This window comes from Sarcophilus harrisii, chromosome 1 (assembly GCF_902635505.1).
Source record: "Sarcophilus harrisii chromosome 1, mSarHar1.11, whole genome shotgun sequence".
Lineage (NCBI taxonomy): Eukaryota > Metazoa > Chordata > Mammalia > Dasyuromorphia > Dasyuridae > Sarcophilus > Sarcophilus harrisii.
The window spans coordinates 672,077,502-672,149,590 of NC_045426.1; the positions used below are offsets into that span (position 1 = coordinate 672,077,502).

Consider the following 72,089-nt stretch of genomic DNA (forward strand, 5'->3'; position numbering starts at 1 on the left):
GAGGGGTGAGGCAGGTTCCAGGCTCCCGGAAGCTGCGGGAGGAGCCCTGGAAGCCGGAGAGGGCGGGCAAAGAATGGGGGGCCTCCGGACAAGGCTCTCCGCCAGCATCCCGCCCAGCGATGTGAGTGGAGGCGGTCCCGGGGCCGGGCCGGACGGGGAGGGACTGGGAGGGGCCGAGGCTAGTCCACAGCGAAGCTCCGGCCCCGAGCTCCCGAAGGCTCGAGCGCCACCTCCTACGGACCCCGGGCCGGCTCCCCCTCCCTTTCCCCCGCCCCCCCCTTCCTTCTCCAGCACCTGCTCCCGCTGCCTCAGCTTCGCGTGCCTCCCCCGCTCCCAGCCACCGCCCGAGCCTCGCAGGGCTCTCCGAGGGGCCATCCCCTATTACCATTCCAACGCTCCCCCCATTCCAAGCTCCATCACACCCTGAACCCCATCTAGGTTCTTCCTTACCCCATCAGCCCCTCGGGACCCTCCACCCCCATCCCGCTCCCAGCATCCTGCCCGCTCCCTGCGCCCCCCGCCTCCCCCTCCCAGCTCCTCTGAGCCTCCTCCTGTGTCATCCAGGGCCCTGCCACCTCCAGAGTCCCCTCTAGGTCTCCCTCGTCCTCATTGGGTCCAAGATTCGGTTACCCAGAACCCCCAGCCCCATCGCGAGTTCCTAGCCCTTCCCCCTGCCTTCCAGTAACACCGATTCTCCCTCCCTCCCCTCTCTTTTCTCCAAGCTCCCCCCTCCTCAGGCCAGGTCCCGCCCTAGCCCCTCCTTCCCTGTCTTGGAACAGAGTCCTGACTGCCGGGGGCGGGAGGGGAGGGGAGGCGCTTGTCCGATGAGCCGTCCCGTCGCTGCCTAGGCTAGGGAGCATCCAGGGCAGCCACGTCTGCCTCGGCTGTAGGGACTCGGAAACCACCACCTAAGCCCGGCTGCCCTAGGGAGCGTCTGTCCCAACAGCTGTCTGTCTGTCTGTGCCGCTGCTGCAGGTAAGCACTGCCTCCCCACTCCCTCTACCCCCGCCCGCCGGGATTACCAACCCCCATCCTTGTGGCTGTTCCACCTCCCACCCACTCAGTCGGACCTGTCCCTCTCCAGCCTCAGCCCCACGTGCCTCCAGTAGGCCCTCGCTGCCTAGCCCCAGAGGGTCTCAAAGGGCCCTTAACGGCCTCTCCTCCCTACTGCACAAACACACACACCCTGTTCGCCCTTCTCGTGGCTCCCGGGACCCTCATTCCCATCATATAACCCCTCGTCCTGAGCCTCGTACACATTCCCAAGACATCCCCATACACACACACACTCCCCTGTCACTGCACCGCTATCAAATTCACCCCCACGTAAATTGTACACACGCTTCGCTCTCAGCCTTGCACACATGTCAGGGATCCCACGGAACTCCAGTATCCTCAGCTTTTACACACACACACTACCCATGGCACTCACCACTATGTGCTTCTCAAGCACACACACTCCCCGGAATAATAACTGGCCTGAATTTGATCCCGGTTCATAAACCTAACCTGAATCTGGCAAAATTCCTGGAGAATTTCCCACTTGTAGAAGGAATCAGGGAGGGGCATGGGGCTCGGCTCCCCACCTAACCTCTGAGGCAGGAGCTTGTTCTTTTGGAGAGGAAATCGGACAGACCCGAAGCCGGTGTCTGCCGGTCAGGTGGGAGCTGCTACTGCTTTGGGGGAAGGGGTTTGAGGAGGCCTGGGGAAAGCACCCAGGCTGGACCTGTTCTTGCACCCTTTTTGTAGGATATAGTTATGTAAATTTAAAGGGGGGGGTGGCTACACTTGGGGTTGCTAGAGCCCTGCTTACACCGAGCTCTCCTTGCACCAGGCCTGGGCTTGAGTTCCTGGCAGGAGAAATCTCAGGCACTGCTGGGCTGTGACTCATCTTACATCTCATTCAGGCCCATAGAAGTGAGTCTAGTCAGTTGGTGCCTTCAAATCCATCCAGAATCCCTCCTCCCACCTCAACCTCCCTATCCCCAGTGACTCAGGCATGACTTTCCTGGGTACTCCCATTCCTTTACATAATAATTATAACCAGACTGATTTCTCTAAGGATTACAAAGCACTTTCCTCTCAACAACCCTAAGAAACAGGTCATACAAGTATTCCTATTTTATAGATGATGTAACCAAGGCTCAGAAACTGATATTTCCTGGGTCATAGAGCTATCAAGTGAATGGCAGAGCCAGAATTTAACACAGGTCTCCTATAGTTCCAATAAGTTGTCCATCTCCATAGCTAAATGAGAAGATGAGACCTGGTACAGCTGCAGGAATCTCCCATTCTTCCTTGTTCTCAAAGCGGAGCCTCCTTTCTCCTAAAACCCTTTGTCCACATCTCTTCTTCATTCCCATCACACTCTACCTTTATAGAATCATAGATTCACAGATGGAATGAACTTTAGTTGTTATCTTCATTCTACAGTGAGGAAACTGGCTCAGAGGGGTCAGTCAGCTTGTCCAAAGTCACAAGAGCCAGGATTTGAACCCAGGCCTTCTGAGTATAAAGCAATACTTCTCCCACTGTACTGAATTCCAAGAGGTCTTTCAGAATTTATGGAATGCAGTGACTAACCAAAACTAGCAAACCTGGAGATAGATATACAACAAAAATTGGTCAACAGCACAATGAAGAGGAGCTATTCGTTAGAAAAGAGTCAAAAATTGTATCCCCTTCAAATTGCCAGAATAGGTATCCTGCAAAAAAGGTTTGGAAGCCTCAGGTTCATCAGGATGTAAAAATAAAGCTAGTTCAATCCTTAAAGAATAGGTCACCTATGCCTTTTTGGAATTGTCCGGAATTCTTTTTCTGACTGGGCCCATAATTTATCCAGTGCTTCTGGGGAGTGAGATTCATCCATCACTGAAGTCCTAAACTTTGAAAGAAAATCAGTTTATTATTTTTAGAAGAAGTTGCTGGCAGAGAGGAAAAAAAAAAAAAAAACCTGTGCCGACACGTTTGGTAGTAAGAATCAGAAAAACTGGCTAGGCAAGTGACTTGGAAGCTCTAGGCTTCAGTCCTTTTCTCCAAATATAGCCCAGCCTGGTAGAGATTTTAGTAATTAAGTCTGTACCATCCACTCACCATTCTAGGAAGGGCTTTGTGGTGAGACAAAAACTAAACTGAAACTATACAGTCCCTGTCCTTTGGGAGTTCCTATTCCACGTGAAATGAATTTTAAAAACTTCTCCCTAATTTAATTTATGAATGACTTGTTGCTGCTAGGCTACCTCTTTGGGTGAGCTGCTTTCTTATTTTGGGATTATAGCTGGATGGATATTGGAGACTATACCTCCAATTTCATAGTTCATTTGGCTGAACCCCACAGAGGGCCCTAACCAGGACTGAGCAATGAGATCTTTTGAACTCCAAATCCAGAGCTTTTTTTCTTTGCAGAATATATCTTCTAAGCAAATAAGTTCCCAAATAGAAATTACCTCTATAAACAAGCAATCATCTAACCTTTGCATGAAAATCATTGAGGCAAGTGGGTAACTAGATAACCGGACTAGAATTCAGGAAGTTCTAATTTTGAACCCTGCATCACCCATGTACTAGCTGTGTGATTCTGGGCAAATGATATTACCTTTCTCGGCTTCGGTTTTCCCCTCAGTGAAATGGGGATAATCATAGACTCCTCTCAGAATTAATGTGAGGATAATTTGAAATAAGTGCTTTGCAAACCTTAAAGTATTATATCAATGTGACATTTTATTATATAAACATCATTGTTGTTATTATCATTAAATATTATATATTATATTATTAAAGCTAGGGAGATAACGCACTCCCTCCCAAGACTGCCCATTTCACTTTGGACAGCTCTGATATTAAGTTGAAGCCATGCAGAACAAGGCTGATCCATCTTTCATATGACAGCCTTTCAAACATTCTTTGCTGGTGGCCATGGATTGTCTAATATCAGATGACTTCAATTCTATTCCAAATTCCAACAACATCCTCTCCTTTCTGAATATTTTGAATTTTATTCGTCCATATATGAGTCATCCTCCTGGGTATGTCATTCTCCCCACCCCAAGCAACTCCATCCCCCATGGAATATAAGCTTTTTGAAGGCAGAGCTACATTATTATTTTTAATTCATTCCATATTTCTAGCTGGCACTTAATAATTCATGTTGAATGAATGGAGACTGAATAAAATTGGTGGGGAATAATAAGAATAGCTCCTGTTTGTTTACATTTTAAAAAAAAATAACCTTATGAGACATTAGTATAATTATGTCCCGTTTGTAGTTTGAGGGATCTGGGACCAAGAGAGCAAGAATGGTTGGTCATCGTGTTTAGCTGAGCCAAAATTGGAACCCAGGGCTTTTTGCACTATACATGCCCTCTTGGGGAAGGAAGTGATTCCTCATAGTCACATCCAGGTGGGGGTCCTCCAGTAACCCTTAAATCAAAGCCTTGCCCCTCTTGATATCTCCTTTCCCACCCCGTGAGCCAAGGAAGGTCTCCCAGGGTTCAGTGGTTAGAGTAATGCTGGGTCAGCTCTCTAAATCCTCATGGCTTCCCCTGGGAGCTTAGGGTAAAAGATAAATCAGTCTTCCTGGGGAGAGATAGAGGATAAAAGCAGGAAACTTCTGGGTTCTTAGGGCACTAAAAAGAACTAGATGTTGGTTGCCAAGCCACAGCAAACTGGTATTTGAAGGAGGAAAATGGGAGTTCTGCCACCCACCAGGCTGGGAAAAGGCAAATGACCCGATTTTTTAAAAGAAAAAAAAAAAGAGAAAGAGAGCATCTGCAAATTATATGTCACTGAGCTAGATTTCCATTCCTGGGAAAATTCTAGAGTGGATCATTAAAGAGATGGTTAGTAAGCATCTAAAGAAAGGAAACTGTGATTACAGAGCACTGGTTCACCTTTATCAAGAACAAGTGAAGCTTGAGAGACAAACTGATTTCTCTTCCTAGAGCCAGAAGATCTACCTTCAAATCCTCCCTGAGACAAATACTAGCTATGTCATCCTAGGCAAGTCACTCACTTTCACTCTCTCTCAAAGTCCTCACCTATATAATGAATGGATTAGATTTAAATTCAAGTTCCTTCTAGCTTTAAATCAGTAATCCTATCATACTAAATCACTTAATCTCTAAATGCCCAGACAACGCTTAATATTTTAAATTACAGACTAATTGCCAGTTCTGATTTACTTAGGGGACATAGGAAAGGAGAAAAGTCTATACCCGGGCTTCTCCTGTACCAGAAATCTGTTATTAGTGACTTGTATAAAAGAAATCAAATCTTTATATCAAATCTTCAGATGGCATAAAACTAGGGAGGGATAACTAACATACCAGATGACAGCTTTAGGATTCATCAAGATTGTGAGAAGTGAGATTATTCAGCAATATTAATAAAATGACATTCAAGATGGCTAATTGCAAAATCTTACTCGTGATATCAAAAAGGGAACTTCACAAGTACAAGATGAGGGAGGAATGGCTGTTTAGACAGCAGCTTTCCTGGGAAATACCTGGCAGTTTTAGTGAACCACAAATTCAATATGTGGGAAGTGTGTGATGTGGCAAGTAGAGCACTGGTCCTGGAGTCAGAAAGACCCAAGTTCAAATTACTAGCAGATCAAGTCTCTTAACCTCTGTCTACTTCAGTTTCTTCAGCTTTAAAATGAGAATAATAGCAGCACTGTGAGGATCAAATTAGATTATATTTGCAAAGTACTTACATAAATAAATGCTAGCCATTGGCTCTAGTTATTATATGATCTCAGACTTCATTAAGATAGGCACACTTCCAAAATTCTGGATGTTCTGGTCTTTTTTCTACTCAGATCATAATTCATCTGGAGTTGGTTTGGGGGGGCCAGGATGGTAAAGGACCATGTCATAGGATGATGAATGAAAAGAGATTGGGAATAGTTAGCCCAGAGAAGACAGGGCTCAAGGTATTTAAAATGTAAAAAAGGGATCCATCTTGTTCTATTTAGTCCCAGGGGGCAGAACTAGGAATAACAGTGATACATTTAGGTATATATAGTTTTAATATCAGGAAAACTTGACTAATCATGAGATCTTCTGTAAGTGGAATCAACTCAGACTTTCCCCTGTAGGTTCCCCTAACATCTGACACATCCTAGATGATTATTTGTAGTGTGAGCATTGGACTACCTGACCTCTGAGGTTCCCTCTACCTTGAAAATTCTGAGATTCCTTGAGACTAGTTGGGAGGCACATCTGCAATAGCAGAAAAGTTGGAGCTTTGAGGAAGGGAGGAAACCAACCCCAGTCAGGTGATTAGAACCGAATAAAATTGGGTCTAAAACACCTATGAATGCTGTCTTCTTGAATTGTTGCCTCTCTCCCTACAATGCTCATCTATAAAAATGACCTGACAATAAGGAGCAGCCTAGTATAAATTGAGGCCATAAATAATCATAATTATAACTGAAGTACTTTTTTTTAAGGTTTGCAAATTGTATTCTCCACCGTTATCTCCTTTGATATTTGAAACTATCCTAACAGATAATTGCTATTCTTCCCTGTTTTATAGATGAAGAAATTGTGGGTGATGGAGGCACTATGCTAGTTCTTGGGGATATGGAGACAAAAATGAAATAATTCCTGCCTTCAAGGAGTTTATATTCTATTGGGAGAGACAATACATACATACATACATATACATATATACATATACATACACATGAGCGTATATGTACATATATGTGTATGTATTTATAGATAGATAGCTTTATACAAAATAGAATCAGGAAAGGCTTCATATAGAAGGAGACATTTAAGTCAGTCTTTAAGAAAGCTGGGGAATCTAAGATGTAGTTATGGAGCCAGATGGAGAGATAGAACACCATTCTGTATATGAAAATCAGTATCTTGGGGCAAAACCTGAAATCATATCTTCCTGACAGTAAGCTGAGCAGTCTATCCAGGCAAAAATTCAGGGTATGATACAGATAATCCGAAAGGACTTCTGGGAGGAGAGTCTATCCAAGGTCACAGCTCTTGGGCTTTAAAGTTGGGAAGATTTTAAGGTTCATCAAATCCAATCTCCTCATTTTGCAAAGGGGGAAACTGAAGCATAAAGAGGAGTCCATATGTTTGCCACTGGGATGTAACAGAGTCTGGTCTCTTTGCTTCAAAGGTAGGTTCTCTGAAGCCAGATCTGGGTCTCTTTTTTTTATTTTTTATTTAATAGCCTTTTATTTACAGGATATATACATGGGTAACTTTACAGCATTAACAATTGCCAAACCTCTTGTTCCAATTTTTCACCTCTTACCCCCCCCAACCCCCTCCCCTAAATGGCAGGATGACCAGTAGATGTTAAATATATTAAAATATAACTTAGATACACAATAAGTATACATGACCAAAACATTATTTTGCTGTACAAAAAGAATCAGACTCTGAATTATTGTACAATTAGCTTGTGAAGGAAATCAAAAATGCAGGTGTGCATAAATATAGGGATTGGGAATTCAATGTAATGGTTTTTAGTCATCTCCCAGAGTTCTTTTTCTGGGCATAGCTGGTTCAGTTCATTACTGCTCCATTGGAAATGATTTGGTTGATCTCGTTGCTGAGGATGGCCTGTTCCATCAGAAGTGGTCATCATATAGTATTGTTGTTGAAGTATATAATGATCTCCTGGTCCTGCTCATTTACTCAGCATCAGTTGTTAGGTCTCTCCAGGCCTTTCTGAAATCATCCTGTTGGTCATTTCTTACAGAACAGTAATATTCCATAATTTTCATATACCACAATTTATTCAGCCATTCTCCAACTGATGGACATCCATTCAGTTTCCAGTTTCTAGCCACTACAAAAAGGGCTGCCACAAACATTCGTGCACATACAGGTCCCTTTCCCTTCTTTATAATCTCTTTGGGATATAATCCCAGTAGTAACACTGCTGGATCAAAGGGTATGCACAGTTTGATAACTTTTTGAGCATAGTTCCAAACTACTCTCCAAAATGGTTGGAAGTTACCTCCACCAACAATGCATCAATTCCCCGTTTTCCCATCCCTCCAACAATCTCATTATTTTCCTGTCATCTTAGCCAATCTGCAGGTGTGTAGTGGTATCTTAGAGTTGTCTTAATTTGCATTTCTCTGATTAATAATGACTTGGAGCATCTTTTCTTATAGAAATATTTCAATTTCTTCTCAAATTGTCTTTCATATCCTTTGACCATTTTTCAATTGGAGAATGGCGATTTTTATAAATTAAGTTAATTCTCTATATTTTTTGGAAATAGGCCTTTATCAGAACCTTTAGAAAAATATTTTCCAGTTTTTGCTTCCCTTCTAATCTTGTCTGCATTAGTTTTTGTTTGTACAAAACTTTTCATTTTATTGAAATTTTTATTTTGTGATCAGTAATGATCTCTAGTTCTCTTTGGTCATAAAGACCTTCCCCTTCCACAGGTCTGAGAGGTAAACTATCCTATGTTCCTCTAATTTATTAATAATTTCATTCTTTATGCCTAGGTCATGAACCCATTTTGACCTTATCTTGGTGTACGGCGTTAAGTATGGATCAATGCCTAGTTTCTGCCATATTAGTTTCCAATTTTCCCAGCAATTTTTATCAAACAGTAAGTTCTTATCCCAAAAGCTGGGATCTTTGGGTTTGTCAAAGACTAGGTTGCTATATTTGTTGACTGTTTAGTCTCTTGAACCTAATCTATTCCACTGATCAACTAATCTATTCCTTAGCCAATACCAAATAGTTTTGGTAACTGCTGCTCTATAATATAATTTTAGATCTGGTACAACTAAGCCACCATCATTTGATTTTTTTTTTCATTAATTCCCTTGAAATTCTTGACCTTTTGTTTTTCCATATGAACTTTGTTGTTATTTTTTCTAGGTCATTAAATTAGTTTTTTGGGAGTCTGATTGGTATAGCGCTAAATAAATAGATTAGTTTAGGTAATATTGTCATCTTTATTATATTTGCTCGCCCTATCCAAGAGCATTTAATATTTTTCCTTGGTTAGATCAGACTTAATTTGTGTGAAAAGTGGTCTGTAATTTTGCTCATAAAGTTTCTGATTTTCCCTTGGCAGATAGATTCCTAAATATTTTATATTATCAGTATGGTTCTCTTTTCACAGTAATAAGGAGAAAACCGAAGGGTTTAGGGGAGTTAGAAGATGAAAAATCTGATCTGACACTAATTAGGCACTGGGAAGAATGTAGTTTCTACTTGCTTCTGAAACGCAGTGTGATATGGTAAAAATGGGACTGGAAATGAAACCTGGAGCCTTAGGTCTAATTCTTTCCCAACCATCTGCTAGCTTTGTGCTTGGGGAAGTTAAGGCAGTTGACTGTTAGAAGCATCTAGATGTTGGAATGACAGATTTCTGGCTCTAGAGTCAGGAAGATTTGTTCAAATCTGACCTCAGATACTTCTTAGCTGTGAGATTCTGTGCATATCTTTCTACTTTCAGTTTCTTCAACTGTGAAATGGGTATATTAATAGCACCTATCTCCCAGGGTTGTGATTGTGAGAATCGAGTGAGATATTTGTATTTTGCAAACCTATAAATGCTGGCTATATAAAATCATTTTCCTTCCCCAGAACCTTTTTTTTTTTTAAACCTGTAAAAATGGAAAGAAAAATTGAGGCAAGAAATCAGTACTAGATTTGAAGCTATGTGAAACTGGACAATTCACTAAACATAGGGGTTGAGCATCAATTTCTCCTATTTGTAAAGTGCTTTCCAGCTCTTAACTCCCATAATACTGTTATAATCTTTGCCTAGCTCCTATATCGTGGGTAATGTGAGCTGTTGTTTTGTTGTTTGGCTGTCCCTAAGAAGAAAGCCCCAGAGGCATTTTGAGATATACCCTGAGTTGGGAGTGGGGGCCATCCAGGGCTGAGATAAGGGGTGGCCCTGGACTTTTCCTGTATAGTGAGGACAGACAGAAATGCTAGGCAGCCAGCCTTCCCTTCTTTGCCTACATGGGCCCCACAGGCCTGTTTCCAAGCTCCAGCCTGATCTCCTGAGCTCCTGATCTGAATACTCTATAGTTTCTAAGCTCCCAAGCTAGGCCCAAATAGGGAGGCAGAAGGGACATCAGAGGGGATACTGAGAAACAGAGTCTCCTGATTCCTACGTTTTCCTCAGTTCCCTGGGGAATAACAGCTGAAGAACCCTGATTTGCCAGTGGCTTCTCTCCCCTCTTCCCCTTCTCCCAACTGTGTTCCACCTCCCCTTCCTTGTCCCATCCCTCAGCAAATGCCTACTGGGGGCCAACTGTTGGTAGAGGAAATAGGATTTCACATTCATTTATGAGATATCCACTCAGACCAGTTCAACAACCCATGATATACAAAACGATGCAAGATCATGCTAGACTGGAAAAAGTCAAATTAAAAAGACATCGAGTTCTGGGGGAGCTAGTGTGTTCTTGGGGCGTACAGCACAGGAATAGATAAGTAAGATAATTTGAGAAGGGAGAGAGCACAAATAACCAGGGGCCTCTGCCTTCCCATAGTTCCTGGTGTACCTGATTTGAGCTTTGGAGAATGGTCTTAGGCCAAACACTCTTTGCTGGAGATTACCTGGCTGACGAACCCCAGAGTAAGATGGTCCTTGAGCTGACACTCACATTGAGACACACACCTCCTTCCCCAACACAGACAGCTGCAAGAGACTTCCAGGACTGACCAATGAAGCACAGGAGGAGACCTCATATTCTCTGACCTAGAATAATCCATTAGATATTTAAAGGCAGCATCCTGACCCTTCTGAGCCGACTTTTCTCTAGGTAAACATCCCAAGCTTTTCCAATTGATTTTTGTGTACCTCCATCTCCAGGCCTCCCTCATCAACTGTCACCTTTCTCTGGATATATTGGCCTTTCTTAAATATGTTCTGGTGGCTTTGATCTGCATGAATTTATTCAAGATTTCCCACTATATGTCTTAATCCAAATTATTGATAAGAATGTTGACTCAGAGATAAGGATACATCTCAAGAAACTCTACTTGAGACCTCCCTCCTGGTGACTTCATCATCACTCTTTGGGATTGATCATTCAAGCAGTTCCAAATCTATATAATATGATGGTGTTCTTATAACCCATATTTCTCTATGTTGTCCACAAGATATAAAATTTGTCAAATTCCTTTCTAGAAATCCAGGCATCCTAATAAGAACTTTGATTTATGATTTAAGCAGTGCTATAAGGAAGATAGTATGAATATTATTCTTCCTATGAAAAAAAAAAACCAACAAAACAGATTCTAGGGAAGTCCACAGTATTATCCAGAATAGCGAAGTTATATTAAAAAGAAATAGTGGTTGAACATTTCCATTTTTCACAGAATTTCAGCGTTTGGATTTGAAAGGCCAGCTATGTAATAATATAGATTCTTGAAATGGAATGTTTTTGTTATGTATTGAATCTTGTTATGCTTTATATGTCTAAATGTTCTTTTTTTTTTTTTTTTCCTTTTCTCATTTTGTATTTAAGTTTAAAATGAACGAAAAATTTACACGCAGAGACACAAAGAAAATCCATAGGTTTCTAGGTCAACCCATACACGAACAGCAAATCCTCTGATTGACATACTTGTCCAGAGCTCATCCAAGCCTTTCCTTGAATTGGAAGAACTCTACTTCCCAAAACAAGCCATTCCACTTTTCCAAACCTAATAACCGGGAGAGTTTTTCCCCAATCCCTAGTTGACTTTTTGGTGGTTTTCACCCTTTATCTCTAAAATCTGCCCTTGGAAGATATATAGAATCTAATCTCCCATCTGATTTTCAAAGATCTCAATCGTCCTCATTCTCTCTCCACCCCCTCCATTTTCTTCAGCTCCTTGTCATGTGGCTTAGAGGGAGGCCCTCCTCTCCCCAGTGCCCTCCTTTTGTCGCTCTCCAGCCTATAAATGGTTTTCCTAAAATTTAGTGCCCAGCATGGAACACAGTACTTCACTTGTTTCTCCCTATAGTCAGAAATTTTCCTTTTATATTCCCAAACCGTGGGCTAGATCTGACTTTGCTCTTCTGACTCCCTACACAGCTTTAAAAAAGGGACCTTTTTGTCCTCCTGAGCATTTGTTATAAGCCTGAATTCTTTCCTAACACAATCAAGCAGACTAGCCTTTGTGGAGTTCCTACTAAGGGCAAGCACTGTGTTAGCCTCTGGGGATAGGAAGACGAAAAAGGGGGAAATCATCTCAGACTTCCATTACAATGGGAGAGTTGAATTCTGTAGCTTAGGTGTGGCTACAGCTTTCACCTTCTCTCTTGGCTTTTTCCCTCCCCAAGTTTTGTTGTATTTAAAAATATAAAAATCATTCTTTGTTTATAGGTTACTAGACCCTGCCCACTGGCCTGGGATTACTGATGACTGCCTTAGGAGGGGACTAGTATTCCCATTTAGCTATCATAAACCCCTGGAGAACATAATTACCTGTCTGTAAGGTCTAAATCACTTATACTTTGCTCAGCAGCCCATCCTTGTTGGAGAAGCTGCCTCAGTTTCCTTCCCCAATCCTCTACCCTCTGTAGGTGCAGCAGCAGGTAGAGATGATTACTCTCTGTGGGGCTCCCTCCTCTAGGATACTAGCTATGGGGACTGCTTGTGTTGAGGTCTAGACCACATGTGTTGAGGTCTACATTTGGGATACCTAAATGAAATTAGGGTTTAGTTAGGTCTAGTGGCATGTTTGGGGTACAGGGAGTCAAACAGAGTTCCCCTGCAACCCCCTTAGATTCGGCGCAAGGATACGGCGTTATATGAGGTCTAGAAGCGGCGCGGATTCCCAATAAAAGCATTTATTAGCCCAGAGAGCTAGATTAATAAAAAGAGGTTTATTACTGAATCTAGAAGTAGGAGATAGGTGAAGGTAGAGACAAGGAGGGCACTGGACAGAGGGTCCTCACGTGGCGACCATGTTTGGAATCTCTGCAAAGAGGGGTTCCCAGTGTGGTCCTTTTAAGTCGGAGACTTAGCTCGAGGGGCTTTGGGGTGTAGCCCCAGAGTTGGCTCAGATCCGGGTGGGGCTGGGACAGGTCCGGACCTTCTATTGGAATTCAAAGGGACAAGGATTTGCGAGTCAAAGGGTAATTTACATTAGCTAGGGGGGTTTGGGAATCAAAGATTGGAATCTTTCCCGTGTCACTTGCAGGCTGGTCCTTGGGATCTTTTCCATCTATAGAGGTTTTTTTTTTTTTCTTTTTACTTGAATCCTCAGAAATCCAGAGATATTCACTGATGCCTCAGAGTTGCATTATTGATTATTCTCAATCCCAGACAATCCTTATCCCGGTCCAGGTTTTCTTGTTTGGCTTCTCTGCCTCCCTCCTCCTGGATATCTTGCATGATCCTAAAATCCAAATGTGATCTTTATTTACTTAATTTAACCTAGTTTTCAAGACTGACTCCTAATCTATTGTTCTTACCTCCTGCAACCCTCCTTCATGTAGCTCATTGTTTCATTCCCTCAAGACCCAGATTCCCGAAGCTAGATGAGAACTGAGAATTCATGTCACCCATGTGTTAGACCTCTCTTCTGTAACATCCCAATAGACAGATATGGCTTTTTTTTTTTTCCTTCTTTTGGAAGATTTTTGGCAAGTTAGGAGTAAGTCATTTGCTTAGGATCATACAACTAATAAGTATTTAAGCTGAATTTGAACTCAGGTCTTCTTGGTTCCAGGTCTGGCACTCTATCCTCTGCCCAAATATCCCATAAGGATCTGAAGTTTCTTTCAATTAGAATCTGAACTATTCCCAAAGACTTCAGTTTAGGGAAAACACTTAACTCAGGCTCATTTTTCTCATTAATAAAATGGGGATATTAATCTCAGCCCTTCCCCCAATTTAATCCAATCACAATTCATTAGGCATCCACAATGTTCAAGGCACTAAGCCCTGGGAATACAATTACTAAAAAGGCAGTCCCTGCTATCAAAAAGCTTACAATCTAATGGAGAGAGACATAAAAGAAAAAAAAAGGCAGGAAATCAAGTAGGGAATGGAGGGCGTCTTGTTCTGTGGAATTAAAACCAAAAACAGCAGAAACAGAATAGAGTGAACTCCAAAAATTCTAACTTCTGCCCTCCATAAAGGAAGGTGCTGGGAGGAGTTTGATATTTCATCCTACAGGCAGAGGGCAGAGAAGCCTGAAGAAGGGTGTCAAGGCATGGGTTGGAACTGTGTTGATGGGTTTAGGGGCAGGTCAGTCCCTGGCCCTGGAATTCAGAAAAAACAGATTTTTAAAATTTCAAATCTGGCTCAGACACTAAGAAGTTCCCATATGGATGAATATCTCCATTCTACAGCTGAAGATTTGGAGGCCCAGAGTTGTTGTGACTTTCCTACAGACACATAAATAGTAAGTGTGTGATGCTAGGCAAGTCACCTAACCTTGTTTACCTCAGTTTCCTCATCTTTAAAATGAGCTGAAGAAGGAAACGGCAAACTCCTCCAGTATCTTTGCCAAGAAAACGCCCAAATGGGGTCATGAAGAATTAAACATAGCTGAATAATTAAATCTTAATTCACTTATTTTTCATTTAATGACAATTTTAAAATGTGATGATTATTATCACAGGTGCAGTGGATAAAGTGCTAGGTTTGGTGTTCAAATTCAGCTTCAGACACTAGTTGTATGACTCTGGGCAAGTCGCTTATTCCTATTTCAGTTTCTTTCATCTGTAAAATGAATTGGAGAAAGGGATAGCTAGGTGATACAGCAGGTTGGAGCACTAGTTCTGGAGTCAGTAGGACCCAAGTTCAAATTCAGCCTTAGACACTTAACTAGCTGTGTGACCTTGAGCAAGACTCCTAACCCAAGCTGCCTCCCCCCACATTAAAAAAAATAAATACATAAATGTGGAAAAGGAAATGGCAAATCATTCCAGTGTCTTTGCCAAGAAAAGCCCAAATGAGGTCACAAAGAGCTGGACGTGCTAATCGACTAAACAACCACAATGATGAGCTGGGGAGGGGGAAGGGGTCAGAGATCTTGTTCCCTAGGCAGAGCCACAGATGCAGCAGGGTGGAGTGAGCCAACCTTTCAGTTGCAGTGAGAGGATTATGTTCTGTGTATGTTAGACTGGGAAAATCTTTGTATAGCGAAATAGCACAATGTGAGGGCTGAGTGAAAAACTTTATGAGGCACCTCTTCCAAACTATCCATTGTTCTGGTGTTTTTTTTTTTTCAATTGTTTAAATCTTCATTGATCTCATAGATCATACTGACTGTAGAGTTTTCTTGGCAAAGATACTAGAGTGGTTTGCCATTTCCTTCTCCAGTGGTTTAAAGCAAACAGGTAAAATGGGGGCACATAGCTAGTTAGTGTCTGAGGTTGGATTTAAGCTTGAGTTCTCTTGACTTCTAGTTAAAGGTTCTTTTCACTATGCCACCTGGATGCCTCCAAGGAGGAACCTTCTTGACAGTATTTCTGACAAATGGCCATCCACTTGGAGAAGTCTGGTGTCAGGGAGTTCACTGCCCAGCAAGAAAGTTAATTCCAATGTGGGATGGTTCCATTTGTTAGGATGTTTTCCTTAATTTAGAGCTGAAGTGAACTACAGGTTCCCTCCATTCAGAGAGAAAGATTTCTCGCTCACAGAAAGCACAGATCTAACTCAGAAGGGCCCTGCTAAGAAAGGACATTCTTGAAGTAACCATAGTATATATATGTATGTCCCTCATCCAGTCCTCGAGCTTTCTACTAACAAGTTCAGAGGCCATCCAGGACCCAGAAATCCCTGTTTGATGTCAGGAAAAAAATCTTTAACAATCTGAACTACTCAAAAGTGAATGGGCTATCTCTGGAGATTGAAGAGGAAGCTGGTATAATATGGAGATCTTCAATGAGATTCCCTCTGTCCTTTTAGCAGTAGAGAGAATGAGATAATGTTTGTAAAGTGCTTTGCTATATAAATAGAGTTTGCACAGGCATATTAGGTCTCTGCCTTTGTGGCCCAGGACAGGTTTGACTTGCTCCAATAATGATATTATAATCTAAAACAAAAAGCCCAAAATTTTGAGTCTGAGGCTCTAGATTCCAGTTTTTTTGTTTGTTTGTTTTTTGGCTGAGGCAACTGAGGTCAAGTGATTTTGCCCAAGGTCGCACAGCTAGAAAGTGTTAAGTGTCTGAGACCAGATTTGAACTCAGGTCCTCCTGACTTCAGGGCTGGTGCTCTATCCACTGCACCATCTAGCTGCCCCTCTAGATTCCAATTTTGACTTTGGTGCTCACAACGGCACATCACTCTCCCTGTCCAAACCTCAGTTTCTCTATTGGTAAGGTTAAGGTTAATTAATATCTTAAGCATGTATTTAGTACCCACTTTAGAGGAATAAAATCCTCGATTACATACTGGAGACACCAAGATAAAAGAAAAACATTTCCTTCCTTCCTTCAAGGAACTAACAATCTACTGAATGATGCAGGCAGGGAATTAACAATAGGCCTACAGATAAATAAATTTTTTAAAAAAGATAATTTGAGGGAGAAGAGATCATTACTCTACAAAAATCAAAGACATCTTCATGGGGGGTATATAATGTCTGAGCCTTCCAGGAAGAAAAGGATCCTGAGAGGAAGAGATTATAAGTGAATGCATTCTGGGTGTGAGGGGTCAATTGTACAGAGGTGTTCAATGGAATGCTGACTTCGGGGAATAGCAGCAGTTCAGAGTCTTGTTTGCCTGGAATTTAGAGTACAAGAAGAAGTATGATATTATTTACAGATGGAAAGGCAAGCTGGAGTCGGTTTATAAATAGACTTCAATATCAGTATGATTATATCTTTTGTAGAGACATAGGAAGCTGTGGAGAGTTTCAGAGCAGGAGCATGAAATAGCCAAATAAGTTCTTAAGAACAAGCTTAAGCTCCTTCGAAATCTATAGTCTTTTGGGTCAATATGGTAACAACCTTCCTGACATAGTTTTGTTCAATTATTTTAGACTCCTTGTGACCCCATTTGGGAATTTTTTAGCAAAAAAAAAATATTGAAGTGATTTCCATTTCCTTCTCCAGCTCAATTTATAGATGAGGAAACGGAGGCAAACAGGATGAAATGACTTGTCCAGCTAGCAAGTATTTGAGGTGAGATTTGAACTTGGGGAAATGAGTCTTTCTGGTTCCAGGACCTCTATCATCTAGCTGCCTTCATGAGATAGCCCCAAGAGGAGTCTTGGGTTGTTCTGAGATAGGGCTAACAGGGAGACAAAGAGATGAATAGCAGTTGGTCCCCACCCTCATATAGTTTATAGCCAAATGAGGGGGAGGAAAGGATGTGCCAGTTATGTCAATACAATGTAGAATATGATAGGCAGTAGGATAAAGTAGTATAAACACTCTGAAATTGGGAGAATTGGATTCAAATCCTAGCCCTTACACTAAGTAATTTCGTGACTGACTTTCTTCATTTTGAACCTTAATTTTCCCACCTGTAAAATGAGGAAAGTCCCACCAAGGTTGATGTGATTAAACTTGAAAGTGCTATAGATACACAAGTTGAATGTTATCATTGTTTCGGTCTTTCCTATAGTAGGCAAGTTAATCAGGTGGTTGAGTCTCATTTCTTAAATGAATGATTTCTCTCATTCCTGGATGACAGCCTTGGAGAGTATCCTATTATTTATCAGGTTTCGATTGAGATCACCTACTACAAGAAGAGGAATCGTAGCACAATAAAATACTAGCTAGAGGGTTGACACTAGACAAAGCTTCAGAGTTTGACCTTTAATAAAATGGGACTAATCATCCTAACACTACCTCGTAAGGTTGTTGTGAGGAAGATGCCTCATCAACTTCTGGAAAAATATTCCAGAAACAAGAGCTACAATTATTCCTAGGAGAGGCACAAATCAAAGGTTGAGGGGGAAGGAATGTCCATCTTGAGTGGATCTTGAAAAGGTTCCTCACAGAGGTAACAATGAACTAGACCTTGGAAAAGGAAAGGATCTAAACAAGTGAAGATGAAAGGGCACACAGTCTAGGTTTTTTTTTTTTTTTTTTTTTTTTATTTAATAGCCTTTAATTTACAGGATATATACATGGGTAACTTTACAGCATTAACAATTGCCAAACCTCTTGTTCCAATCTTTCACCTCTTACCCCCCCCCACCCCCTCCCCCAAATGGCAGGATGACCAGTAGATGTTAAATATATTAAAATATAACTTAGATACACAATAAGTATACATGACTAAAATATTATTTTGCTGTACAAAAGAATCAGACTCTGAATTATTGTACAATTAGCTTGTGAAGGAAATCAAAGACGCAGGTGTGCATAAATATAGGGACTGGGAATTCAATGTAATGGTTTTTAGTCATCTCCCAGAGTTCTTTTTCTGGGTATAGTTAGTTCAGTTCATTACTGCTCCATTAGAAATGATTTGGTTGATCTTGTTGCTGAGGATGGCCTGATCCATCAGAACTAGTCATCATATAGTATTGTTGTTGAAGTATATAATGATCTCCTGGTCCTGCTCATTTCACTCAGCATCAGTTCGTGTAAGTCTCTCCAGGCCTTTCTGAAATCATCCTGTTGGTCATTTCTTACAGAACAGTAATATTCCATAATTTTCATATACCACAATTTATTCAGCCATTCTCCAACTGATGGACATCCATTCAGTTTCCAGTTTCTAGCCACTACAAAAAGGGCTGCCACAAACATTCGTGTACATACAGGTCCTTTCCTTCTTTATAATCTCTTTGGGATATAATCCCAGTAGTAACACTGCTGGATCAAAGGGTATGCACAGTTTGATAACTTTTTGAGCATAGTTCCAAACTACTCTCCAAAATGGTTGGATTCGTTCACAACTCCACCAACAATGAATCAATGTCCCAGTTTTCCCACATCCCCTCCAACAATCATCATTATTTTTTCCTGTCATCTTAGCCAATCTGACAGGTGTGTAGGGGCACACAGTCTAGTTAAGGGAATAGAGAAAGCAAAGTCAAGGTGTCAGGGGCAGATGAAAAGTAATATAAAAAAGAAGGCTGGGGTCTGAAGAGGGACTAGTTTCAAATCCTGGCATTGATATTTCTTGTTTACATCCTCTGACAATTTGGTGAACTTCTCTGAGCCTCAGCTTCCTCATCTGTAAAATGAGGATTAGACTAGAACATAGTCCAGTAAGAGGTTACTATGAATATTGGATAAGGTAACACATCTGATTTTCTTGCAAATAATAAAACCTTAAAATGCTCTGTAAATGCCAGCAATTATCATAATTATATTATTATAATGGGGATGAGCATTTGGACCTCTGTCCCTGGTGCTAAAATTTAGATGATGCTGACAACACTTGTACTATAGAAATATGAATTTAAAACTGACCCCAGAAATTCAGTTCTATCAATGAAAATGGGACTGAGGCACCCAGAGCTTATGTGATTTAGTCAGTCACACAGATAGTAATAATGGTAGATACAATTAGTTTTAGTACTTAGTCAACAAAAATAATTAGTTGAAATAGAAAAGTTAACACTTTCCTCCCAAATCCTCAGTAGCTTCACTACAAATGAACCTCTTCTTCCAGTATCCTCCAGCAATGGGCCTTTAGCATAATATTCCCTCTTGGAGGCTAGTGGCTCAAGATCTCTCCCATCTGCAACTAAATTTATCTTTTAAAATTGTTTGAAGGATACCTTTCATATTGCTCACCTCCAAGTGCCACAATTCTAGTTATGATTCTGATCTATATAACCTCTAAAGTCCTTCCCTTCCATGATAGTACTCAAAGAGAGTTGGAGAGGAAAATTATTGTCAGAGAAAATATGAGCTCCTTTAGAGCAGATATTTTAATTTTTTGTATCTCCAGACCTAGGACACTGTCAAGCTTATAGTGTTCACTTTAAAAATGTTTGTTGATTGATTAATTCAAACAAGAAAGAGAGGTTGAAGAAAAATAACTCTGGGGTTAAAGTATAAGATCTGGGTTAAAACCTCAGTTTTGAAACTGTATGATCTTGAGCAAGTCCCTTCCCTCCTTTGGACCTCTGTTTTCTTCATTTCTAAAATTAAGGAGTTGAACTAGATGAACTCCAAAGTCCTGTCCAAGCTCTAAATGCTACCAACAAGTCCATAGTCTAAGAAGAGAGAAGGTATAGACATCTATAGCTACCATTACAACATGGTTCCACAAAGTGGACTGACAAAGTGAGCACAGAGGAGAAAAATCATCTCCAGTTTTTTGATTATGGAAAGCTTCCAGAAAGAGATTGAATTAAGAGTTGGGACTTAAAGGGTAGACTCCCATTATCTCAGAGGTGATCTAATAAAACCCATACCTAAAAGAGAATTCTTTCTGCCAAGTTATTAAATGGTCCTCCCTGGGTTACTCAGCTAGAAAGACCTCCAATGAGGTGGACCAACCCAAGTCAGCCCTTTTTACTGCTAGACAGCTACCTTTGCCAATTAAGTTTCTCCTAACACCAAATCAAAATTTACCTCTGGGCAACTTCCTAGCTTATTCTAGAGCCAAACAAAGTAACTCTCATCCTTTTTTCTGTTATTGTTTAGTCATTTTCAGTTCTGATTGACTCTCCATGGACTCATTTGGGGTTTTCTTGTCAAAGATACTGGAGTAGTTTGCTATTTCCTTCTCCTACTCATTTTACAGTTGAGGAAACTGAAACAAACAGATTTGGTGACATGTCTAATGTCTTTTCCATGATGGCCCTATAATTACCTGAAGAAAACTATCGTGACTCATTTATACCAAGTCTTCTCCAAGCTAATTGTTTGTAGTTCTACATTTTGTCTCCTGCGGCATGTGTTTCAGGTCCTTCATAATCCTGGTTATGTTGTGGCTCATCAATATCTATAAAATTATCTGAACCCAAAGTATGACTAGCATAGGTTATAGGGACACTGTCACTTCCCTCTTATTAAGAAATTTAATAAAGAAACTATAAATGGTAGAAAGTAAATGATTTGCTCAAAGTCACACTTGGCAAAATGAGGAGGCAGGATTCTGAGTCAATGCTTCTCCTTAACATTTTTGTCACCTTGCAGCCTTGAAACACCCATCTAAGCCAAGGGGTTACAGGTAAAAAGTTAAGAGACCTTATATTTTCCTACAACCCCACCCATGAGTCATGAAGAACATAGATAATCAACCCAAAGCCTAGCAAGGCAGACAATAAAGCAGGGTTCAGCTCATTCCCCTTTATGAGGCAGTCCAGTATGTCAGCAGTTGAAAACCTACTGCTTTAAAGGGGGGTTAGCATGATGGATGATGATGATGATGATAATCTGGTAGGTGCCCTGCTTTTCAAGGATTTTATTAAACAGAGATGGTAGAGAAGACATTCCAAAAAGAGATTAGGGCAGAGTCATAGAAGAGAAGTATGAGTCCTGCTGGGTTGAAACCATTCATGTAGAGCAAAAATGATGAGTAATAAAGATAGAAAGATAAATTGTTGCCAGATTGGGAGGTAGAGGGAATTGCCCTTTTGAATTGCCTCCTTCTTGAGGAGCTGTCCATGGTAGCTCTTAGAAAGATAAGGACTAAAAGCTCATTTGCCTTAAGCAGAAAATAATCTACAGTGATTCCATATTGCTTTTATTTCTGTCACAGTCTTCTGCCAATGACTTATAAACCAGGGGCAGGTAGGTGGCGCAGTGGATAGAGCACCAGCTCTGAAGTCAGGAGGACCCGAGTTCAAATTTGGTCTCAGACACTTAACACTTCCTGGCTGTGGGACCCTGGGCAAGTCACTTAACCCCAAACGCTTCAGGGGGAAAAAAAACAGAAAAAAGTATAAACCAATCTCCCTCCCAGAAAAGAAAGCGTGTGGCTAAGATCAGAGACTTGAGTAGAAATCACCATATCATACTGTATTATTTGTAACCCTAGCACTTAGCACAGTTCCTGACATACAGTAAGAACTTCCATAAATAAGCTGGCAATCTCCCCACATCTAAATATCATGATCTATCATCTGGGAAAGTTGTACTAGTTATCTATGAGGTCTCTGACAGTTCTAAGTCCATGATCCTACAAAGTAGTGGGGCTAGAAGAATGCTTTTCCTTTTTCTAGATCAGGAAATAATTCCTTTTATTTAATTAATTATTGATTCCTTTTATTTAAAGAGAGGAAAAACTGAACAGGGGCTTCAGTGTGAGAAGTAATCTGAGAAGGCAGAAGAGATCCTGACTGAGGTTAGAAGGTTGGAGAATAGAAGAATGTCAAAAAATAGAGAGGGAAGATGTACAGCTGAACAGTTGGAGCTTAAAAAAAAAAAAACTGGGAGTTAGTTGGGAGCTAAAAACTGAGATTCATCCTGAGGAAGAAGTAAGTTGCTTATACTCCAAGAGGTCCTGTCAGGTGTGAGATCATCCAGTGGAAGGGTGAGAGGAAAAAGAGATGAGTGGTAGTGGTTGCCAATCCTCTGATGAGAGATACAGAGACAGCTATTTGTCAGCTGACTTTCCTGGGAATGTAGCTAAGACATAAGAGAACAACTCTCAAGCCTTAATCAAGCAGGATGACTACCACCTATTTCAGATGATTTGGGTGGGCACAAATTCCTTGCCAGAAGGAATTTAGAAAGCATTGCCAAAGATGATGAAGTCTTGAGCAAGAAGCTGTAGCTATCTTAGGCAGTGTTTTCATCACTGCTGTCCATTGACAGCAAAGGCTTTGGAAATGAAATGCATATTTATAGCTGATGAAAAACATAGTTTCTGAGAATGGCGTTCGTCTCGGTTTCCTCCTCTGTAAAATGAAAGAGTCAGTCTTGGTGACCTCTTAGGGCCCTTTCAACTCTAGCTCTATTATCCTATGACTATGACTTAAAATATGAAATTGATAAGCCCCTGAGAAGGCATGAAATGTACCCAAAGAGGACTAGTAAAAGTAGATTTGTCTGGAGCTTTGCAAATCTAGTCAAAGGGGTTTTCAGCAGAAAACAGCAAGGAAGAAACTATTAGCTACATCTATATGCCAGGCTAGATATCTTTTAGGGTGGTTATTATAAAGGAAGCCTAGCAATTATTTACAGGAGACAAACTCTTTAAGAAAGTACACAAAGTATGGATAGCAAGCAAGATGGATTAGAGAGTCTAATGCAAGGAAGCAAATTTAATCTCATAAAGAAAAAAAAGAGAGATCGAGCTCTTAAAGGTTATGCTTTATTAGAGGGGGAAAAATTTATTTGAGATGGGTGTCCCTCCACACAATCTTTAATTTTCCTCCAAGATTTTATGAAGAAGAAAATGAGAGAGAGGTAGAGAGAGAGAAAGAGAGAGAGAATAAAGCTTAATAAAATTGAAGGAATTTTGAATAGCTAAGTGACTTAGGTTCAATGAGCCTCAGTTTCTCCAACTATTCCGAGTCCGTCTGTTGTGGGATTACTGGAGATGGATCCTGTGTCCCCTGGTATCACATAGTACAAATCTGGTTAGGAGATCTTGGTTCAAGTCCTAATTCTGCTACTAGCTAATGGATTTCCAGGAAATACAGATTGCTCCAGGAACTCCAAAGGATCAGGAGAGACTATAATTAAAACAACATAGCCTGAATCCTCGACAAGCCCAGGAGAGGAGAGGCTTTGACATGTTGGATGGGAATGCAGAGCCCATATTCCTCCTGGCCTTTCTTCCTGGCATATCTGGGAGTCAGTGAAGGATAGAGTAGACAGTTCTGTTAGGCATGGGAGAAGAACCCAAGAAGCAGAAATCCCTGAAAGAAGCTATTGGTTTCTAGGTTGGACTTCCAAGCTTCCTAGATTTTCTCTACTATTTGACTGCAAATGATCTGTAGATAGGAGAGTGAAGAGTTGAGCAGTGGAGAGTTGCAGAGGGCTGGAGGAAGGAAAGAATGAAAAGAGGATAAATAGAGAAGGGGGATGAAGGTCTTCCTAAACATGACCTGTCTTTAATAGGACAGTGATAGCCCACTGAAGACCAGTTTACAAACCTACAACCAGCCAAACTTCCCTTAAACTTCAGCTAGATTTTAGGAGGTTCGATAGAAACCCAGGGGCTCTGAGGGATGAGGAGAGAATAGGACAGCTTAACCCCTTCATTTCCACCCTAAAATCATTGCAGATGAATAAAGGAACTTTTGGTTAAGTAACCTGCCCCAAGATCACACAGATGGTCAAAGGCAGAGCCAGGATTTTAACCCAGGTTATAAGATAATGGAATTAGAACTGGAAAGGACCTTGGAAACCATTAAGTCTACCTAGCTTATTTTACAAATGAGAAAACTGAGGCATTTGGATTAAATAATTTGACCAGCATCATTAAATGTATTTGTGTAAAAATGTTTTTTTAAATTTTTATTATATTATTTATAGTGAGATGTAATATAATATATGCTATACTATAACATAATATATTATCAAATAAAAATTAACTATTTCTCCCAATGTAAGTACCTATGAGTCTGCCTGGCATTGGGCTAAGTTGTGAGGACACACAAAAAAAAAGGCATAGGAGAGTTCTTGCTCCCAGGGAACTTACAGTCTCATGAGGAAGATGAGAAGCAAGGACAAATTTACAAAGCAGTTATAGAAATGACAAATAGTATTGAAATAAGGAAGGGAAGGCTCAGAATTATGAGGGATTGAGGAAGGCTTCTAGAAAGTGAGAGTTGAGCTAGAACTTGAAGGAAATCTATATTCCAGATTTGGAGACGGCAAATAAAAATGCCATGAGGCAAGAGTAGAGTATCTTGTGTGAGGAACAGTCAGAGGCCAGTGTCACTGCTTTGAAGGGTGTATGGAGAAGGGATGGGAATATATATATAAGGTATATAAAAATTGGCAAGGGAGAAGGAACTAGTCTATGAAGGGCTTTGATCAATAAGCAAAGGATTCTGTATTTGATCCTGGAGACATTAGGGAGCTACTGCAATTCATAATCAGCATGGGGATGACTTAATCAGACTGGTGCTTTAGAAAAATTACTGACAGCTGACTGGAATAGGGAGAGACTTGAGGCAGGCAGACCCATCGGAAGGCTTTTGCAGGCATGAGGTGATGAGGGTGGACAACAAAGAGAAGGCCCTCAAAAAGCCTGAAGAGTACTGTCAGGGCTTCAAGATAGAGAGACTGATAAACAAAGACTGCTGTTTGAATATGAAGCAATTCAGAGCATAAATTCGTTGGCTGTCTTTCCACATTCATTATGCTTTTGGAATTGATTCAGAGGACATAAAAACTAGGAGAGTCATGGGAGATCATAACCTCTAGCTCCCTTATTTTTAAGAAGAATAAGCCTAATACCTTTTGATCCAGCAGTGTTATTACTGGGCTTATATCCCAAAGAGACACTAAAGAAGGGAAAGGGGCCTGTATGTGCACAAATGTTTGTGGCAGCCCTCTTTGTAGTGGCTAGAAACTGGAAACTGAGTGGATGCCCATCAGTTGGAGAATGACTGAATAAATTGTGGTATATGAATATTATGGAATATTGTTGTTCTGTAAGAAATGACCAACAGGATGATTTCAGAAAAGCCTGGAGAGACTTACACGAACTGATGCTGAGTGAAATGAGCAGGACCAGGAGATCATTATATACTTCAACAACAATACTATATGATGACCAGTTCTGATGGACCTGGCCATCCTCAGCAACAAGATCAACCAAATCATTTCCAATGGAGCGGTAATGAACTGAACCAGCTACGCCCAGAGAAAGAACTCTGGGAGATGACTAAAAAACCATTACATTGAATTCCCAATCCGTATATTTATGCCCACCTGCATTTTTGATTTCCTTCACAAGCTAATTGTACAATATTTCAGAGTCTGATTCTTTTTCTACAGCAAAATAACGTTTTGGTCATGTATACTTATTGTGTATCTAATTTATATTTTAATATATTTAATATCTACTGGTCATCCTGCCATCTAGGGGAGGGGGGGGGGGGGTAAGAGGTGAAAAATTGGAACAAGAGGTTTGGCAATTGTTAATGCTGTAAAGTTACCCATACATATAACCTGTAAATAGAAGGCTATTAAATAAAAAAAATTAAATTAAATTAAATTTTAAAAAAAAAGAAGAAGAAGAAGAAGAAGAAGCCTTACTGGGGAAGGGACTCCTCAAAAGCCAAAAAGTTGTCCATTGAGTGAGGATTGGCACTCAGGTCTCCTACCTCCCTTGACTTCACCACCCCATTCTCTCCAGTTCTCCAATCTCTCTGATAGCTTTGTCTATCTTCTATCTATCTGTTCTGTCTTTCTCTTCTTGTTCCATCTCCTACCTGCTGATCCCATGATTTAGCTATTTCCTAGGGCTCTGTTCTCATCCTTTTATGCTCTCTCTCCCTCCCCCCACCTTGTAGTAGGAGGAATATTGCTTGACTTTGGAATCAGAAAATCTGCATTTGAATCCCGCTGCTGGTGGTTATTACTTACCCTCATCACTCCAGCCTCAGTTTCCTCATCTATAAAAGGAGGGGATTGGGGCAGTGGGTGATGCAGTAAACCTGAGTGCAAATCTGACCTTAGACACTAACAAGGTTTCTGACCCTGATTGCCTCCAAAAAAGTGAAATAAAATAAAATGAGGGGCTTGGGCCAAGAGAGCCTCTGAGATCCTTTCTAGCTCTACCAGGGGTCCTCAAACTACATCCCACAGGCCAGACATGGCAGCTGAGGACGATTATCCCCCTCACCCGGGGCTATGAAGTTTCTTTGTTTAAAGGCCCACAAAACAAAGTTTTTGTTTTTACTATAGTCCGACCCTCCAACAGTCTGAGGGACAGTGAACTGGCCCCCTATTTAAAAAGTTTGAGGACCCCTGCTCTAGACCATGACCTTATGATCCACAGTGAGCTCATCACCTCCCACAGCTCCACTTCTTCCCTCTGTGATAATAATGCCTCTTAAATCTGAAGGCCCATGGCATCCTCAGACTCAAATGTGTCTAAATCCAGATTCATCATCATCTACTGAAATCTGTCCTCCCCCTCAACAAAGCTTCTTGTCTCTGTCATTGATCCCCATTATTCATCATGACTCTTAAGAGTCATTCTCAACTATTTCCCCTCCTACAAATGGTCACCAAGTCCTAGTCAGTCTAGTTCTGTCAACTACCTCCAACCCACCCCTTTCCTTCCTTTACACAGACCTCCAGCCTACTTGAAGCCTCTCCACAGGATGGTTACACCAGCCTTAACACTGATCTCTATTCTCTCCCTCTCCAATCCCTCTATTCCCCAGTGCACAGAGACCCAGCCCCAATCTGAGCCCCATACCTAGTATCTTTGTAGGGTTTTGTTCGGTTTTTTTGGTGAGGCAATTGGGATTAAGTGACTTGTTCAGGTTCACACAACTAGTGAGTTAAGTATCCAAGGCCAGATTTGTTCTCAGGTTCTCCTGATTCTAGGGCCAGTGCTCTATTTACTGTTCCATTTATTTACCCCCTACTATCTTTTTTGACATTTGCCATTCTCTCTTCTCAGTCTTAATTCCTCCGGATAAGCTAAGTAAGGCTGCCATTTTGCTCTTTTACCCCCATGCCTGACCTTTTTTAGTCATTACAAGAAAAAAAAGAAATAAGCTTTTTTCCCTTTCCTTCTCTCTTCTCCACCCCCTCTCCAAGATAACAAGCCATTCGATATAGGTTAAACATGCACAATTCTTCTAAACATATTTCCATATTCTTCCTGTCGTACAAGAAAAATCAGATCAAAAGGGAAAAAACAAGCAAACAAACAACAACAACAAAAAGTGAAAATACTATTCTTTGATCCATACTCAGTCCCCATAGTCCTCTCTGTGGATGCAGATAACTCTCTCCATCACAAGTCTATTAGAACTGGCCCGAATCGCCTCACTGTTAAAAAGAGCCATGTCCATCATAGTTGATCATCACATAATCTTGTGGCTGTGTACCATGTTTTCTTGGTTCTACTCACTTCACTCAGCATCAGTTCATTTAAGTCTCTCCAGACCTTTCTGAAATCAGTCGGCTCATCTTTTCTTACAGAATAATAATATTCCATTACCTTCATACAGCATGACTTATTCAGCCATCCCCCAGCTGACAGGCATCCACTCAGTTCCTGGTTCCTTGTGACTACAGCAAGAGCTGCTACAGATAGAAATAAGCCTATTATTATGTGCCAGACACAGTGCTAAGAGATTTTTACAATATTATCTTATTGGGTATTCACAACAATCATTGGTTGTAAGTGCCATTATTATTCCCATTTTACAACTGAAGAAACTGAGGCAAATTAAATGAGTTGTCTAAGACTACACTGTTTGTAAGGGTCTAATCCATTGGAACTCGGGTTTTCCTGGCATGGAGCCTAATTCTCTATCCATTGCGCCACCTAGCAGCAGATGGTAGGGAGCAAATACCTACCTGAAAGAAGAAATAAATGAATTCCCAACCTGGAGTGCTCCTGTTCTCTGGGAAGACCTGGAACTATAACGTAGAGGTGTTAGTGATTAGTCTTCTGGTATAATGGAATCTTGGATATCCATCCAAGGTCCTTGCCATGACATCCTGGGTTCTAAGGATCATCCCAACTCTGACATTCCACATCCTATAAATCAGACTAATTCAAAGCTTTATCTCTCCCCTGGGGACTTAGGACAACTTTAGTGGGCAGAACTGTGGAAGTACAGTCAGGTGTGATCTGGGGTTCAAATCCTGTCTCTGCTGCTTCCTAGTTGTACAACAATGGATAAACCATTCAATCCTTTGAAACCTCAGCTTCCTCATTTGTGAAATGGAGTTAATAATACCTGTAGCACTTGCTTTATTGTGTTCATGGTGAGAATCCATTGAGATAATGTTGACTAGTAAATTTCAGTTATTTGAAGAGAGGGGAAAGGGGGCAGAACCAGCCCTGTGACCCTTAGCAGGGGGAACTCCCTAATAGAAAACTGCACTAATTCAGCAACCTGACCTCAAGAGTCAGAGTCTTGTCTCAGCCACAAACTGGTCGAGCACCCCTAGGCAAGCCATTTGACTCCTCAGCTACAGAATGAGTGCTGATCTGTGTGTAACTATATTTTGGTATCCTAAAGAGGGTCAGTCGCTTTTATGTTTTGTAATGGTGGCTTTTTGAGCCTCACGTGGGGTGGGGGTGAGATGCTCCTCTGACCCAGATTATTTCACTGGTAAACCACCCACTCCCCTTGCCTTATGAGCTTGCCTCTAGAAAAAAAGCTGAATCTTTTCTATTTCTGCTTCAAGACAGACGGGTGTCATCCTGAAAGTGGTGACATTTGAGGCTATTCCTTTCCATGAGAGGAGCACGATATGGGGCTCCTGTGTCCTCCTTTTAGAAACTAGAGGCTCTTGAATGCCCAAGGACTTGGGTCAAAATACTTGTTCCAATCAGCCCTGATGTCTCAATGTCGTTGACTGAAGGAGGAAAGGAATCTTCTCTCTTCCCTTCATGTCTGCTTTCCCCACTTTCTCTTCCTCCTCTATCTCCTGTTACCCTCTTCTGCTAATCCTTCTTGATAGTCACTACCCCACACAAGGAAAAGGGCTATAGACCCAGACTATTTACTAGCTAGCAATCATTGGTAAGCTGTGATGGTATCCTGTTTTTTTACTCTACTGTCCAAGTAAAAACCCAGAGCTTCCTCCTCAGTCTCCCTAGCTGACCCTTCCTTAGATCCAGGCTCAATCAATCTCCTTCCCTTCTTCCCTTTCATACTTACTAAGACAATATAATGGCTATCCTAATGACATTCAGAAACTAACTGGATAAGTGGCCCAGGGGTTCCAAGGTCCTCTGGGGCTTGGGTACTAGTGGGGTGAGGGTATGAATGTAATGCCGAAGAAACTGAGCAAGACAGAGATTAGAGACCAATTCAATAATTTATTAAATGGAGAGAAATACTGGGACCAATGCATCCATGTTGATCCCAGGGCTAGATGAGACTATCATCTCAGAGTCTAGCCCCAACTATTGGGGCAGGGAGCTTTTTTCTGGAATAACAAGAACAATGACATTACTGATATTCTAATGACATCTGAAATGGATAAACTTTTATCTTGTCAAACATTAAGAGGGGACAGTTATAACCTAAGGCAGAATACGAAATAGGACAATTGGAGGAACTAGGTCACCCCATTAAAAGGGGACTTTGGCATAACATGAATTCAGTACACTATCAATGATTAGGAGGTGATGACTTCCAGAAAATGTCTGGTCTATGGGGAAGAGGGTGCCTAATGGGGAATGAAGTCAACAAATTCAGCTCTAATCTAATTCAATCCTATGAGCCTTTATTTTATGCCTGTGTATTATGTCAAGTGCTGATGAAGATGACCAGTTCTTTCCTTCAATGAGTTTATACTCTAAAGTGGAAAGTTTCCCAGGGATCCTCCCATTGTTGAGTCCCAACTCCATTTTCTTCCTGCCCTTACACATGTCCATGTTGACTTTGCACCCATAGCAGGCGGTTACCTTTCCTCTCCTCAGATATTTTAAGGCATAAAGTCATTGAATGTCAAATGATACTTTGAAATTTAAAAACCACTTATTACAAACCATCTGTTTGCTGGTGGGAAAAGTGAATCCCAGAGATACAGATTAGATGTCTAATATCACACAGCTAATAAGAAGCATTCTGCGATTTAGGTCTTTTTTTTTCCATCAAACCTCCTTCAATGGCTACTTGGTCTAGCCCAGAGCTATAACTAAAGCCTGCTTAATCAGTACTTTGCCGTAGGGCACCAAAATTTTGTATTTTGAAAAATAACTCCTTCTGCAGATGGAAACAATTGAGTTTGATACCAAATAGTGTGTGTCCTCCCTCTATCAACTGGTGAGCTCTTCCCTCCCCTGGTATAACACTCCCAGGATGTGTGATCCATCATAGGGCTGTAAGGTCTAAAATGTCTTTCGTTTTTTTTTTTCTCCTCTTAGGAAAGAATTTGTCTTAAAAGTTGAAGGCGCCTTTTTCTTCTGCTTGCCCTAGATTGGTGCATTGGGTACTTGCAGTCATGTTTACAGTACAGCCACTTTATTTAGGAGAACCCAGTTGGCAATACCCAGGGGTTACCTTACAAAGGAACCCTATTCCAGGGGGTGGTGCCAGCATTTCTAAAGAAGGGGCTAAGCTCTCCATGGCAGCTGCCAACTCATCGTTGGAATTAGTTTTACCAGGCACTGCTTGCTAAACAGATGGGGAAAGGGAGGTAGGGGAAAACTGACATTGGAATCCATTGGACCTGGATGGAGAAGGGAGTCAACAGTAAAGCAATTGTGGCTTGTTAAGTTATCTTTAAAGAAGACAAAGAGAATTTAGAAGGAGGCCTTCTGGGATGAGGCAAATAGGAAGAGTTCAAAGAGTTTAGGAGTGAGAGGATTTGGATTCAAATCCTCTTCTACTTACCACTTTTGTGATATTAAATGAGGCACTTGGCCTTTGGGGGAGGGGAGCGTTTCCTCATCTGTGAAAAGGGGTAGAGGCCCTAGACAACTGCTAAGGCCTCTTAACTAATGATCCTCCCAACCTCCATTTCAAATAGAAAGAGTATTGGATTTGGCACCAGAGGACCTGTGTTTTATTCTCAGCTCTTAGTAATTGTGATGCTTTTGATATAACTTCCAGCCTCAGTTTCCTCATCTGTCAATTGATAAGGAGATTTCTAAGAGCCCTTCCTAAATCCTAAGAATTCCTATGGGACAGGTCTTCCCCAGGACAACCCAAAGGTATTAGTGATCCTTACCCAGAGAATTCACCTGGAATTTTCCTGGTAGAATGGGTTTCTCTCTTTCCCTCCTTTCTCCAGGAATCCAGGATGTCAGAGTGTAGAAGTCCTTCAGAGACTATTCTCATACAAACTGGAGCTTACCATGAGCCCCTTTCTCAATGTATCATCAAGCTGGTGCTCAAAGACCTCCAGAGGAATCCTTTTCTACTTTGGGCTTGGGCTACTGCTCATCAGGATGTTCATCCTTAGTCAAGCCTTAAGTCTGTCACTCAAATCAGATCCTTGTTCCTTGTTCCTTCTTAGTTCTTCTCTCTTTTCTTCCACCTAACGCTTCACTTATTTGAAGAGAGGAAGCCTGTTTGCATACACACACACACACACACACACACACACACACACCAACCTCCCCCCAAAGCTTTTTCTTTTCCAGACTAAAAACATCCCCATTTCACTCATTGTAGTCTCAGATGGAATGAACTGCAAGTCATCCCTCCGGCCATATTGTTCTCAAAATGTGGCCACCTGGGAATGAACATCATGCTCTTAATTGTGATTTGACTGTATCCAAAGACTATGAAGGGTACTATCTGCTTCTTCCTGGAAGCTTCTCTTAATGTACCCTAAGATCCCATTTGGATCACAGATCTAGAATTGGAAAGAGATCCCAGGGGCCATCCAGTCCAGCCTCCTCATTTGATATTTGAGGAAACTGAGGCCCATGGAGAACTTGGACAATGATTTTTATGACTACAGTCTCCCCCATCTTGTATTTGATTTTTTTAAAAAAATCTAAGTGTAAGACTACATTTCAGGATAGGGATTAAACCTATGATTTCTTAGAGCTTTTGGGTAGTTTTTCTCCATTGTCACCTTCTATTCAACTCATATTTGGAGGGCTGTCTTGATCCTGCAAAAGGTAGTCACTTGCTTAGGGTAACATAGCTACTATCTGTCAGAGGCAGGATTTAAACTATGGTCTTCCTAGCTCCAAAGGGACCCTCTATCCATTGCACTATACTGCCTGCCATTTACTTTATACTTGATATTTATCCTTAAATCATCCCCTCTAATTTATCCAGCATGGGGAGCTACAGCAGTCTCTAGGCTGTGAATAAGTGTTCTCCGAGCCCTTCCCCCAGCACTTCTGTTTATCAGTGGCTATCAGAAGCAAAGGACATGAATGTAAGAGGAAGGCTGCACCATTTTTGTACTTCCTCTTGGTGGTTGGCAGCAGACAGGACCAAGGATAGAGGAAGTGAAGATGGGGGTGGGGCTATGTGTTTTACATGGTGAGTCTCACTCAATTTTATCAACTCGCAGACCATGAAAGCTGGAAGGATCTTTAAGGACTGTCAAGTCCAGTTTTCTCATTTTACAGATGGGGAAACTGAGACCCAGATTGGTAAAGGGACTTATCCAAGTTTACATATTACTAAGCTAGGACTGAGTTTTCTCTTCTCCACCTTTCTCCTCTGCTCTGGACAGCTCTTTCTTTACCCCTAGTCTCCATGCTATAGTTATTGTAAGAAGGAAAAGCAAAGAAAAAATGCTAATTCTGTCATCCCCCAAGCGCCTCTGATTTGTACCAGTATTTCTCATCCTCATCTTCTACCTTGTGCTCCTCATGGATCCAATCAAACGTTTATTAAGCACCAACCACATGCCAGGTGCTGGAGTTGTAACAGCAAAAATGAAACAGTTTCTAGCCTCCAGATGTAGTCTGTGGGTTGGGAAGTGCCCATTCCCTATTAAATACATGATATTGAGCAAGTAACTTTGTTTCCATATCTCAGTTTTCTTACCTAAAAAATGAAATTAAACCAATCCCCTTTCTGAATCCCCTTTCAGCTTTGTAGCTGTGATCTTAAGCTCTTAATATGTTTATTCTTAAAATCCGTACTAAAATATGACATAGGAAAAAATTGGAAAAGGGCACAAGAAGAGTCACTTTGCTATTACTTTGTTAAAATTCCAGTGTTTAAAGCAATCTTCATTAGTTTTTTGGATCTTGAAATGCTTGTATGTGAGAGAAACGTTTGAATTTACAGTAATGAAGGAAAAATGTAATTAAAAATAAAATACATAAAAGGTAATTTGAAGGAGAGACATTAGCTCAAGGAGAACTCCAGAAAGATTTCATGTAGAAAATAGCTCTTGAGCAGAATTTTGAAAGAAACAAAAGAATTCTGAGAGCCAGAGATGAACTGGGAGAGGCATTTCATACAGAAAAGAATAGCAAAGACATAGGCTGGAAATGAAAAATAGAGGATATTTGTGTGAGAACTATTTTCAAGGCCAATTTGGTCTGTAAGAGAAATGTGGCCAGTTAGGTGGCACAATGGGTAAAATGCCAAGTCTGGAGTCAGGAAGAACTAAGTTCAACTTCAACCTCAGACATTTACCATGACCCTGGGCGAGTCACTTCACCTTGTTTGCCTCAGTTTCCTTATCTGTAAAATAAGCTAGAAAAGGAAATGGCAAACCACTACAGTATCTTACCAAGAAAACCCCAAATGGGATCATGAATGATGATTTAAATGACTAAACAATAATGAATATGCAATAAGGTTGGAAAAGTAGGTGATTCAAGTGGGTTATGAAAGCTTTCAGTATTGAGAGTTTCTAGCTAATGCTAAAGACTGCTGACTGTTGCTGCAATTTCTTAAGAAGAGCACAGGGAGATGGTGTCACTTTGGCAATCTCTGGAGATTTCATTGGAAAGCAGAGACTTGAGGCCCAAAGATTAGGGAAAAAGATGCTGCAGTAGTCATTCAACCTTTGTTATATATGTGTTATTTTACACTGGGACAGAGGATAGAGAAGGAAGGGAGGAAGAAAATGGGCAATTAAGCACATATTGTGTGTACAAGGCACTGTGCTAAAGACTTTGCAAATACATTCTCATTTGATCTTCACAACAAACCTAGAAAATGGGTGCTATGTTATTATCCCAATTTTACACTTAAGCAAAAAGGTAGGGAGCAGTAGCTACTCACCTAGCTAGTAAGGATGGATTTGAAGCCAACTACTCCTGATTCAAAATCCAATGCCCTATCCACTATACCAAAGCTTCTTAAACTGTGGATCATGACCCTAAATGGGGTCTCATAACTGAATGTAGGGGTTGTGAAATTGTGATTTATTCAGTGAATAATTTGTATACCTAGTCTTGGGTCATGTAAACATTTCTCAGGTGAAAAGCAGTCAGGATGGAAAAAAGTTTAAGAAACTCTGCACAATACCGCTAATTAGAGCCAGGAATTAATTAACAAGCATTTGTTAAGTACCTAATCTCTGTCATATATTATGAAAATATCCTATTATGTGCCAGGCCCTATGCAAATATTCTCCAACACTGTTGGGGGGGCGGGGGGAAGAGGGAGAAAATAGTTCTCACACAAATATCCTCTATTTTTCATTTCTAGCCTATGTCCTTGCTATTCTTTTCTGTATGAAATGCCCCTCCCAGTTCATCTCTGGCTCTCAGAATTCTTTTGTTTCTTTCAAAATTCTGCTCAAGAGCCATTTTCTACATGAAATCTTTCTGGAGTTCTCCTTGAGCTAATGTCTCTCCTTCAAATTACCTTTTATGTATTTTATTTTTAATTACATTTTTCCCTCTTTAATTACATTACCTATTAAGAAGGTAATAAATGTCCCTGCCCTCAAGAGTGCTCATATTCTAGAAGGAGAGACAAATTGTAAATAACTATGTTCAAGATACGGCAGTGCAAGTGAAAGAGAGAAGGTATTAACGTGGAGGAACTGGGAAAAGTCTCCCTCAGAAAGTCCACTTAAAGCTGAGTCCTGAAGGCAGCCAGAAATTCTGGGGTAAAGAAGGAGAGCATTCCAGGTCTTGCTGATAGCCAGTGCCAGAATGGAGTCGGGAGATAAAGTATCTTGTATGAAGAACAGCCAAATAAACCATTGTGGCTGAATGAGATCATGTAGGGAAGAGGGAAAAGGTTTATGGACAGAGGGGTAAAAAAAGCAGAAAAGGGATGAAGACCTGGGCAATATTGTTTCTTGACAGAGATCAGAGGTCTTTGGGGAGGGAAGAAGAGTAGACAGTATAGTTAACTAACGTTATCAGAGTGAGTGTGCCTGGATTGGAAGAGACCCAATTTTATCCTCTTAACACTTAGGCTTGTCACAGATGGACCGAGTGCTCTAGTAAGATAGTTATGTTCCCTATAATCTTCTCTAATTGTATACAACCAAATAAGGTATTAGCTTAGGCTACGTGGGTTTACCAGCTAGCCCTTCCCCACCTAACTTTCCCCATTTTGGTCTCCATATATTGTGGCTTGGCATAAAAAATTAAATAGGAATTTGGGAGTTTTGCAGAAGTCAAGGACAACACTTGAAGGCAAGCAGATGATGTCAAAAAAAAAAGTTTAGAAAGTCAGAAATATATAAAATATATCTGTAGTACTGCTTAATATCACCAAGTTATTTTTTAATACTGTAAACATGTCATGAAAGAAAAATAAAAATATCAGACTTCTTTTTTGATATGAAAGGAGTTTTTGGGTGTGGATTTTCCAGATCATGGAGGGGTACAGTACCTTTAACCCTCAAAATATGGAAGGAATAACTGTAATATGGATTGAGGAGAATGGAAAGGTAGGGAGGGCCCAGGTTGTAAAAGGGCCTAAAAGCCAACCAGAGTGTTTTAATTTGATCCTAGAGGTAATAGGGAGTCACTGGATCTAATATGAGGGTGTGTGGGGGAACATGCAGCGATGTTAGGGATGACATGGACAGAACTTTTAAAAAATCGCTGGCAGCTGAGTTCAAAATGGATAAGAAGGGAAAGAAAAATGAGGCAGAGAGCCAATCAGAAAGCTGTTGATCTAGGCAAGAGGTGAGGAGGGCTGGTACTAAGATAGTGACTGTTTGAGTGAAAGGAACTAAAATTACAACCAAATCACCTAGTCAGCAAAGCTCAGTATAATCTTTCATGGGGGGAAGGGGTAGATGGGGAAGGTTGGGAAAGGAGGAAGGGATATTCAGTGAAATAGAGGACTTTCAAACCTTCATGATGAAAAGACCAGAGCTTTAAGTCTGACTTTTCAAGTACCAGAAGTATTACAAGATAAACAGGAAAACAAAATCATAAGGGAGTTAATAAAGTTAAATTGTTTACAAACTATTTACCTTCCTACTTAGGAAGGTGGTACTTGTTAACTCCTAACTACTTCAGCATTATTAGGGCAGTTTGAGGTATTCATAGAGAACATAAGTATGGACTGAACCTTTTATGATGATATAAAAAAAAGGGGGGGGGGCTTAAGAAAGAGGAAGAGAGAAAGAAGACCTAGAAAGGAGTAAATTATATCACATAAAAAAGGTGGGAAAAGAGCTTTGACAGGGAGGGAAAATGGGGGAGAAGGAGGGTAAAGAACTTGAATCTTACTCTTATTAAGAACATGCACACTCAGTTAGGTATAGAAATCTATCTTATCCTACAGAAAAGTAGAAGAGAAAGGGGGAAACAAGAGAAGGGGTTGATATTTGGAAGGTGAATTGAGGGAAGTGGCCATCAGGATGAGTATGGCTTGTTGGGAGGATATGGGGGAGCTTCAGAAGAAGGCATTCCTTTCTGAGGATGAGTAGGATGGAAGGAGAGAGACTAGGATGAACCAAGAGAAAATAGGATGAAGGGGGAAATACACAATAATCATAACTGCTAAAAATTTTACATCAGGTTTCTCTGATGCTGATCTCATTTCTCAAATATCCAAAAAACTGAGTCAAATTTATAAGCATATGTTATCCCCCAATTAATGAATGGTCAAAGAATTTGAACAGGTAGTTTTCAGTTGAAGTAACCAAAACTGTTTATAGTTATGAAAAAATGTTCTAAAATATAGGTCTATCCCAAAGATTAGAAAAGCAATATGCACAAAAATATTTATAGCAATCTTTTTGTGATAGCAAAGAATTGGAGATTGCAGGGATGCCTATCAATTGAGGAATAGCTGTTCTTCATGTTATATGTATTATCATGTCATAGTATTTGATTGTGATGAAATACTATCGTGCCATTAGAAAATGATGAGCAGGATGCTCAGAAAAACCTGGAAAGACTTACAGGAACTGATGCCCATTGAAGGGAGCAGACCAGAACAGTGTACACAGTAATATCAACTGTGAATGACTTAGCTATTCTCAGCAATACGTGACCTGAGGCAATTCCAAAAGAATCATGATGAAAAATGCTATCCATCTCCAGAGAAAGAACTGATGGAGTGAATGCGGATCAAAGCATACTAATTTTTTTTTCATGGGTTTTTTTTTTTTGGCCTGTGTTTCCATTCACAACATGACTAATATGAAAATATTTTTCGCAAGACTGCACACGTATAACCAAATTGCTTACCTTCTCAAGAAGGGAGAAAGGGCGAGAATTTGGGACCCAAAATTTTGAATTAATCTTTAAAAGTGTTTTACATTCAGTTGGGAAAGATAAACTATTAAATTTCAGAAGTTTGGAAAAAGCATTTTTGTTGAATGGTGAGGTCAGAGGCCGCACTACGGAGAGATTTAGAGACACTCAGTGTTGTTGGCTTTGTCTAGGAGTTTAGACTCAATTTTGCCCCTCACCCCCATCTCAGTTCCTCCAGCTTGATGGAAATAGAGGCAAGTGAGAAAGCCTAAGAAAATTGGAGGGTGTGAACTGACGACAAAGCTCCTCCCAAAGTCAATGGTCTGTGAAACGATCCTGCTGGGTGAAGGCTTTCGAGTCCCAGCCCTATTTCACCGGGGGAAACCCGAATTGCCCCATGTGGCCGAGCTGCAGCTGCCAGCCAGCCCCGGACCTTCAGCTGGGGCCCGGAGCCTTGATTTGTGAATTCCGGTAGCCGCCGACTGGTGGATGAAGCCTGGGGCAGGGCCAGGGGCCAGCTGGGCTGGACTGAGCGGAGCTAGGGGATGGGACTGGGCGGGGCCAGGACGGGCTGAAAAGGGAGGGAGTTCTTCTGAAGCCCAGCCCTCCCTCCTCTGAGCCTCTTTAGAGGAAGGATCTCCAGGGTGAGTCCGGCTGTCCCGTCTCTCCGGATGGTGAGGGTACCTCCACTCTCTGCTGCCGCTGCCTCCTCTGGACCCAGGTGATCCTCCTATTCCATTCCCAACTAGCAGACACTAGTTATGGGCCTACTGTGTGTGAGGAAGGGCAACTATTGCATTCACACTATTCTGTTTATAAGGCCGGTAGAGAGGAGATGGGGAAGATTTCTGTAGCCGGGAGAATTCAGGAAGACTTCCTAGAAGAGGCGGCACCTGAGCTGGACCTTGATGGGAGGGTATGGGGGAGTTTTGGAGGGGGGCATTCCAGAAAGCTCAAAAACCTTCAAGTGAGGTCCCTCTGTGGTGGGGAGACTTGATCTGGCTACGGCTTAGATGGCCAAAGAGCCTTCAGGCTGGGCAGTGGAAGGTTTGAATGCCAGGCTTGGAAAATAGGATTTTTCCTGAAAGCTTCTCAAAGAGCTATGGAGAGTGGTTTAGTTAATCGAGGAACTGGAAGATCTATGGAGAGTAGTTTAGCCAAAGAAGGACCTGTCTGAGCTGGGCTGTAATAAAATGACTGTCAATCTGTTTAAAATGAGTTAAAGGGAAGCTAGGGGACTGGGATAAAAGGTTAAGCTTGAATTGGGGGGAGGAGGGAGATTGGATGGGAGGTACCTCTTCAGGACTTGGTTCTCGACTAAACGTGGGGAGAAGGGGCTCCTGGCTTGCTCTGGCATCTCCTCCCGCTTCTCTGGGCTCGTGTATTTAGAAATGGGATCAGAGATTTAGAGGTCTAACGCATTCATTTTACAGATGAGGAAACTGAGGTAGAGATTAAGTGATTTGTTCAAAATCATTAAGAGAGATTAAATGATTTGTCCAAAATCACACAGGTAGTAAGAATTGGAAATCGGCTCCAAAGCTTGGGCCTGGTTGAGCTTGACTTAAAACTGCTTCCAGGAGTCCAGGAAGGGCCCAGTGTGCTTAGGTCAGAGAAGGCTGTGAGCTGTCCAGGAGAGAAGACCGAGGTAGTGAAGGCAAGGGGGAAGCTTGGTTGTGGGCAGACTTGACATCTCCATCTCTGGGTGACTTTTTCAGCGTACTTCCTCTGGCTCCCTTCAGGAAAGCCTCACAGGGCAGAACCCGAGACTATTGCTCCCCTGTTACCACTCACCATCCCCTTACCTCCCCCTCCTTGATCTGAAGGCCTTTGCTCAGAGTTGGCCTGGGCTGGGGAGCATCACTCAAGCCCTAAGCCCCTTCTCCTAGACAGCTGAGCTAATTTTAGCCTGGGCCACCAAGAAGATTATCCCCCATCTGGGAAACTTGGAGGGATCAGCCTTTTGTCTTTTCAAAGGACCCTCTGCCTAACAGAAATTGAGCCTCCTTTGTGAGGGCGAAAGTCAGTGGGGACACCAGCCCCTAGACCAACCAATCCCCAGGAGCCAAGCCGGAGCTATGGCTCTAAATGATTATAATTGTACTCTGTCACTAATGTATGATTTTAAGCCTTCCTCAGGACAGTGTGCCATCTCCCTTTTAAATTTCTTCCTAGCTCTGATATTCTAGGTGTAAAGTCTATTCTCTGACTCTGACATTCTATCTTTTAAGGACTCTCTTATATCTGTGGTTTTAGGGTCTCTTTCCCTTTATGGGAGCAGCCCTCCCCAGTCCATGTGACTTTCCTAATCAGTGTTCAAATCACAGCTGGACCGAGCTAGGGGCTGGCAGCTGGCTGGACAAAGTCTGGGACACCTGGGTCTCTTGTGCCAAGGAAGATTAGACAGCAACCAGTGTATTAGATAAGGCTCACCCACGCAGTGCCCCTCTGGTGGCCTTGAGGTGGCAGTGACAGGGAGTCAGATTTGCACACCCGATTTACTATGTGACTGGACAAATTCCTTCCTCTCTTAGGGCCTCAATTTTGCCATTTGTAAAATAAGAGGGTCGGACTTACCTCAAGGTCCCTGATATCTATGACATTCTCTGTTTCCAAAATCAATGATCCGTGTACATTGACTCTCAGTTAACCAGAGTTTTTGATTAACTCACACTTGTTCTCCCTTGCCAATGCTGTATCCCCTCCCTCTCAGGATGTTTTCCATAAAATTCTTGGCTTTTTGCCTCCAGGATGCTGACCAGCCTGTATGAGTGGTTTTGGAAGGATGAGTATTGGTTCCCTCCTGGATACTCATGGGCTGACACGGAAGATTCAGATGGGGTCACCTATCCTCATCCCAGGGACCTGCTGGCATCCATTCCCATAGCATTGGTTCTAATGGTCATCAGATTTGGCTTTGAGAGGTAAGTCAACTTGGGATTCCTTCCTTGTTAGTCCTAGAATGCGGGCACCTATGGGCAAATGCAAAGAAACAAAAAATCAAACTTGTTCATATCTGCCAATAACCATCATGGTATAACAACCAACTTATTCATAAGTCATGTCTCTTCTTGGGCTAGTCATTGGAGGCTTAGTTTCTCATCTGTCAAATGGGAATATTCTTACTTTGCTGATCTTACTGGGCTACTATGGTGAAAGCAATACTGAAGCAGGATTTTTACTCTGATGGTTCCTGTCTTCATCCCAGCCTCTGGCTGGGCCAAAAGAAAGATGATCATCTATTAAGATGATCATCTTTAAACACTAAAGAGTGGCAGTTTGTCACTTTTCAATAAACCCTTCACCTGAGCTAACAGCTCCTCCCCTGCTGCCCAGGACAGCAAGCCAGCTTAGTATAGCCATGGCACCCACAGCAAAGGAATCAATGCAATCCAGCAGGGGATTTCAAAGAAAACTTTCATAAAAAAAGATCCTCTTTTCTCATTGACTTCCAATATAGAAATGGACAAAGGTTTGCCATGTAAACAAAGAAGTCCATGAATTTACAACTGATATAAGGAGAGGATAAATACTTTCCAAGAAAAGGTTAATGATTGTTCACAAGAGCTCTGTGTTGTATTCAGGTCCTTCTCTGGTGATTCATTGTAGTGTGATAGTGGCCCTTAGTTTTTATAGATTGCCCCACTGGGTAGGGCAAGCTCTGGCTTGCTTCCTGAGCCAGAATGGCCTTTGAGCACAGGCTGAAATGCTGTCCAAAGACCAGGCCATGAGAAGGTTGAAGTAGTTCATCACCAAAGAGTTGACCCTCAGAAAACAGATTTGTCTTTCAGGTCTTGCCAACCTATTCAGAAAAACCTGATCTTTATACCAGACCCTGCTGTCTATCAGTCACTGCGACGCACAGTCCCTGATCCAGTCAAACGTTTATTGAGTTGAATTATTACAGAAAACTAAGGCACAGAAGGATTCTGAAGAAATCATTTGAGCAATTGCTGGGTGCCTGCTGGGACTGAACTTGGAGTCAGAAAGACTCATCATCCCTCAGATAATTACCAGCTGTTAAATTACTTAAACTCTATACCTCAGTGTCCCCATCCATAAAATGAGGGGTCAATAAATACATCTACTTCTTAAGTGGTTGTGAAAATCCAGTGAATTAACACAAATCACATTGTAATCATTAAAGCCCTATGTTAATGCTAGCTAATATTATTGTTATCATCATTATTATTGATATTTATTTGAGAGGATAGGATAGACTAAATAACATCGGATTTTTCCCAGCCTATGAGAATTTGAGAGTATACACATTGAAGCAATCCTAGATTGAAGCAAAATAAGAGAATTAGGACATATTTCTATGGCTTTGGTTCATTAAATTGGAGCTGGAAGAAAGTTTATAAACTTATAAGTATCTGAAGTCACATTTCAACTCGGGTCCTCCTATTTTGGATCTGGTACTTGGAAACCGGCTATTTCTTTGTAATCTCAGTTCTCAGACTTAAAATTTGCCCAAGGCCTCCTTGAGGGTCTGTGGAGTCCAGATTAAGGACACTTGAACTAGACCATGCTTGTCCAACTCCAAACATTTTTCAGATGAGGAAACTAAATCCTAGAAAAATGAGGTGACTTCCCCAAACATCACACAGCCTGTAAGTAGCCAAACTGAGATTAAAATCTAATCCTCTCTGGCTCCCAATCCAATAGTCTTTCCCATATATCATGCCTTGTGAATACAAAATGTTTTTTCTCCCAGTAATTCCATAAGATTGCAATATATGAACTATGTGGAATGTTATTGGGCCACAAGTGGGGAGGGTCTTCCTGCCCAGGAGATTCCAGTTAAACTTGGCCAACAGCTTCTTCTACTCCCACATCTACCCACAGCTTTATTCTTGGAATATCATCCTTGCCTTTTAATTGCCTGTTAAATTCATCTCCAACCCTCACAAGACTACCTCCAACGCCTCCTCCTCTTGAAAGTTTACCCTGATTTGACCCTCACTGCTGGTAATAACCTTTTGGTTAGATTCCTTTACCATGTATTTAACCCCGTGATATCACATATAATATATAGCTATGTTGGTATCTTACGCCTCTATCTGTCTATGGCAGGGGTCCTCAAACTTTTTAAATAGGGGACCAGTTCACTGTCCCTCAGATTGTTGGAGGACCAGACTGTAGTAAAAACAAAACCTTTGTTTTGTGGGCCTTTAAATAAAGAAACTTCATAGTCCTGGGTGAGGGGGATAATCGTCCTCAGCTTCCCCATCTGGCCCACAGGCTGTAGTTTGAGGACCCCTGGACTCTATGGGTTCTAAAGGATGTAAGTCTACTCCCATCACTAAGCTAAAACTTTACATATAGAGGCACTGAATAAATACTTGCTGATATTGGAGTTTGCTCTTTGGCTCTGGCTAGTATTTCAGGAGGCTTTTCTCATCAGGAACCCATTTGTAGGGAATGCTCCTTTCACTTTCCCAACATTCCCGAGTTCTGCTGAGATTTAGATTGATCCCCTTATATTTGCCCTTGCTGAGAGCTCCCTTTCTCTTTGTCCCCCTGCCCCTCATCTCCTTCAGGCTATATGAGTTAGCTGGGGCAGGCCAGCTTGGATTTGGCAAAAAGCTCCCAAAGGACCCTAGATGAGGGGGAGGGGTTCTTGGGCATCACATCCTCCTGTCTCTTGTTCTAGGACCATCGCGATGCCGCTGAGCAGGGCTTTAGGTGTGCGTGATCGCCTGAGAGTCAAAGCTGCCCCTAACCCTGTCCTAGAGAACTTTTTCCGGACCCACAATAAGGATCCAAAAGAGGTGAGGAGGTCCCTGGACTGGATGACCTTAAGAAACCCTGGATGCCTAAACTCCTCCAGTTCCCTTCAGGAGTTAATATTGCCCTGTGGGAAATCCCTCTGTGTGATTCATTAGAGGGATTAAGTATGGATTCAGCCTCAGGATGATCTAAGTACCAAGAACTACCATTTCAACACGATAGAGAGGGCCAGGAGACTTGAGTTTCTTTTTCTTCTAACTGATTGCCTAGATGACTTTGAACAAGTTAATTCAACTCTTGGACTTCAGTTTTTCTCATCTGTAAAACAAGGGAGTAGAAAAGGATTAGATCTGAGGATCCTTCCAACTCTCAAAGTCTGTTCTAAAGTTCTTCTCAAAGGGGCTTTCTTCAGGGAGATTTCCCCAGGACATGTCCCTGCCCCAACCCTCCACCTCCCTTCTTCCCAGCTATAATTTGGGCAGTGCTTTCTTTGGGTGGACTTTCCCTGGCAAGGGAAGAGACAGCTCCATTATCCTTAGCCCCAAAACCAGCCCCCATCCCTCAAGCCTCTGATGTAGAGTTCACCAGGGTCTGGAAAGTTCTAGGTTTCTGGGGGCAGAGTGGCAGCTTGGTGAGGTGGACGGTGGCCTGAGTAAACTTGAGGGAGAGGCCGTCTTTCCTGTTGTCACTGAGAGCTTAGGTCTTGCTTTCTCCCCCATCCCCTTTTCCTGTCCTTCTGTCTCCAGGCGCAGCTGAGTCACCTGGCCAGCCAGTGCGGCCTGTCCGTGAGGCAGGCCCAGCGCTGGTTTCGGCGCCGGAGAAATCAGGATCGACCGTTACTGAGCAAGAAATTCTGTGAAGCCTGGTGAGCCTAGGGGAGTGCCATCCATAAAAGGGAGCCTGGCCAAGATCTGGGGTGGGGGACAAGCCTAATTAGGGATCTGGGGTTCTATGTTTTGAGTCTGTCTGACCTGCCCCTGGCAATAGCCCTTTCTATCCATCCCCTCCTTCATCTCTCCCACCCCTGGACCCGGGCTCCCCAAACTTAGTCCATATTCTGTTCTGTATTTTCAGTTGGAGATTTTTATTTTACTTCTCTTCTTTCTTTGGAGGCTTCCTCGTGCTCTACAATGTGAGTATGTCCTTTCCTATCGTCAACACAGATTCCTCTGTCCCCTTTCTCATTCCTTCTTCCACCTCTGGCCCTTTTTGCTGTGCCCATCCTCCTCTTCATTTCCAAACTTTTTATCCCTCCCCTTCACACTATTCTCATATCCTCTTCCATCCCTCTCCCTTTAAGTTCTCATCTTCTCTATCCATCTCTTGCTTCCTTGTTTCTTCCTGTTCCCATATTCTTCATCCCTCTTTTTCCTAGTCATCCCCATTCTTTCTATTTCACCATCCTGTCTATCCACATATTTTTTCCCCTGAAGTAATTGGGGTTAAGTGACTTGCCCAGGGTCACACAGCCAGGAAGTGTTAAGTGTCTGAGGCCAGATTTGAACTCAGATCCTCCTGACTTAGGGCTGGTGCTCTATCCACTGCACCAACCAGCTGCCCCTATCCACATGTTCTTCTTTTCCCTTTATTTTTCATTCCAATCCCCTCTTCTCTCATCCCTTCCCTTCCCAATCTGTCTCTTCCCAATCTCTCAATTCATTTATAACCCCATAGTCTTCATTCCTCTCTTTCCATTCTCTTGTACTGTCTTCATCTTTTTCTTTGATCTCCCCTTCCATCTCTCTCTGCTTTTTTTATCCATCTCTCTCTGTCCCCATGTTCTAAACCATGTCCTATTCCCACCTTGGCCATTATATTGTTGCCCCTGCCCCTCTCATTGTTCACCATTCTCCCATACCTTTCCCCTGAGTCTGAGAGTCAGGGTTGTGTCAGCCTGACCACAGCCTCTCTAAGCCTGTAGCTTAAGTGGCCCACGTGATCAAAAAGGATTAGAAACTCTTTAGTCAGGGATCCATACATAAGATTGAGCCACTTATGAAAGGGAACAAGACCATACTGGTTACAGAAAGAGGTAGAGGGAACCAGCTAAGTGGTTCAGGGGATAGAGCACTAGCCCTGAAGTCAGGAAGACCTGAGTTCAAATCTGGCTTCAGACACTTAACACTTCCTGGCTATAGGACCCTGGGCAAGTCACTTAAACCCAATTGCCTCAGCAAAAAAAAGAAAGAAAGAAGTAGAGAGACAGGCAGAAGATCAAGTGTTCAATTTAAATTGAGGATGCAAAATACAAGCAGAAAGGACAGTTATTGCCTTCAAAGAGATTATATTCTAATGAAAGAAGATATATAAAAGCTAAAAAGCTGACTGGGGAGCGAACAAAAGGGGGAGGGAGAGAATTACTGAAGGGTTGGGAAGTCCAAGAGGAGAATAAAAACTGCCCAGCCATCAGCTGTTGCTAGAATCAACAGAGGCAGGGAACAGGCTTTTGTTAAGGGCTTCTTTTGTACCCACTTGAGAACTGGAGATGCAAAGAAAGATAAAACCAGTTCTACCCATTAGGAGCTCCCATTCTCATGGAGGAGGGACTACATGCAAATAACTAGATGTAAAACAGATAAATCCAGGGTAAATTGCAGGTGTCTCAGATAGAAGGGATTTGAATGAAGAAGGAAAGAATCCTAGACCTGGTGGAGAAACAGTGAAGACATATTGAGTTAGGAAATAGCAGGTTTTATTCAAAGAACAGCAAAGAAGCCAGTAGCACTGTCAATGGATCATAGAATGCTTGGCAGGAAATAAATGTAGAGAAAATGTAGGACTGGAAAGGTAGGAAGGGGTCAGATTTTTGAAAGGCTTTAAAACCAAAAAGAGGATTTTATACTTGATTCAAGAGGTAATAGGGAACCATTGGGATTTATTGAGTAGGTCAAATCACATCCTTTAGGAAGGAGAGGGGAAACGGTGGCAAGAGTCAGACCCTTTTCTCAGATCAGGTTTTGCCCAACAGGTGAAATCCTGACCCTGTCTCAGCAGGGGAGAATGAAGCAGGGGGAGGCCAATATAATGGCAGAACACACTGTTAAGTGGGGATGAGATTATTTATGTTGAGTGCTTGGAGTTCCCTGAGGGCGCCTCAAAGTTACAGGTCAAAGCTATTACCTGTGCAGCTGGCAATGCTGAGGGCAATTTCCTGAAACCCATCCCTTGTTCATCTTCCAGGAAACCTGGCTATGGGAGCTCAAGACATGCTGGGACAAATACCCCTTCCAGGTAGGTAACCCAAGATGGGGATGTATGGCAAACATGCCCAGTAAAACAGGCCTTGGAGCTAAAGCAGATGCTCACGTAGAATCTTAGCTCAAAGTTAGAAGGGATTTCAGGAGCCATTTAATCCAATCCATACCTGGACCAGAGTCCCCTCTATCAGGAGAAATCCATTACATCCTCTGGCCTCCCATTCTACTTTGGGACATCTCTGATTGTTAGAAAGTCTCTCTCAAGCCTTAATCTGCCCTAAATCCTCCAAGTTCCACCCATTACTTTTTCAACTTCTTCCCTGTCGAGGCCCAGGGGACCGAGTCTAATGCCTTCTGCATGTAGTGCCCTTCAAAAACCTAACTACAGTTATGGCTTCCAGTTCAGGAAAGATCTTAGGTCTCTTTCAGATAATTTTGCCTATCTAACCATCCCGTCCCTGATTTTTGAACCAATGTTCAAACCCTACAATATTTCTATTAAATTTGGCCAAGAAACTTTTAAAATCCTGACCATCATTCCAAATGTAAGCTATCTTTCCCTTCTTTTTGCCATTGGCATGTTTATAAGCGTGCAATCTGTGACTTTATCAAAATTAGTGATTTAAATTTTTTTTTCAGTGGCATAGGGCAAAGCACAGACCTTTTGGGTTTCTCATTGGAGCCCTCTGTGCAAATTAGTATTGAATTATTCTTTGGACCAACTATTCACCCAGTCATCTTTCCAACTGTATTATCATCTGGTCTACATTTTGTGTTCTCCCACAAGAATTAAATGAGAGATTTATTGATAAATGCTTGTCTAGAATCTGAATAAAACCTCTTCTGTAGCATTCCCCAATTTTCTACTCTTGTCACCCTTCCATTAAAAGAAGTGAGGTTCATGTATCAGGTTCGTGGGGACAGGTTTCTGGTGCTCTTTGGGCCTTCTGCAGAGAAGGGACAAGGTAGTATTCTTGGACTCATGAAACAGTTCTGTCTTTTCTCACTGTATACTCAATCCACACCATCTAACCAAGTCGTGTCTTTGACCTTCAGCCTCTGCAGCCTGCCATGTACTGGTGGTACCTCCTTGAACTTGCCTTCTACATTTCTCTGCTGCTGACTCTCCCCTTTGATGTTAAGAGAAAGGTGAGTTAAAGAGATCCCAGGCAGAGGGGAAAGGTCCCATTCCTTGAGTCTGATGGAGGACCGTTATTCATACCTGCCTCCCTTGGGAAAGTACCAAGCTTGACTTTGGCTCTGAAGGCTATGCATGAGGACTTGGGCCACCAGACCTGGTCAGTGTGCTCTGCCTGGAGCTGGGCAAGGGATTCCTGGAAATCAGGTACCCTCCATCTGGACCCCAGGGACCTTTCACCAAATCTGCACCCTGTCTCCAACTCCCTCCCAATTCCTACTATGTTGTCTCCTCTCCTTCTCTTGGTCTCCTCTTCCCACTTGTCCTTTTTGGGTCTCATCTGGATCACCCTTAGCAGACCTGGACCTCTTGTTGGTGGGTGTTCCTTAGCATCCAAGAGGAGGGAGGGTCTCACCCTGGTATAGACCGGAATCCCAGAATCCTAGTGTGACAGCTGCCTTCCTCTCTCCAGGACTTAAAGGAGCAGATCATCCACCACTTTGTCACTATCGTCTTGATTGGATTCTCTTATTCTGCTAATCTCCTGCGCATTGGGACCTTGGTGTTACTGCTTCACGACATATCTGACATTTTCATGGAGGTGAGTGAACAAGGCGTTGGTCTCTTGTCTGATCTTCCAGGCCCTTTGTCAAGTATCTGTATTAACAGATGGAGGTCCGTGACTTAAAGAAGGGTGTGTTAGAGCCAGCTCACGAGAATTCATTACTAAATTTTCAGGGTGAACATTTATGCATCAGAAATTGGCAAATACTACAAATTAGGGCTCAATTTATTGTTCTATTGATTGTCCCAGACCTAGGAAAGTATTGGATTTTTCCATAGCATTATTATTGTTATTATTTTTTAAAAAGAAGAAGAAAGAAAAAGGAAAAAGAAGCAAGTGAAAGGAAAAAATTTATTAATGTAGATTAGGGGTAACTAAGTGGTGCAGCGAATAAAGCACCAGCCTGAAGTCAGGAGGACCTGAATTGAAATCTGGTCTCACACTTAACACTTCCTGGCTGTGTGACCCTGGGCAAGTCACTTAGCCCCAATTGACTCAGCAAAAAAAAAAAAGTAGATTAAACTTAGATATGTTGTATGTGTATTTTTCTCCCCTACCAAAGAGCTGGTTGTTAAACATTTACCAACATATCCCCAGTTATGAGAAAATAAGGTCTCTTTCCCTTGGAATTCCGTAAGCCCAGATAGGGTCAAAGCCTCCAGTCTAAGAAAAAGCAGGAACATTCATTAACCAACTATGTGACTATGGGCAATTCACCTGATTCCCTTCATTCTGTTTTTTTCATAGGGAATTCTAGTACTAGGGAAGTGTTAGTCCCACTGTACTCTCCTCTGGTCAGAACATATCTGAAGCTTATAGTAAATTCTTCCTATTTCATTATAGGAAGAATATTGGTAAATCACATTGCATCTATTGCCAGGATAATAAAAGGACTCTAGAGTGAATGTTGTTTGAAAGAAATGATAATCTTTAATCTGGAGAAGAAAAGACTTAAAGGAACTTGATAATGACCTGAAAGTGTCTGAAAGGCTATCGTGTGTAAGAAAGGTTGGATTTGTGTGTGGCGGAAGTAGGAGAAATTGTAGAGATTCAGGTTTAAAGTCAGGGAAAACTTCCTAACAATAAGAGCTGTCCAGCAAGTGGAATAGATGGAAAGTCTTGGTAAGTGAAGAGTTTCTCCTTCTTGGGAAGTCTTCAAGCCAAAAGTGGATAGCCCCAGTTAAGGATGTCGGAGGGGTTCTGGTCAGAGATAGATGAGATTCAATGGTCACTGATGTCCCTTCAAATTCTATCAAATATTATGATACTGTAGGAAAAAGATGTGAAGTCAGAGAACCTGGGCTGTAGTAGCAGGGCAAGGAAGAAGAGGTGAAGATCAAATGAGATAATGGATATAAAATACTTTGCAAACCTTTAAAGTACTGTATAATTGTAGAGATAACTGGGAATGTATTAATGGACAAATGTATTAATGGGAAAGTATGGATGTCCCAGTGGAAGGTTCCCAAGGAAAGGTTTGTGTTTGAGGAAATAGTACTTCAGCCCACAGAAGGCTACAAAATCATCCCCAACTCTCCCACCCTGATGGCAATCCATTAATTAGGCTTCCTGCTCAACTTTCCTATACTCATGACCTACCTTTCTATTTTTCTCTTTTGTACTTATCAATATGAAAAAATTCTGTATTGATATCTTTTGTTGTCATCTGCTTGACAATACAGGATATGTATTATTCCATGCTCTCACCCCTTCATCAATACCCAGAAGGGAAGGAGGTCCATTTTTTCATCTCTTCTCTTTATTATCATAGTGTTTAGTTCTGGTTTTTTATTTTTTCCATTTAATATTGTGGAAGTCACAGTGTATGGTTTTTTTCCTGATTCTGCTTATCAGTTTATATAAATATTCTTTTGTTTCTCTGAATTTTTCATATTCATCATTAAATATGGCACAATCATAGGCCTTCATGTACTGTAATTTGTTTAGTCAGTCCCCAATCAGTGAAAATATATTTTGTTTCCACTTTGCTCCCACAAAAAAAAATAATAACTATTTTGATGTTTATGAGATTTTCCTATTTCTACTATCTCTGAGATAGTTGCATAGTAGTAGGATGATAGATTTCAAGCTGAAAAGAACCTGAGAAAAGAACCTAGTCAAACATTATTTTACAAATGAGGAAACTAAAGCATACAGATTAATATGCTCAAAATCATATAGGTAGTAGAGATAAGAAACAAGATAGTAGTGAAGATGAACCCAGGTCATCTGACTCCAAAGTCATTGCTTTTTCCACCATTCAATACACTTTCTCTGGGTCAGTGAGTAGATATTTTATTAATTTCTAAAAAATAACTATAAATTTCTTTCCAGCTTATTGTTTCACCAAAAGTGTGCCTGTTTTTCTGAAGTCCTTCCAGCACTTAACTGTTTACTATTTTTTTTTGTCATCTTTGATAATTTTACAGATGTGAAGTTAAATCTTTGAAATTTTTATTTGAATCTTTCTTTCTTTCTTTTTTTTAAATGGAGGAAGAGATTCATCCAGTGTGTATATACACACATGCATAATTTGGGAAGGAAAATATTATCAGCAATCCCTACTGGGTTCACTAAAATTTGTGGTACACAACCTTAACTAAGTTCTCACTGCTATAAAGCAAAATTCTACCATACCTCCCTTATCAACTCACCATCCCACTCACCACAGTGCTATTGAATTTTTCTTCACTAATTTAGGATAATTGTTCATTGTTATTAATAGTTTCAATTCCTCTCAGAACAGTTTGTTCACAGTCCACTTATTCGATAGAGAAGAGCTTTTTATCTTAAATATTTGTATTAATTCCTTATACATCTTAGATATTAGAGGTACGTAGGAAAGACTTTTTTTCCCAATAAAATACTTCCCTTCTTATCCTACTTGTATTGATTTTTGTTAAGTGTAAAAGTTTTGTACAAATTTATTTATCTTTTGTGATTACTTCTGCCTCTTTTTTGCTTAAGAATATCTGAATCGTACCTATGAAGGGTACTTGATCTGTTCTCATTTTTTATAGTGTGAACTTTACTCAAGTTACATATCCGTATTGAACTTAATGGTAGTAAATGGTATAAAAGACTGGCCCAAATTTAATTCCTGCCATGCTGCTTTCCACCTTTCTGAGTCATTGCTGTCAAATCAGAATTCTTCCATAAGTAATTTGGATTTTTCCAGTCAGTGACTAGGTTATTGTGTTTGGTTGTTTTTGATTTTTGACTAATTTATTTCACTGATGTTTTTCCGTTTTTTGTTTTTTGTTTTTTTTTAAAGCCAGTACTAAATAGCTTTTGTGATTACTCTTTCTTATATAATTTGAGATCTGGAAATGTTTTGCCCCTTTCATTTCCATCTTTCTCCAATATTTTCCTTGAGATTCTAGAGCTTTTGTTTTTCCAAAATAAATTTGTTATTATTGTAGTTAGTTCCATAAAGTAATTAATGCTAACTAAATCTCCGGTAGATTGATTTTGCTAAATGCTTAGCATAGTGTTTGGTACATAGTGGACACTTAAATGTTTGCTCCCTTGTTGTTTTTATTATATTTAATTTTTTTTAAAAAGCCCTTCCAAAGTGTTTAGCACTGTGCCTTGCACATAGTAGGTACTTAATAAATATTCCTTCCCTTCTCCCATCCATATGACCATCAATAAAACTAACCCTAAATTCAAGTCCTCACTGTCTCTAGCTTTGACTATAGACTATCACAGTAGCATCCTGATCGGTGGTTGTAGTGGTGATTATTATTCAGTTGTTTCACGCATGACTAATTTTTCATGATCCTATTTGGGGTTTTTCTTGGCAGAGATACTACAGTGACTCGCCATTTCCTTCTCCAGCTCATTTTAGAGATGAGGTTAGGTGTCTTGCCCTGAGTCACACAGGAAGTGTTTGAAACCAGATTTGAACTCAGAAAGATGAGAAAGATTCCACATCTGACTGACCCTGTCTCTGCTGTAACACTTACCCAGCAGCCCGGATTGGTCTCCCTAGGAGCCTTCAAATCTCTCCACTCCAATTCATTTTTCCATCCTATATAATATTCCTAAAAGGGTCCATTTCACTTACCTACTGAAAAAGCTTCAGGGTTTTCCTGGAGCCCCTCAGATTAAATAAAGACTTCATTTCGGCTCCTGTGTTTGGCATTTAAAGCCCTTTCTTCACAGCCCTCTCAGGCCTACTTCTCTGAGTTGATCACATGTTCCTTCCTTTCACATACTCTCCAGTCCAGCCAAACAGGCATTTTCACTATTCCTCACCTGTGGTAATCTATCTTTCATCTCTTTGTTTTTAACACAGATCATCTCCTGTGCTCTTATTTCTCTCTTATTTCCACATCTTAACATTCAAGGGAACTCAATATTCTATCTCAAAGGTTACCCCCCACATAAGGTCTTTATTAATTCCTCCCAACTGTTATTTAAATATAATTTATGTATTTATGTGTACCAGTTATCTTCCCCTAGAGCAAGTAAGCTCTTAGAAGTCTGGAACTATTTCTTTTTTTTTTTCTTTGTATTCCCTAGAACAAAACATATAGTACGTACTTAATAAATGCTTAAGGATTAATTGAACAGAAGGTAAGGCTTGAAGAAGGGAGGACAGGACAGGGTAGGTATTAACTCAGGGAAACCAGCAGAGGTTTCATAAAAGTAGCTTAGAAGACCTGCAGAAGACAGTTTGCTGGATGCAGTTCCAACAAACTAGATGACAGTCAGGGGTCCCTCAAAATCTTCACCCACAGGCAGTAATTCTGTCAATTTTACAAGCACAAGTTGGGGAAGGTGTGGTTAGGTTCTGAAAATATCCAGGGGATTTTGGTGGATGGCAAGCCCAGAATAAATCAGCAGTGGGATACGCTGGCCCCAGAAAGGGTAGCAGGATGTTGGGCTGCATCTGGAAAATCCCAGTGCCCAGAATGAGAGCGTTAAGTCACTCTGGGCTCTGCCTTGCTCAAACTCGTGTTCAAGATGGTGTATGATGATGGGAAGAGACGCTTGTGGAAGGGAGAGGGACAAGAATGAGGCCAGAAAGAACTGGAGAGTTTCTAGCCAAGGAGGACCAGGATGTCAAATGGACTGTGGCAAACATGAGTGAAGGAATTAGAAGACTTGATAAAAGGGGGTCACTTGTTCAGGATGGCCTAAGAATGGAACAATAAGGGAGAGGCAGATGTTGGCTTCCCAAGGATCTATCGAGTTATCTGAAAGTAGAATGGGCTGTCCCCAAGGAAGCAGTAAGTTTGCATCATCTGAAATCTTCACGTGGATTCTGGGTGATCACTTCTCGAGCTCTAAAGGGGATCCCTGTTCCAGTATGGGTGGAACTAGGTGCCCTCTCAGGTCCCTCCCAGATCTTGAGATTAGTTGATTCTAAAATTCTTTCTTTCTCTTTTTCTTTCTTTTCCTTTCCCTCCCAGGCCTGTAAAATGTTTAATTATGCACAGCGGAGGCATATCTGTGACACACTCTTCATCATCTTTGCCCTGGTGTTCATCGTTACCCGGCTCATTATCTTCCCAACCAAGTGAGCCTGGTCTCAAGAGATGGGGTGGGGTGGGCATAGGGGGACTTAGTGTGATCCATGGGAGAGACCTGGGGTCCCAAGCCCTCCTCATTGAGGATCTTCTGCTGCCCAGAGCTGTCCCTCCAAAGACAAGTAATGGCCTGCCTGGTGATGGGCCCTGGCCAGTCCAGATGGAGCTAGGGGTCTTTCAGGATGCTATTCTTGGGGTTCCTGTTCCACCCCCTCCCATTTCTGAGGGACTGAAGACTCTCTGGTGACCAAGACTTGTCTAGATACCAAGCTCTCCCCATGAGTGGGGCAGATTTCTGGGAGCCCAGCCCCACAGTGACCCAAGTTCCTCTTTCTCCTGCAGAATTCTCTACACTACCTACTATGATTCCATGATCAAATTCCAGCCCTTCTTTGGATACTATTTCTTCAATGCCCTCCTCATGATCCTTCAGGTTCTCCATGTCTTCTGGTCCGGCCTCATCCTCCGTATGGTCTACAAGTTTGTTTTAGCTGGCAGGGTATGTACAGATCTGGGGCTGGGCCCTGGCCCCTGATGCTCTTAAGGCCCAGTGAGCCCGTCCTAGGCCCATTTCAGACAGAACAGGGGCAAGTGAACAGGAAGCCTGGTCCTTGGGGTGCAGGGGAGTCTGGGTGGTGGAAAGGTGGGGACCCAGGCCTGGCATCCCAGTACCAATAGGCACCCAAGGGGTTCAGGCAGGGAGTCTTATCCCAAGCCCGTGACAATCTCCATTTCCCAACTCTCCTTCCATCTCTGCTATCATCTCTTTCCTCATATATATATTTCCCCCATTTCTTTGCTTCTCTCCTGATTCTTTTCTCCTTCTCTGCCTTTGCTCTCTGCCTGTGTCTCATTCCCCAACTTTACTCTCCCCTTCTTTCTTTGTTTTATTTCCCTTGTCTTCACTCTCTCTTTCTTTCTTACTGTTTTATTCCCCTTGTCCCCACTCTTCCCTTCTTTCGTATTCTTGTTTTGCTCCCCTTGTCTCCACTCTCCCCTTCTTTCTTACTCTTGTTCTGTTCCCCTTGTCTCCACTCTCCCCCTCTTTCTTACTCTGTTCTCCTCTCCCCATCTCTGTCTCTTTTTATCTCTCTCATCCCTTTGCTCTCCGTGCCTCCCCTCTTGGCCTCTGGTTTTCAGATGCAGAATGACATAAGGAGTGACTTGGAAGAACAGAATACAAGTGATGAGCAGTCCGAGGCACCCCGACAGAAGAATGGGAGGCTTCAGTCCAATGACAAAACAGACACTTGTACCCTTCCCCGGGCCAGGGTTGCTCGTGGGGCTGGGCCCAGCCAGCTGGCCAATGGCCACGTCCCAGCAACATAGTCTGGTCCGGCTCAGGGCTACCAGATGGTCTGGCTCAGGGATGAAACCTGGATGACTGGTCTGCAGACTGTCTGAGGATTCGGTTGTCATGGGAAATTTCCCAGAATCTGATGGAGCACGGACTCCATAGGCCTGGACTAGGACCCTTTACTTATTTCTCCATCTCATTTCTGTCCCCACCTCTGCTGGACCTGAGGGAGGAGGAAGAAAGATAGAATCTCGGTCGAAGATTTGGGGGTGGGCTTAATGATCTTTCTCCTGAACAGCCTTTATCCTGAGCCAGTATCCCTGGACTGGCTGCTAAGGCCTTAGAAAGCCAGGGTGATTGGGGATAGGCTCTGTTTCTGCTGTGCAGGTACCCCTGAGGAGAGAGCTGAGGAACCCTAAGAGCCTCTTATCCCCCTACCCCCCAGGATTACATCCCCATGAGGTTAAGAAGGAGCAGGCTTCTTCCTGAGCCAATATGGGGGATACATGGGCTTGTAAGCCTGGGTCTGGATTAAGCTGACCAGCCTCAGACCCTTCTCCCTGTCCCAGCCTGAAGCCTCACCTCTGCAAACCCTAGGATTCAGGGTAGCCCATTCAGAATCGGGATGGGGGTGCATTCTGGGTTTCCCCAGACCCAGAGAGGGAACAATAAAACTTGAATGGAGTAGTTTTCACTGTCTCTGGGATGCCGGCCTCTTTCATTCACTGCTCATTCTTCTTGGACCCTTCCTCAATTGTAATACTAATGAGAGTCCTAAAAATGTCACAACTGGAAGGGATCTCAGAGGGTCTCTATTTGAAGCCCTATTTCAGCAGCAACATCCCAGTCTGCATGTGATTATTCAGGTTTTGCTTGGATACCTGCCATGATGAGGAGCTCACTGCCTCTGGAAATAGTCCATTCTTTTTATAGGACACTTGTTATTGCTAAGAATTTAAATGTTCATTCCTCTATCAAGTCCAAATCTCTCACCCTTCTGAGACCTCCTACCACTGCTACCTGCCCCAAATCTCACCCCTCCCTCAAATGTGGATGGCAGCAGGAGTCTGGGGAAAAGCCTGGAGAACTACAGTTTGGAACGAGTTGATTCCCAAGACAACTCAGACAATGATGTCTAGGACTCCTTGTGTGGTAGCAGAACCCCCCCCCCCCACTTTCCTTTAACTCCCCAATCCAGATGCTTTAAAATTATGTAGAGAGACAACATGGCAAAATCTCCCCCACATCAGTGATTCCTCTAGCTCTCAACTCTGTGACCTGAAGTAGGAACAATGATGGGTAAGAAGTGAGCGTCTGACAGTAGGAGGAGTGGAAAAGGAATTCTGAGTGAGGATAAGGAACTGCAGAGATTCCCCCTGGGATCTAAGCCCCCTGGTAAAACTCCATGAGACCCTAAGCATTCGGCTCTGAAAAGGGACCTGAGGTTTCATCTAGTCCAAGCCCCTCATTTTACAGATGGAGAAAATGAGAGAGGGAACTCCTCTCCCATTACATAATACAGCCAAGCAGTATTCAGATTCCATCTATGATACCCCACTTTAATCACCTCATCTCCTTCTGTCTCTGTGGCTGGGGCTGCTGGCTGCCTCCACTGTCCTACCTGTTCTCTGCTAAACAGGAGGGAAGGACTTTCCAGACGGTCTCTCCTCAAGACACAGAAGGAAAAGAGTTTGGCTCCCAATCCTCACATCTTTTCACTCAATAACCAACAGGGAGAGACCGATGTAGGGGTGCTACCGGAATATGTTTGTGTGAACAAAAACCAGGTTCAGCTATTTATTGGGTCAAGCAGACCGGGCCCAATCTAGTCCTTGCAGAGTGAGGAAAGCCTGACAGTCCTTTCTCCCATGAAGCAAACAGGCCAGAGGAGCAGTTTAAAGCCGGGTCCTAGAGAAGAGCTGAGGGCAATCAGCCTCCAGATATCATCTTAAAAGGGTCTCTCCCCCAGCCACCCTTTCCTCCCTCTGCTTCCCTCTACTGTTTTGGACAAGCTGCCCCTTCCTTCCCTGCCAGGGCTGAGAGCCTCCTTTCATCTTCCCTCTATAACACCACCAGAGACTAAAAGCCTCCAGCCGCTTCCTCTTTCATATCTTTGTGATTCCTATAGAAATGGGCTGTCCAGAGTGGCAGCATGATAAAGCTTCTTGAAATTCAAAATAAGTATTGGAACCCTCTTTTGTTAAAATAATTGCTACTCCACAAGTCTCGGGCAAGGAGAAGAGGAAAGAGGAAGGGATGAGGCTCCAGGTACTTGCCAGAAGAGCATCCATGGGAGGATGTGTCCCTACAAAGCTGCACACCTGTGGAACTGTTTCCCCTTCTTTCTCCACCATCAGCCCAATTTACCCTGGATACATCTTTAGCCTCTTAGTTCCTCCTCCAGTTATATCTGCTCCATCCCAAGAATATTCCCCAAAACAAGACAAAACAAGAGTCAAAATTTAAAGAGTGAGCAGGAGATATGCCCCCCCATCCCCAAGTTTACTTCCATCTACTCTATTTTGTCCACATTTGCATATATTTTCTCCCCTGTTAAAACGTGAGCTCTTTGAGAGCAGGGACTATCTTGCCTTTCTTCATATTCACAGCTTTTAGTGTTGGTGCCTGCCATATAGTAGTCCCTTATTAAATGTTTGTTGATTGAATATCAGGGAACTTCCTATAAAGGAGTCCCTGTGAATGTGATCTCTATCTCCAAAGCTGGAGCCCAAATTTAGAGTTGAGGGAGAAGCTACTACTGCAAAACCTTGCTGGTTAATCTTCCTGCCATAAATCTCCCACTATCTTTAATCCGGTTTATCTTCTACTCAGCTGTCATCTTCCTAACAGGCCAGCCAAGTCACTGTCCTATCAATAAACAGTGGCTCCCTATTACCTCCAGGAGCAATAAAATCCTCTATTTAGTTTTTAAAACCCTTCATAACTTGTTCTTACTCTTCCATTCTTTCTCCAACATTAGCTTTCTTGTTCTCACCCAGGGTGCTCCATCTCCTTTTGAGTGACTGTCCCCCCGTTCCTAGAATGCTCTTCCCCCTTACTTGTGCTCCTTGATGCCCTAGTCCTTTCCCTCTGAGATAACCGCCCCCCATTTTTGTGTATGTTTTGTATTACATAGTTGTTTGCATGTTGTCTGTCCCTGTGACCTCTCAGAGAGCAGGGATTGTTTTATGCCTTTGTATCTCCAGTGCTTAGTACAGTGCCTAGTACACAGTAAGCACTTAATAAATGCATGATGAGGACAGTTACATGGTGCAGTGGATAGAGCACTGGCCCTGGAGTCAGAGGCCAGGAGTTCTAATCCAGCATCAGATACAACACTTCCTAGTAGTGTGACCTTGAGCAAGTCACTTAATAACCAATTGTCTCATCAAAAGAAAAGAAAAAAAACAAATGCATGATGGTGGTGGTTGTGGGAGTTTTCCATCTTGGGTTCCAGGAGAATCTCACTATATAGTTAGTTAATAATCTTTAAATTAGAGGATGCCTCCTTCGAGACAGAATCGGTCTAGCTCATCTTATTGCCAGTAAAACGAAGAATAAAATATAAGTCTGAGGACCTCATTGATACAATCCCATAGCTCTGTGTCTTTATCCGGGGAAATGTTTTCCCCAAACTCGCAGAATTCATGTTCATTCTCCTTCACAATTACTAAGGTGAGGATGACCTCAGAGTCGGACCCTCCCACAGGAGATTCCATGAAATGGGAAAAGCACAGAATCTGGAATTAAACGATCCAGATCTGAATCCTAACCTTGCTTATTTACTAAGCAGCCTTGTCCTCTCTGGGATATGGTTGTATTTATGTGATGTGTATCCTATTTCCTCATCTATAAAATGATCTCCATGGTCTTCTCCAGCTCCCAATCCCATGGCCTATGAGGTTCAGGCATGGGTTGTCCTAAATGACCCACCCCCCTCCCGGTTCCTTCCAGCTCTGAGATTCTATGATTCTAGAACTGTTGCTTCTCACAGGTCTTTAAAACCTGCTCCCAGAGTAGTATCTCCCCCTACAGGGGAGAGACCCTCCCTTACTCCCCAGGAGTCCTCAGAAAGCAGCTGGGTTAAGTCAAGGAGATGAATGACCAGTACACTCTCAGGGGATGAATCTTCTGTGCACTGAAAGGGATGTTGGAATACGGAACACAGAATGACAGAACTGAAAGCGACCCCCTAATCCAGCCACACAGAAGCAGTTCCAGAGAGGGGTAGGGTCTTTGCCATGTCCGTGTGGCCAATCTAGTGAAGCCGGGGTCAGAAGATAGACTAGGATTCCTTCCTTCCATTCCAGAGTTTTGTCAGGCCCAGGTATTGCTGCTTCTTCCTCCCTATCGACCCTCACCTGGTCTGTCCCCTGGGAAAGAGCCCACAGCCCCGTTGTTGCTCTGAGCTCAGCCCTGGCTCCTCCCTTTCCCCAAATCAGTTCCAGGACCTTAAGTCAGGACATGCCTCCCCAGTGAGTCCAGGGGCCCAAGGGGGGACCCAGAGCCCCATCTCCAACTCTCCTTAGACTGTAGCGGGGGGACAGAGGGCCCAAGCGAGTCTGACCCCGATCCCCCAGCATCATCTCGGGGCCGGTGGGTACCCTCGTGGCCCTGGTTCTAGGTTCTTGTTTTCTCCTTGATATTCCCTCATTCTGGACTGGCCTTTGTTCCAGGGGAGACAAGAATCAGATCCATGCCGGGAACCGTGATAAACACTCTACATTTAGATATAAATACTATTTGATAACTACCTGAAACACCTGCAGCTTCGTCATGTGCTTTCCTTCCAGCCGCCCCATGAGGGCAGTGGTGCATAATGCTTATCCCTGACTCCAGCCTCATTTCTTAGCATTGGCCCGTGGGTATTCTTTGTTCCAGGAAGGCCCAACTGCTTAACTGTCCCCCGAATATCACGTTCCATCTCCTACCTCCGTGGTCTGGCACAAGCTGTTCCCTGCCCAGAACGCACCACTCCCTCGGCCTCTCAGATTTCTCTTCCTTCAGGCCTCGGTCCAGGCTCAGCCCCTCCTTCCTATGTGACCATCCACCCTTGTTGGGGCCCTCTCTCCTCCCGGTGCCCATTTTTCCCCATCCATCTCTCAGAGGCAGCTGTTGGCAAAGTGGGGAGAGCTCTGGGGTCAGGAAAACAAGTTCAAATCCGGCCTCAGACATTTACCAGTTGCCTCAGTTTACTCACCTGTAAGAAAGGATAATAACGCCATTCACCTGGCAAGGTTGTTGTGAGAATCTGTACAAGTGGTTAGCATACAGCCCTGAAGTCAGGAGGACCTGAGTTCAAATCTGGTCTCAGACACTTAACATTTTCCAGCTGTGTGACCCTGGGGAAGTCACTTAACCCCAACTGCCTCAGGGGGAAAAAAGTAGCACAGTGCTTGGCACATAATAAGCATTATATAAATGTTTTGTATATATAAATTATAATATATATTATATATTGTTATAATTTACATATAAATTATATAAATGCTTTCCCTTCCTCCTTCCTAATCTCCCACCAACCACCACCAAAGTAAATTTTTTGAGGGCTAATTTTTGTCTTTGTAAGCCTAGCATTTAAGAGATACTGTAATGAATTTAGAATTTATTTTTTTTTTTTGAGGCAATCAGGGTTAAGTCACTTGCTCAGGTGGATCTTGGTTCTGCTCTGATCTGTGCCCTCCCTTCTTCTGGCCAGATCATCAGTCAGATAGTCAAAAAATGTTTATTATCCCCTACTCTGTGCCAGGTACTGTGCCAAGTGCCAGGATACCTAGAAAAACATCAATTGAGTGATAGACAACCAAAACTAGAACTAGAGTGAGGGACATTTTTCCAAGCTTCTCTAATCTAGGCTGAGTACATATTGGATCCAGCAGTTAAGGTACTAAGAGAAAGAAATCTTCACAGTCTCAGGAGCAAATTATTATAATGTCACATATCACAGACCAGGAAAAAAAAAAAAGCCATTTTCTTGTCTCTCCCTCTCAGTTCTTATCCAAAGGGAACAACTGTCTTTTTCTTTTAAAAACACTGAGAGGCATCTCCAGTTGTTCTGATCTATATCTTGCCCTTGGAACCAGATGGCTCTGGAGGAGAGAGTGAGGTTGGTGACTTTTCACAGTTCTCACTCATTTCATTTCAATTCATTTGCATGTCATTTTTTTTTTTTTTTAATTTTAACACTGACTTTAAGCCAAACTGTGAGCACTGAAAAAGGTACAGGAGGAAGACGATAAGACTTACCAAACTTCAGCTGGAAAGGATCACCAAATGTCATTGCTGGGAATATCTAGAATGATAGTTAAGAGCTGTATTCAATCTTTAGCTATAAATTGAGAGCATAATATTATGTTTAGATGAAAATGGAGGGGGTGGGATATGAGCTTTGGGTTTGAAGGAATCATGAAATTCAAAAATGAATGATACAATCAGGAGAAATCAAAAGGAATTAAGGAAGAGAGAGAGAGAGACAGATTTAGGCTTCTGAAGAGAAATTGGAGATAAAATTATAATAGCATTTATATAGCTCTTTAAGATTTACAATATATATATATTTACATTTTACAGATGTTAACTTATTTGACTTTTCCCACAATCCTGTGAGTGAGATGCTGTTGTCCTCATTTTACAGATGAGGAATCTAACACTGAGCAAAGAGACAAATGACTTGCTAGAAATTGTCCACAGTAGAATTCAAGATTAGATATTTCTAACTCAAAGTCCATTGCTCTATATCCATTTATTGCACCACCTAGCTAATTTTAGTTTTATACATAGACGTCATAATTCACAGGTACAAGTGAATGGGATTGCCAAGAAAAAGAGGGTAGAAATAAGAAAAAATAATTCTGAGGACAGAATACGAGGAAATAAACACCCGCCTTAAATTCTGGGAAAGAAGAATAACCAACAACTGAGACATAGAAATAGGCTTGAAAAGTAGGACAACAATCAGGAAATTGCAGTATCCTGGAAGAAAGAGAACAGAATGTACAAAGAAGGAACAGTTCAAAAGCATTCATTTTTTCACGGAAATTAAGGAGGATGAGGAGTACAGAAAGTCAATTGGATTTGTCAATTTAGTCATGGTAACTTTTGAGAGAATAGTTTTACTAGAGTGAACAGAAGACAGATTCAAAGATTGAAAAAATGGGTAATGAAAAAGTGAAGGAAGCAATTAAAGAATACCTCTTTTTAAGAATATTGATTAAGTTTGAAATGAATGTGATAAATTTATCATATAATAATATGTGATAAACATATGTTTATACATATGTACATAGATGTACACATATATATATATATGTTTGTGTGTGTGTATGTGTGTAAATTAGAGGAGCAAGAAAGGCTGTATCTTCCACAACTATGACTGAATGATTCCTAAAGTAGTTCACGTGGAATCAAGAAGACCTAAATTCAAATCAAACCCTAACCCTAAATTCAAATCAAACCTCAGACACTTATTATTAGCTAGCTGTATGCCCTCTGGGTAAATAATTAAATTGCTGCTTGTCTCAGTTTCCTTATCTGTAGATGACAATAATAGTAGCACCTACTTCCCAGAGTAAAATGGGATATTTGTAAAGTGCTTTATAAAGTTTAAAATGCTAGTTATTTATTATTGCTGTTGTTGATAATCATTATTTATTTTTATTATAATTGTTAACGATGTTTATTGCCCATATATATAATTTTTAGCTACCCAAGATTTAAAAAAAGGATTTTTATGCATAAAATCAATATATCTCAGATAAGGAAAGAAATTTTCAATTGGGAAGAAATCTGCAACAAATATTTTTATTTCTTGATAGTATTTTATTTTATGGAAATATGTTTATGTTAATGCTGTAAAGTTAGCCATGCATATAACCTGTAAATAAAAGGCTATTAAATTAATTAATTAATTAATTAATTAAAGAAAAAAAAAGGAAATATGTTTAAAAGGATTATACATATTTACCTTATATCAGATTGCTTGTTCTCTTAGGGAGTGGGGAGGAAAGGGAGAGAAAGAAAAGAATTTGGAATATAGTCTCACCTGAAAAAAAGTTTTCCTCTTTAAAAAAATAGTATTTTATTTTTCCAAATACATGTAAAGATAGTTTTCAACAACATTTTTCTAGATTTTGTGTTCCAAATTTTTTTTCCCTCCTTCCCTTATCTCCACATTCCCCAAGACAGCAAGCAAACTGATATAGGTTATATATGTGTAATCCTTTTAAATACATTTCCTTATTTTTGCACATGTGGGTCTTTTCCCCGCTTTTATGACCTCTTTGGGATATAAACCCTACTAGTGACACTACTGGATCAAAGGATATCACAGTTTTATAGTCCTTTAGGCATAGTGTATAAATATTTCTAATAAATTTCAGATATATAAGATAATAAGAATATATGACCAAGAATTGTCCATCAATACACAAACATTTTAAAAATGAGCAACAGTTTTTAAAGAATTTTCATACAGCAGTATGAAAAGCCATTCCAAATCACTAGTAACAAGACAAATGCAAATCAAAAGAAAGAACTCCAATAGGCCAAATAACAAAAGATAAAAATAGTCCATGCTAGGACGCCACTGGAAAGACAGATACATTTATACAGTATTAGTAGAGATATGAAATGATCAAACTATACTATAGTTTTGAGAAATCAGTTCTATAGTTTACATGAGAAATCAATAAGTTCTTCATACTCTGATTCTGATAGTCCACTATTGCACATAGACCTTAAGAAATTCATTTAAAAAAAAAAAAGGTCTTATGTATTATAAAATGATTATAGTACTTCCTTTTGCAGAGGCAAAAAAAAAAAATGTCTTTATAACAAAATAAACAAAATGTATGATAAAAATAAAAACTATTTGGGGACAGCTGAGTGGTTTGGTAGACAGAGCACCAGCTCTGAAGTCAAGAGCACCTTAGTTCAAATTTGGCCTTAGATATTTACTAGCTGTGTGATCCTGGGAAAGTCACTTAACCATAATTGCCTTAAAAAAATTTTTTTTAACTTCTCTATTTGTCAGAGCTAACATCATTTAACACTGGAAAGAATCTTAGAAATTATCTAGTTAAATTCCCTCATTTTAGATTGAGAAAATTCAGGGTCAGAAAAAGGGGAAAAAGTCAAATAGCAAATGCCAAACCTAGGGTTCACACCTGCACTTAACTGAATGGAGGATGGATTGAAGTGGGGAAGAGACCTGGGGCAAGTCCAGCTCAGAGGTGATGAGGGCCTATACTAACCAGAGCGATGGTTCTATGAAAAGAGAAACGTGAGAGAATAAGATTTGACAATCGACTGGATAAGTTGAATGAGTCTGAGTAAGGAGAGAGTAGGACTGAGGTGACCTGGATGACTCAGGAGGATGTTGATACAGAATAAGAAAAGTTGGGAAGCTGGAAAGATTTGAAGAAAAAGATGAGTTGTTTTGGACACATTGAGTGTGAGGTGCCTATGAGACATCTAGGGTGAAGTGTCTGAGAGCTACTGATAATATAGGACTAGCGTGCAGGAGAGAGATTAAGGCTTGATGTATAAATCTGGCAATCATCTATCTTCCTAAAGAAAATAATTGAAATTATTGGAGCCCATGATAGCAGCTAGCAAAATAATATGGAGAAAAAAAGAGAAGATAGTCCAAATCTTTGAGGGATTTCAGTGGTTAAAAGGTGTGACATGGATAAAGATCCAATAAAGGAGAAATAAAAGGAGCAATCAGCTGAATATGAGAAAAACCAGGAGAGAACAGCATTTATGAAAACCAGGGAGGAAGGAGTATCCAGGATTTGGCAAATACAAAAAGCAAAACAGTCCCTGTTATCAAGGAGCTAACATTCTAATAGGGTTATAGGGGAGTGGTAGCCAGAGAAGTATGGCTTGATCAGGAAAGTGACTGGGACAGGAAAGTTGCTCTCATCCACTCTTCTTATTGCATAGTTCTAACTGGGTCACTCCATTCCTCCAAAATCGTTGATAGTTTTTCATTGACTTCCAAATGAAAACCAAATTGTAGCTTGGTGTTCAGGCTAGTTCTTTTACCTTTTATCTTTTTATCTTTCCAGCCTGATTTCTTATTCTTCAAAAATCCTAACCTCCAACCAACTATTCCATTGACCGGTCCTCAAATATATCTTGTACTTTCCTTAGCTCTGTTTTAGCTAACATCTGTCCTTTGCTGGAAATACCCAGCAGCCTCTAGTCCCCAGTGCCATTATCTCTACCTTTTGATATTTTAGCCATCTTACAATGCACAGATTAATTCTCACCTCATTTGTGAAGTTTTTCTGGATTGTATCCATTGAAAGTAATGTTTCCTAAATACCTTTGGTGCTAAATATTATAATAGTATTTTACCCCTTGGTATATAAAATTACAGAACATCATAGATAAAAGAGATAAAGTCCCTTTTAGTTCATTTAGTCCCATTTAGTTCAACAACAACATCCCATTTTCTATCACCTATTTCTGGAAAAATGCTCTCCCTGTCTTCCTCTCATCCCACCAAATATATTCCTGTTTTGAATCTCACCTTCACATTCTGCATCACTCCCTAAATCCTATTTTTCTCCTTCCTCCAGTACAGATGGAACCCCTAAGCAACTCACTCCTGGGAAGGGGGTAATGGCTGGAAGGAGATGTTCTGTAATGGAAAAAAAAAATGGGAAAAAAGCCAAGAGAAAGATTTTTAAAAGATTTGTTGTTAAGATTAGATCTGAAAATCTTAGCTGGAAAGGAACTGATCTCCTTCTGGAATTTAGAAAAAGAAAAATCAAGAAAGGGAAAGAGGAGGAATAGTAACATACATTGCAACAACAAAATCTGAAATCTGTTTCTAGGGGGTGGTGACAGTCCCACTGTTCTCTGCCCTGGTCAGATCACACCTAGAATATTTTGTTCCATTCTTTCTAGATCCACAGGGAAGGAGGCTAGTATAATAAGGGGTCTAAAAATTAAGTCATATGAGGTTTGAGTGAAGAAACTTGGGGTTAGTTAGCTTGAAGAAAATTAGATAATGATAAAATAATAACAATAATATTTAAATGAGACTTTAAGGTTTGCAAAGTACTTTACAATTATCATTTCATTTTATCCTCATTACAAGTCTGAGAGGTAACTGAATATTATTGCCCATTTTACACATTTGGAAACTAAGGCAGAAAAAAGAAAAGCAACTTGCCCAATCACATATAAATATCTGATGCCATATTTGAACTCAATTCTTCTTGACTGAAGGGTCAGTGATATATATATATATTTTTTTTGCTGAGGCAATTGGGGTTAAGTGACTTGCCCAGGATCACACAGCTAGGGAGTGTTAAGTGTCTGAGATCAAATTTGAACTCGGGACCTCCCGATTTCAGAGCTGGTGCTCTATCCACTGCGCCACTTAGCTGTAGCTACTTCTTAAGTAGATGATTTTCATTCCAGTCTTTAAATCTTGGTGGAGAAGGGAAGAGATGAGAAGTATCTATCAGAGAACTGAGAGTACCCCAATACAAAAGTAAGCTCAATTGTTGGTAAAAAAAAAAAAAAAAAGTCTCGAGGTTAGATTTCAGCTTCATTTTAAGTTTCTATCAACTGAATCTCTCTGAGAATGGCTATTAACCCCAGATGACTGAGTCCAATGGGAGGAACCTGATCCTTTGCTAGGTACATTTTATTCATTGTTCTTGTATCCATAACACACAGTCGACCAGGAGCCATATTAATTATATTATAATATTATATTAATATTTATTGAGTGAACTGATCTAGAAACCAACAAAAGTCAGCAAAGTACAGTGTTCTCTCATTTTATCCCCATAACCACCCTGGGGGTAAATATAACAGATTGTCATGGTCTCCATTTTTCAGATGAGGAGGCTGCGAATAAGACAAAAGAAGTGATTTGGCTACCATCATCCACTTGGGGACTGTCCCTCTTGCCTGGATCTGACTTTAAATACCTTCTACTTCTAAGTCAGGTTTTTTGGACACCATCCCATCCTGCGTTGACAGCCTGGGTTTTGAGGACTCCCAGTGTCCAGAGAGGACATGGCAGGTTCATAACTTTGTGCTCACCTGGCACTCGGGCCAATGGGTTTTCCCCCCTGCTTCTCTTCCATGTAACAGAAGTAACTCCCATTATGTTGAGGCTGTCAATTTTCCTGTTGCCCCAACAGGGCAGAAGTGAAGTAGATGCAAAAGTGGTCACCGAAGACAATGGTAGGAAGTCATGGGAGAGAGATTACCAGAGGTGGAATTGTCCCTGGAGGTTGTGTTGACCAGGGCTTCTTAAACTCAAATCGTGGGCCCCTCTGGCAAGCTTATGGAACTCTTCTCAGAAATAATGTTTTTAAATTTATAAAATACATAAGATGACAGTTTTATGCTGCTGGCATAAGCTTTGTGAACTGGAAATACAGCTAGAAAAATATAAGAACCCTTGATTTAGACCAATCTGTTCATTTTACAGCAGAGGAAATAAGTCAAACAAACCTCTCCTCCCGGTCTCTGTAAAACAATGGATGTTTTAAGGTTCACAAAGCATTCCACATGTCCTGTCTTATCTAACCTTCATAACAAACAGTAGGTGATTGCTATTATAAGAGCCATGCAAATGTGAACAGGCTTCCTCTGGAGGGAAGTCTTCAAGGCAATGGTTGGATGCCCCTTCCAGGTGCCGAATAAGGGCTTTCTTGGGCCAATACCAGTGACTTTCTGAAGGCCCCTTCCAGTACAGAAGCGTGTGAAATGTCTTAGAGGATAAGTTTTCTTATTTATTGCTAGAAATGTTCAAACTCTGGGTGATCACAGGGTCATCTGTCTAGAACTGGAACCTTTTCTGGGTGATGTGCTCAGTTCCCAAAGGTTACCATATTTCTGTGAAGATGGATAACAAGCTGTATATATTTAATTCCAATCCTGCATCCAAATTCCAGTCCATCACAAAATGCCAGGACATCCCAGCAGCATCTGAGGTTCAAGATGACCATGCTGACACTCTATTATCTCTTGACTCATGTATTTTTATTAGATGTTCCCTATACTTGGAATGCTTTCCTTCTTTACCCATCATCTGATTTTCTTCCAGTTCCAGCTGAAATCCCACTTTCTGCAAGAAGCCTGTCCCAGTGTCTCAATTCTAGTACCCTTTTTCTGTTGATGATTATTTGTCCTATATAGAACTTGTTTGTGCATAATTGTTTGCATGTTATATCCCCCATTAGACTGTGAAAGCCTCAGAGGCAGGAACTGTCTTCTACTTTTCTATGTCAAGAACTTAGTGCTCAGCATATAGCAGGTATTTAATAAATGTTTATTGACTGCCATGTATACAACAGAACTCAGTGTAATCAGATAATTTCAAATCTGGGAGGCCTCTTAGAGGCCAACTTGTCCTGTTTTTCAACAAGGATCCCCTCAATACACCTCACAACTGCTCATTGAGCTCTTTAAGACCTCCGACCTCCATTAAAGAGTAACAGAGTCCTGAGCAAACACCTTTGACTTTGGGATAACTAATTTTTGCCTTCTTATAATTTCTACCCACTACACCTGGGCCTGCCCTTTGAAACTAAAGCAGAACAAGTCAAAAACCTTTCATAACTATGTCCTCCCTGAGCCTTTGCTTTTACATATTCTACAATATTCTCAAGTCCTTCAAGCATCATCCTGACTGCCTACTTCTGGATTCTCCAGGCTATTGATATCCTTCCTAAAATGGGGTACCCTGAACTGAATACAAGTGGTCAGACCAGGGTGGGATACAGTGGGCTAACATTTCCCTGGTGCTGGAATTCTCTGTGAAGCAACTGGAAATCAGAGAGGTCAAGTAGCCCAAGGCGACATGGTTAGTGACATGGTTAATGGGTTGCCAGAGGCAGGATCCCTGAGCAAAAAGTCCCCTGAACACGCCTGCGACTTCTCCAGCTCAGAGAGGTTCAAAAAGACAGATATTTTCCTAGAATCTTTCCTTACCCCATGGCCCCAGTGAATACTCAAGATTCAATATGGGCCACGATTCTTCCCCCACCCAAACCTTTCCCAGCCATCCCTTCCCCAAATGCCTGTTTCTGCTAAGGGCATCATCATCCATCCACTTGCCCGGGTTTGAAACCCAAGAATCATCCCTCATTTCCAGTCATTTTCCAAATCTTCTGATTCACCTTCACACATATCCTTCCTTATCTCCATCCCCAGACTCACTGTCCTAGTTCTGACCTTCTTCACCTCCCACCTAGCCTAACCCTTAGGGTCTTTCTGCTTCCACTCTCTCCCCTTTCCAATCCATCTTCCCTATAGCTACCAAATTACTATTTCTTACACAGAAGTCTATGTCACTCCTCTACTTTTAAAATCTCCAAAGATTCCCTATTGCCCCTAGGATAAAATACAAGGCTGGTAACTAAATTCCTCCTCACTCTAACCTACCTTTCTAGACTGATTTCAGATTATTTCCTGATCCCCAAATAAAACATGCTACCTCCCATCTCTGTGCCTGTACATAGGGAATCTCTCTTTTCTTCCCCCTGACCCATACCTGGGATACATTTCCACCCCTAAGAAGCCTTAGCTTCCTTCAAGCCCAGCATGGGTGGCAAACTTTCCTGATGGACCCCAAGAAAGCCCTCTCCCTCCTGAAATTACACAAAGTTGACTTCCCTGTGTATTAGGTTACTCCACTGAAGTGCAGGCTCCTTGAGAACAGGGGCTTCTCTCACTGGGAGCCTTTGCACAAAGATGTGATAACCACTTGTTGGGTACCGGGTGAGCTAGATGGTCTCTTAAGGTCTCACCCAATTCTTATAATTCAGTATTGTCTCTTCCCAGTAGTAAATTCCTTGTATTTCAATTTGATTTTGGTATCCCCAAGCTTATTATATTATCTTATGTATGGTAGGTGCTTAATCAATGCTGAATTGAATCTAATTCAAGCCCTCATTTTACAGATAAGGAAACAGATTCAGAAAGGCTTACTTAGTTGAAATAAACAAGATTTAAATGGCAAAGTCAAGAAAGTCTAGCAAGCCCCAAACCTTGACACCTCTGACTTCCACACACTACCCTGCCTCCTTCTACTTAGCCGGGATGCTATCAAAGGGATTACCATCTGGAGTAGAAAGTTGAACTTGCTTCCTAAGCTCCCTTTCAAGGAATTTCAATTCTATGGGAGGAAATACAGGCTATATATTTGCAGTCAAGTGATCTTGGTTCAAATCTCAGCTCTGTGTGACTCCAACAAATAATGTAATCTTTCTGGCCTCATTTTTCCTGTTCAAAAAATGGGAACAACAACACTTGTACTACTTACTTGGTGGTATTTGTATTCCTTACAGTGCTATCAATATGACAGTGATTCTACTTAACAGTTTATTTTCCTCTATTTTTCTGTCTGCAGTAAAAGTTACTGCTGCCTTCAAAATGTTAGGCTTGACTTTGTACTGCACTATAACTTCTTATGATAAAGGAAGAGACTCCAAGGACCTTAGAGACCATCTAGTCCCGCTTCCCCTACTTGTGAAACTCCATTTGCCCAAACAAGAAGGTAAATTCCTCCAGAGTGGGGGTCTTTTTTACCTACTTGCCCCCATTCCTATGCCAAGCTCTAGATCAGATTCTTCTTCCATGGGGAGATTAAGAAAAGAGACCAGAAACAGACTGGAGGAAAGGTTTTAAATTTTGGGAAATCATTTTAATCACTAAAATGTCGATCACCCTAGATGTTGGGCTGTCCTCCTCCTCATCTGTAGCCCATGTGGGAGCTGAATGGAGTGTCTCACCCCTGAGCCAACAGCCCGGCCTGGTGGCTGATACCAGGGACCCCAGCCTTGCCCAACAAAGAGCACTGGCCCTGAAACCAGCTGCATGGGGGAGTGATTGGGCATGTGACTACCTCTGGAGCCTGCAGCCAATTCCCACTCCTACCCCCGTAGGAGGCAGGATGTTGCAAAGAATCAGGACCCACACCCATCCGGCCTTATCCAAGGGGTGCCGGATGCAAGGCCTCCCAGGGTGGTAGAAAAAGGCAACAAGGTCAGGACCTGTCCGCTGCCTTCAACAGAGAGGTAGCTTGTGATGGAGGCCATGGGGAAGAGTCCTCTGTAGCTAACGACCTCTCTCCCCCTTTGCTTCTCCTCCTCCTGGAGGACTCAGTTTGGCCCCAGGGCAGCCTGGGCCACTTTCACAAATGGACAAGCAATCCTGGAGGCCATAGAGCTGGCCCTCAGATTGAGGATGACGGTGTCCTCTCAGGCATCAGCAGAGAATCCTTCACAACTTCTACCAGGTGTGGTTGGGGGAGGAGGCGCCACCGGACTTGGGCCCAGGTCTGGCAACACACAAGCAGACAGGCGGCAGCCAGAATTCCACTTAGGGCGGCTGAAAGGAAAAAAAATCAGACTCAGAAAATGTCAGTGCTAGAAAGGACCTTACCCTCCCCATTTTTCAAAGCATTGAAATAAGGGTTAGAGAAAGATGTAACCTGGTGCCACAAGGCAGGTCGGTGGTTAAGTCCTAGATTTGAACTCACACCTTTCGACTCCAGCTGTGGAGCTCCCCATCTCTCCACCCTGCACCTCTACCCCTGGT

General features: G+C 41.7%; 2 protein-coding genes across 4 annotated transcripts in view; one reads left to right on the top strand and one right to left on the bottom strand.

Annotated features, from left to right (window-relative positions):
• The first annotated feature begins 831 nt into the window (after nucleotides 1-831).
• Nucleotides 832-56,210, top strand: LOC100919047 (ceramide synthase 4). Of its 2 annotated transcripts, none has more exons than XM_031948299.1 (11): nucleotides 832-975; nucleotides 40,795-40,968; nucleotides 43,701-43,818; nucleotides 44,524-44,642; nucleotides 44,852-44,909; nucleotides 46,958-47,008; nucleotides 48,031-48,123; nucleotides 48,585-48,713; nucleotides 54,098-54,204; nucleotides 54,557-54,713; nucleotides 55,355-56,210. In XM_031948299.1, the coding sequence occupies exons 2-11, from the start codon at nucleotides 40,796-40,798 to the stop codon at nucleotides 55,541-55,543; spliced, it is 1,194 nt and encodes a 397-aa protein (XP_031804159.1). In that variant the 5' UTR covers nucleotides 832-975; nucleotide 40,795; the 3' UTR covers nucleotides 55,544-56,210. The 2 variants fall into 2 exon arrangements, with proteins under 2 accessions (XP_031804159.1, XP_003760924.2); XM_003760876.4 differs by lacking the exon at nucleotides 832-975 and adding an exon at nucleotides 38,637-38,765.
• Nucleotides 56,211-71,166: 14,956 nt separating this feature from the next.
• The window catches only part of CD320 (CD320 molecule), a 12,204-nt gene continuing 11,281 nt past the window's right edge, over nucleotides 71,167-72,089 (bottom strand). For both annotated transcript variants that reach the window (XM_031948302.1, XM_031948300.1), the window contains exon 7: nucleotides 71,167-71,879. In XM_031948302.1, coding sequence (XP_031804162.1) covers nucleotides 71,725-71,879 — 155 coding nt within the window. In that variant the 3' untranslated portion in view covers nucleotides 71,167-71,724. The remainder of the gene's footprint in view (nucleotides 71,880-72,089) is intronic.

Coding starts and splice junctions, on each gene's coding strand:
- LOC100919047 (XM_003760876.4), top strand. CDS start 38,716: ATGGTGAGGGTACCTCCACTCTCTGCTGCCGCTGCCTCCTCTGGACCC. Junction 38,766..40,794: donor GCTGCCTCCTCTGGACCCAG/GTGATCCTCCTA, acceptor TTTTGCCTCCAG/GATGCTGACCAGCCTGTATG. Junction 54,205..54,556: donor CTCATTATCTTCCCAACCAA/GTGAGCCTGGTC, acceptor TTTCTCCTGCAG/AATTCTCTACACTACCTACT.